This window comes from Sinohyriopsis cumingii, unplaced genomic scaffold, assembly GCF_028554795.1.
Source record: "Sinohyriopsis cumingii isolate HCF-2022 unplaced genomic scaffold, ASM2855479v2 utg001527l, whole genome shotgun sequence".
NCBI classification, from domain to species: Eukaryota; Metazoa; Mollusca; class Bivalvia; order Unionida; family Unionidae; genus Sinohyriopsis; species Sinohyriopsis cumingii.
The window spans coordinates 1,259,947-1,332,035 of record NW_028316012.1 but is presented as its reverse complement, the minus strand read 5'-3'; the positions used below and the strand labels follow the sequence as shown (position 1 = coordinate 1,332,035).

The following is a 72,089-nucleotide window of genomic DNA, read 5'->3' as shown; positions in this document are numbered from 1 at the left end:
CCCGATGCGATTTTCAACGCTGAATTGTGTCGCCGAGCGAGTAATGGAACATTTTAAAAACGCAAAACGAGGAAATGGTTTAACCGATCTGCGACGTGAAAAAATAACATCATGGGGTGAATCGGTTAAGGATACTGGGGCAACAATAAATGATGTTGCTGTGCTATCAAGTAAATTAAAATGCTCAATAACAGTAAAAACACTAACCGGGGAAATATTATACAGTTCGAAGCATTATAAAAAGTCAGGAACACCGATTGAAATTATTGATCATAATTCGCACGCGTGGACTGATGCAGTTACAATATTTCCAGGAGACCGTGTTGTCAAGTTTTATTCTGGAAACATATACGAGGTTATTTACGCGCTGAGTAAAACCGACCCTGTGTCGGTGTGGTTATTTAGGAGCTCTGAAGATGGCGACTATGATCAATTTGTGAGACCCAACGGAGAATTATACAGAACAGAATCGTTGCAACAACAAATGAAAAAACTCGCAAAAACGTATATGAGAACTGCTAGCGATGAGCAGTTATTGGTTAATTGTTTTACAGTTCCAAGTGTTGCCGCTCACGCCGCCAGAGAAAGAAATTCGTGGAGACCAACCCGAAGTCAGTTTCTCTCGGATATACAGTTAAGTTGTGTCGAGTATGGTCATGGCGGGTTATGGAATACCCGATATGACTACCGGGATATGATTTCCGTGGATATGATTGCCTGCTACCCAGGAAGCTTTCTCGGGAACGGCGAGTGCCGCGAATACTTTGCACGGTTTGGACACCCCAAGAACTCCATGACACGAGTCGCCGTAAACGGCGTTTTACCCGAAGCTGATTTGACAGGATTTGCTCGTGTGACTTCGTTTGTGTTCGCCACGGGACTTCATCCGATTTGTTATGTTTGGTTTGGCAGACACTTCGTCGAAAAGCGCTGGGTACCAATAGTGTTATTGCGATATATGCTTGACAGCAGCATACTGGTATCGTTGACTGTCAGTGAAGCAATCATATGTTATCGACCGCAGACCTCAGTTTGGTTACCAACACCGGAGCGTGTCAGTGTAGATGAAGTTATCGGCGAGTATGCACGAGAGTGTCCAAATACCCCGATGGATGTCATTGTCAGTGATTCTCCTAAAATTCTTAAGATCAAACTCAAAAACAGTGAAAGCACAGCGAAAGATCTTGGACGAAGAATAATCGGTAAATTTACTCAGGGTGCAGCATTTGATCATAAAATGCATCACTCGCGGTTGATTATCGATGAAGCTGAATTGGATTTTATAATCGCCGACGCGGTTGCCAGAGACATATTTTGTAACAGGGAGGATGTGTTCCTGTCCGACGGGAAAAAGTTGGGCACAATTGTAAGTTATATCGACGAAGAATCGCCTCAATACACACATTTGATATCTTCAATGCTGGCTTATGTTTCTATAAATTTGTTATCGATGGTAAATCGATTTCCTGACCCATACCATACTGGTATGGCAGTCAGAGTTGCCACGGATTCATTTTACATCGACAAGAAATATTCAGAATCACTGACCGGTATAATGAAATTCTGCGGCGGAGATGAATGGGGTTCGTGGAGAATTAAAGCGGAGATGCTGCACGAGTATTGTGAATCCGCTGATGTTGCAATCGAGGATGATTATTATAACTCCGAGATGCCAGAAATATCTTCCGCACCGTCTGTGGATGATCCAGTCACCAGACACAAAACTGTTTATTTGAATGGGCCGGGCGGGTCTGGTAAAACAATTCGAGCGATTGAATTATTTCGAAAATCAGATATGATTGTGCTAACACCCACACACAGACTTGCCAGAGAGATGAAACAACGAGGAGTCAATTCTTGTACTTATCACAGCTTTTTCAAATACAGCGGCGGTGTGTGGACGCCAGATCGAATGGGAACAAAATATATCAATGATATAATAATTTGGGATGAGATATGTACGGTACCGTTGGAAACGTTAAAAACATTTCTTGATTGGCTGTTAACGAAAAATACTGCAGTGATTATGTGCGGCGATCACGGTCAACCACCTCCGTTTGTCGGCACATCTCCGCATGATTGGCTGAGGAATTTTGTTGATTATCACGAAGAAGTGTCTGATGATTACCGAGCACTTGATGCAACGCTGAAAGAATTTAAAACACTAATCAGGCTACAACCGAATAAAATTCAATGTGAAATCACGCGCGAGATGATTCCTGAAACTTCGATGAGCGACTTTTGGAGCTCGTAGAAACCAGACGATTTGATAGTGGCAAGTAGAAAGATAGTCAGAGACACACTTCAACAACAGCTATTTCGGTTGCAACAAAAAATGTTTCCAATGCTGCCAACGCCGTTATGTTATAGACCAGCTGATACGCGGTTACAAAATATAGATGTTAATATTCCAGGAAAGACAGAGAAACAGAATTTAGTATTGAATGATATTGTGTTAGTTGACATCGATGCTGTCGAGGATGCACTAGCGATGAATAAATCCCCGTGGACGCTAGGATACGCAATGACAATTTATTCATCTCAAGGACTGACTATTTCAGATACAACTGTCTGGATCGTTGATGATCGAATCGAATGGTCAAACTTTGTTTACTTAGCGGTGTCCAGAGTCAGAAGAATATCTCAACTGCGAAGAATTGTCTTGAATGAATCAAACGCTGATAAAATTAATAATGAAAACAATAGCAACATAATAAGAAAAAAACTCGCCGGTTACAAACAGAGTGACAAAAAAAATAATCGCGATTTTGATCTTGACGATGACTTCGTTGTTGCGCTGAAACAACAACAGAATAATTACTGTGCGAGCTGTAATTGTATAATGCTATGGCAGTATTCGAATAAAAATTCAAGACAATTTACCGTAGACAGAAAAGATAACAATCGCTGTCATACACGTGATAATGCCATGCTGACCTGTCTTGAGTGTAATCGACGTCGGGGTGCCAGCGCTAGTTAAGTGATCGAAATCACTTCAGTGATTTTGGCGGCAATTGTGTATCCTCGGGAATTACCTGAAGTTGCTCACGGGTGAATCCGCGTTGAGGAGCAGTTGAATCTAATCTATAGATTGCTGGTCTGCCAGTGGATCTTGTCACGGTGGATATCCTATGTGTGGTAACGCTACAAATGGGATCAGTCGCTCTTCGTTTACCACCTTCAAGTTCACCTGGTTCATATAAATATCTTACAGTAACATTACCCAGTATTTGCTGTTTTTCTTTCTTTCGTTGTAGTGGTATATTTTTTTTCGTGATCGCGATGGCAGGTTTCATGTTGGTGGTTCGGGTAATTTCATTATTTAGCGCAGTTATCACGCTTGGTAATCTTGCAACCCATTCGCGCGATCTCGTATCTTGAATGAATTCCTTCGCGTATTGATATCCAAATAACCGCTCAGCAAGTGTTCTATTGAATCGCTCAACAATTGCCTGATCACGGTAAATTTCAGTGTGTCCTCGTCGTATGGTGACGTTATGTTGTTTCATCAACGATGATACTGCACCTTGAAATTCTTTGCCAGGATCAACTTGTAATAAATTTGGCCATCGCAGAGGTCCTCGCCGATAAATTCTTTCAAACACAGAAGCAACCTCAGATGCTGTTTCAGTTGTTAACGGTTCCGCATCTTTGTATCTACTGGCAACATCAACTATGGTTAACGCGTACTTGTATGTGCGTCTTCGGATAATATCATGTGGCAGAAATAATATATCAGCCTGATGAACCTCATCTGGTACACTAACATCGAAATGCGCAAAGTGAATTTGTTTAGGGCGCGGTAGATAAATTTGCCATATTGCCTGTCGGGATAACCACTTTTTGGCAACCGCGCGTGTTACTGATGCCGCGCTGGCAAGTTTATCAATTGCTGCGTTACCTCTCCAGTATCCGCTTAGGGAATAATAAATCGACTCCATTATATACCAGTACCTAACGCTAATTTACCTTTCATTGCGGATTTTATCAACCAGGATGTTAACTTTTCTTTGAAAGATTTATCTTGGATGGCATTTAACGAGTGAATTAATTTCACGTCCGCGAGATGGCGCTGTTGCAAATCCTTGCTTCGGTAAGCTACATCATGAGCATGGCACGCGCTATCAATAGCGTTTATCGGATACTCACCTGGTTTTGGTTGATCCTGAGCATCAAGTCTGATATCAAGTCGGGTTCCTGGACCACAGTAATTATATCCTGGAAGATGTTTTTCTCCTGGATATTTAGCCCACGGAGCTCCTGGTAATTTTCCTAACTTGGCTGCGATATCACCTCCTTTTTTTTAATAAATCTAATTTTTTTGTGCCACATCGTTCACACTTGCCTGTAAGCGCTTGTCGATTATATTTTGTTGTAATTGTTGTTGTATCCGTAGTTGGGGTACGTGCTCGGCATTTCACACAATATAAATCCATATTTATTTTATGATATATCTAATGGAAATCACTGACTTTTCCGCGAGAAAGCGACGAGAGCCAATCAAGCATAACTCAGCGCTACCAAATTCAATCCGAATGATTATCATAGGTCCATCTGGGTCGGGTAAGACACAGTTGTTACTTAATTTGATAATGAAGTGGATGAAGTGGGATAAATTATATTTGATAGCCCAGTCTGTGGACGATCAGCGATGTTATCAAGTGCTAAAAGATTTTAACGAAAGTGCAAAATCGATAATGGAAAATCAAAGTGATTTTCACGAAGATGTTATTGATTTTATAACCGATATCAATGAAGCACCGAGTATCGATGATATCGATGGATCGATTAATAATTTAGTCGTGTACGACGACATCATGTTGGACAAACAATCAAATCCTGCCAGGATATTTTCACGCGGCAGGCACATAAACGTTGATATGATTTATGTAACTCAACGGTATACACAAATTCCGAAAGTGATCAGAGATAACTGTAACGTTCTCGCGGTATTTAACGGCGTTGACTCACACACGTTACAAAATATTCATCAGACTTGGTGCAGCGGAGACATGGACATAAATAGATTCAGAAATTTCTTTAGTCATGTTCAACGAAAGCCACACTGGTTTGTGACGATAAATTTACATGATCCTCGGACACGATACCGAGTTGGGTTAGATACATTTTTTAACTAAAAATCCTAAAATATTTTACATCGTTAGCAGCAGAGAGACTGGGCCGCCAACGTCGTCGTCGACGTCACCACGTGAAGAAATATTTTTCATAGTGAGTTATCTTTGTCGAAATAACCCTTCTATCCAGAAAAGAGGATTTAGTCATCATAGTTTCTGGATAGAAGGGTTATTTTTGTGAAATAAGAACTTCTATCAGAAAAGTTTTCGATAGATGGTCCTGTTGGATGAAATAGTTGGTGGGCCCAGTCTCTCTGCTGCTAATCTATGTCGGAAATGCAGCGGGGAGTTTAGTAAAGTGAAAAACCTTTCTTCATTTATTTAATAAAAAGCAATATTCTCAGTAACAATTGATAATGTATACTTCCTTAGTAATGTGAATGAAATATCAGTCTGTCAAAGCTATTTGTGTTGCCATAAAATATTCAAGAAAAATGCAAATTTGAATCTTTATATTTCAGACACTGAACATGATTCACTGTAATGCTGCATAAAAGATGCAGATTTACATTTTTGATTTACAGCAAAGATGATTTAAAGAGTCCAAGATGAGGAATTATATAACTAGATATTTGGTATTTAGTTAGGATAAATGTATACATTTGTTTTCAATTCAACCAACAGTGCCACTGAACAATCTCTTAAATAAATCAATGGACCTCACACTGATTTTTCGTCGTCATCAATCCATTTTTATTGCTCACTATCCACGAATATTATTCATTATCTGTTGCAATGTACGTTTTATGTATCATGCTAATTCCGCTTCTTTTTCCACTCTTTATCATATGGAACATTTATGTTAGTCGATGTAGCTTATTTGATACCTAGATTAACAATAGTTGTTGGATGTAGTGTATCATATGTACAATTTCGAACTATTATAAACACGTTTACAATACACCATATTATCATTTTTCGCGTAGGTCTCAGACTGTGTTCAGACTGAGTTGCGACATGACATCGTGCTGGCTCTCTCTCAGATTAAATTAAGCACTGTGTGAATGGTATGAATGTTTGTTTAAATCATGCGTACAGATACATGTCTTTTCATAGAATTTTGAAATATGTCACTCAAGAAAGAAATTTATCATCACTAAAACTTGCTTCCGCATTTGTGATCTCACATATACTACATGTACATGTTATTTTTAATGAGGGAGGTAATTGACATCTGGATACAGTATGCCGTTTGTTTATAATGCACTTAGTACACGTTTCTTATTCTCCCGAACAACCAGTTGTAAAACACGTGAAAGCAGTTATCAGATTAGTAAACGTTTGGTCCTATATAATGTTGGTCCTATAGCTAATGTTTATTGAACTTAGATGTAGAATATTTCGAATGATAGTTTTGTTCAGATACGTCTGATTGTCAGTAACAATTCATTGCAGAATATCTTGATTGTTAAGGCCGTACTCAATTACATTTCTCTTGAAGGATGATCGCAATAGTTTAGTTTTAGTAACATTCAAATTTTCCTAATTTGTGTGGTTCAGTTCTTTACTTGATGGAATTCTTATTAGAATAGCACAGTTTTGTTTTCTAACTTGCTTTGAGAAAGGTAAATCATATGTCACAGGCATCGTTCTTCCTTTATATATATGGTACGATTTCAATATGCATTTTACTACTAGTTGTGTGTGTCCAAACAGACGTAAATAAAAATTTCAGTATAGTTTGGGATTTTTATTTTGAAAGATACCAGGTATAAATACAAATATATGAGCCGAAGACGTTTGTAAATGCAACATTCGTCATGTGATACTGACCTTGTATCCAGCAGGCGCAAATATCGATAGGTATCTACGTTAATCTATGGGTAATCCCCATATAAGACTTGATTATGAAATGACCATATCAACATAATGTATTTGTGCAAAATATGATCTTCACTGAGGCTATAGATATATTTCTTCAGTTACGGTCGTGGAATACAAACTAATTTCATTCTCTGCATTGATAAACACAATGAATACAGACATTCACACATGTAATGTATTCAACCTATATAAATGTTAATCATCGTCCACGTCTTGACAAATTTCATGCAGAATTTCTAATTTAGTACTAACAGTTCTAGATGTCACCGATGTTGTTAATAAAGATGAATAAACAATAGCCCATATCATTATCACCTACTAACGATAAAGAATATTATATTTTATACTACGGTAATCTGAACAAATCATTGTTGGTTTCAGTTCACCGATGAGATTGGTGTCTTTCATGTGATTTATAGTATATTTCCGTGGTCACATCTAATGATTTTGCCCACAATTGCCGAACTTTCCCTACAAAGATCTACCTCCGACACATCTGTAATTGAATCATCATTTGTTCGTCGTTTATGTGGAAATGTATATATATCATTTCTAGATTTCGTATGCATCGTGTATCTTATTATACTGTCTTATTTTCGTTATTAAATATGGCTCATGTTGTTCTTCTCTGTTATTCCTTGAAACAGCTCCCTAAATTATGCAGATACATTATTTCCGTAATGGTCTGTCATCATTCCATTCAAGTTTCCATCCCCTGCCAAAGATAGTTCCTGAACATTGTGGAAAACTAAATAATTCTCTTCAGATCCATTGAACCGGAAAAATAAAATTGTTACTTCTCTATATATGTTCTTCCATGTCACATCACTTTTTCTTACACCTTTTATTATGCGTAATAATTGAATTTGCACTGAAGGTAAAACGGAATTATCCAAAAGAAATACAAATTGTATTTGTGCACCTGTAGGCAACATAAGACGTTATGCAATGTAAGCCAAACAAAGTGACGTGTATGAGTCTTTCGATTTCCTTTCCAGGCTATATGCCGTATATCTGGCGATCTAAATGAGGATGATTGGAAAATGTTGATCTTCTGATTTCACCTTCTCTCGTTAGTCTCCGATTAACTACAGAAAAAAATATGAAACAAGATGAATAATGTAATAGCCTCGACTCGATTTAGTCACATGTTACAGGCCTGCTAAAGCGAAACGGTCATGTCTTTCCTTATATCACTTCCACGCACTTGTGTGTGACGTTACGATTACAGACAGTTATGCAAGTTGAATTTATCGTTTGGTTATTCTACGTTTTTTCTTTCTTAGCGTAGGCGTAATCAAGACCAACTTTGGCAAGTGTTTTACAACAATTATGTACATGACTTGGATTACAGTAATGTTAATTCGACCCACCGCCACCTTTTTCAGAGTTTATAAACCATTCTTAGAGCACCCTACGATCGGGTTTATTGTAATATTATAAATATTTCCGAATTTATATAGCCCAATGTTTAGAACCTTAGTTATCTAAACACCATACTATGGACTTCATTTTACATTTAGAATTGTTTGAAGCTATGAAACTCATCTTTCGGTTAAAATCGCAGTAAATAATATTATTGTGTTAGTTACAGAACGCTATACAACATCAGAAGGGCAATGTGACTGCACGGATGATGTAAAATATATGTCTCTATATTTTGAACTGTGTTGAAAGCTTATACTGGAAGCTATGATTGGCATTACTATCTCCTTCACTCATCTATCCATACCACATATTACATCGAAGAACATCATATGTTTCCTCAATCCCAGATGATTTTGCGCTTGTTTAGTGTATATATATATATATATATATATATATATATATATATATATATATATATATATATATATATATATATATACGTTTACAAATCTTTCTTTGGTGTCAAAATTAACCGTAAAATGCTGCAATTTGTGTATGCATTTGCTAGATATTATTTTTAGTTTCTGCAATATTTCCATGCTGCGTTTCAACAATGGCAATACAGTACCCTTTTTCACATTCAATTGGCGTTCTACAGTATTTACCCAAAATACAAATGTGATATGTTATTTCTGGTTACTGCGTTTGTAATATCGATATCAGATTTATCTCAGACAGCATGCTTGGAATTGTCAACCGAACTGTGTTTTATTCAATTAGACACTGTTAACGCAATGCTAATGATATGTATTTGTATTTCGAAATCAAAATTGATTTTCCTACCACCTTTTGGGTATAACTGTTAAGCCGTTGGAAGATGAAAAACAGAAATGTTCCTAATGTTCTCAAACTCTCATTTATTTAGGGAGGAATTTGAACAGTTTACTGGAAGGGACTTGACGGCATTGATCACAATGAGGAAGGAGGTAAACTATACAGCGCATGTTATTGATAGTATTATATCCCAATACCGCCCTCGTCTCATCTCTACTAATATAAAATTAGCCTTACGTCATACACTGCAATTGACTTGTTCCCAGTGGTCAGCCTCGTTTTATCCATAGTGTAATTACCAACCACATTATGTATTATTATACGCGTGGCTTTTGTCTTAATCAAGTTATCAGTTAAAAAAAGCATCGTCTGTGTATTATATGCATTATATCTTATGTGATCATAAAATTTTGCTTTCTCAACAATCAGCATTGCAATTAAGATCTTGCAATACTATAAGTATAGGGTAAACATTGCTTTCTCTAGAACATTTCATATACTCTTTTATCAAAACATTATATCTGCAAGATACACATTTGATACAGGGTAAGTTAGAAAATAATAACTAGAAAGAATGTTTCGTCTTAGGATAAGACCTATGGTAAATATTTAGGAAATTGGGCGAGAGCTGTGGTGTTAAAGCTTTGAGCTAAAAATCATCCAAGATTGTGTAAAAACTTCCTTTTAATGACTGACATTGATCCAGGTGAGACGTGAGAAGTAAACTGATTTCATGTGAGGCGCCTATTATACATTAACGTAATTATTTTTTTCTTCTTTTGTTGTGCAGGCTCCCGAATGTTTCTACCGTCGTATCAAAAAAGAGTTCAAAATAAAACGTTTATCAACTACCGACCTCTTCATCGAAGCTCTTGAAGATCTGACAATGTAACCTATACGAATTCTTACACCTCGTTTGAAGAAGAGTAAAGTACGCATCGGATACAGAAAATTTGGAATACTTTGCCCTGGCTATTTTCATCAACATTATGAAACAGTGATTCTGAACGCTTGTACTTTTATGATTTGATAAGCAAATACTTATTTTTAGTGTTTGAATATTTACTTTCTTCAATGCACGACTTATTATGCATTTAGTGTATTGTTTGTTATTTCTTGGGTATGAAAATTGTATATGATTTCCATAAACAGAGATCTATATTTTAGATGCTCTCAGTTGGAATATTGAGTTTTCTTTCAATTTAGAAGCATTATGCAGTAGGTTTGTTTTCATAATTGAACGTTTTCTTATTTTGTATCGTTTTTCGCCTATATGATGGATATCACAAAATATACTTATGATAGAGCATATGGACATATGTTCTTAATGACATATTGATCATTTCGGACGTCCATTCCCATATAATAAAGGTGAACAGCTTCTGTGCCTAATTGAATTTATGTTCTCTTTCACTGTTCAAACTTTCTTTTAAACCACAGGTCCTTATCAGTTTGTTTTCTCTCAATGTCTCCGTAGTATGTAGTACAAGTGTCTGAGAAGTATGTGTGAATTTTGCGCTGCGAGGTTCATTGAACCATACGAGTAAATTAAATCGTATTAATACGAAGTTGATGAAAAGCAGTGTTAAGAAAATATAATATAACACAAACGCAAGGGTTTGTATCTTCCATCAATATGTCGTAAAATAATTACTTCATATATCTGTCCTACATGATATATCGCTGCAAAATAATTTTGTAATTCTAGTGATCATTGAACTGAAACAAATGTATTAGCCACCTAGTTAAAACTTGTGTTACTTATTTTATACATATCAGTGTGACAGGACAAGAGAGAGAAAGGATCAAAGAAATAATAATTGTGTCTGACATGAATTTTTCCAAGGTTCCTGGTTGCAATAAATGTAGTGTAACAAAGTACGGTGCGGTAAGAAATAACAACATAATTACGGTTATATTTATGATCTTTGAAAAGTAAAGAATGACAATTCATTCACATATCGTTAGCACTGTGAAATTGATTTTGATTACATATATATATACGTATACATACATAGATATATACACATATACATACATATATATATACATATACATATATATAAATAGATGTGTATATATGTATAAAAATAGATATGTATATATATATATATATATATATATATATATACATAGATATATATATATACATTTATTTATTTATTTATTTATTGATACAGCATACATTACAAATAATATGGCATTGAATGTGTTGGTATAAAGCAAATTATTATACCAATACGACTGGCATTTCAAATTGTGATCCGCCCATGGTGCAATAATACGAATATATAAACATTTAACTGCAAGTCTAAAGATCGTTGATGAATTTCCACTCATTAATTATTAACGACGTATGAAAAAATTACGAGAAAAGATAATAATAATCCCCGTTTTCTAAATAAATATAAACTGGTACACAACTTCATCGCAATCCTTACTTTGTTCCGTTCCCCTCTCCCTTATCAAGTATAAAGGGAAACATATGCGGAAATGTTGGAGTGAGAGAGAAAAACAAGTTGGTTTGGATGAAAACCTTGAAAATTAACTTGCACCAAGTAACCTGCATGAACACTGTTCGTCGTAACGGTATGTTTACACTTTCCTTGGAATCTATATTCGATGTTCATAATATAAATGATACATAGATGCAATTTCTGGTTGTCACTTTAAGTTAAATTCATCGGTTACGTGGCACACATGCTGTAACGTATTTAACTCTTTAGTGTTGTTGTTGTTTCTTAAACCTATTATAATATTCCAAAAATCGATTATTATTATATTCTTATTTTTTTCCGTGTTAACTCTACATTGTCAGAATCGTTCAGTATTACCCGATACTGAACTCGCGCGACAATTCACTTTAAAGCATTCACGTGCAAAAAGGTACTACTTTATATTGTAAACAATGGACGCAGGCGCCAGCACTTTTGATTTGTACGCAAATCATGTTCACTCACGTAAGAGACTCTTTACGTTGTGGTTGTTTAAATTTGTTTCTGAATGAACTAAAACGGATGTTTCGTGGACTGCCACATACCAGCTGATACAAAGTTACAGTTTTAGGCTAGCTACTGTATATAACAGATGCAAGATAAGATCCTTTCAAATAACACACAAGTGACAAATCATATACTCTCTTCTTTAGCTGGTGATAAGAATGGCAAAATAAAATATACTTAGTTTTACATCCTGAATTGCCTCAAAGTGTATTTTCTTAATTCTGCAAATCCGAATTACATGAGCCATGTCATAGGTTTTCAGTCTGGATTACACTTTTCCAAATTGTGCTGTAATTTCGATGATAAGTACAATAGCATCCTCCTTACTGCGCTCAAAATTAAATAAGCATTATATTCCAATGCGTTTTGTTGATAATTGCAATTCATATTTTTCGCACGTTATGATTTCAAACATTCAATGACAGAAACAGAAACATATTTGCAGATGTCAACACGCTTCTCACTTGCTTATTAAATCTTGTGTATTTCATGTGGAATCGCACATACAAATCCAGTCCATAATCACGAAATTTCCTAGAATCGAGAAAAATAACAAACTCTATTCATTCCAGATCAAATGGAAAAGTTTTAGCAATGCACATTCATTCCCTATATGAATTCCAAATTTCAGTTTTAACTAGACACGCCATTTTCTTTCGAAAATTATATCGAGCGCGCGAATAAGTTCAAATTTATCTGGGCGGAGTTATGTGCGCAGTAATAATGTTGATTTGTGTAATGATGAATATACGCTTGCGTATTTAGTGTGGAAAGCGGCATACATTCATTTACGTTGTTTCTTGTAGTGTATTGTGTTTATATAATTAAACCTTAGGTAAAATTAAAAAATGAGCATATAATTAAAAGATTACTGCATTTGTATGGGAAAATATGAACTTGTCGTGCAGTATTCCATCCCAAAACTCGTTCAAATTTCCCATATAAATGCAGTAACCTATAATCATTAATTAAATATGAAAAAGTCAAAACTGCGGCCCCCCCTCTCTCTCTCTCTCTCTCTCTCTCTGGACCATCGTAGCAAGAAACGGGCAAAAATCCATGAAAATACGAGCGTTGGGGATTTTCGCTTGTGTCAAACGACGATGTCTCTGGACCTATGAATGATAGTAAAGTTAAGTACATTTTGTAGCGACACACTAACAGGGGTGTAAAGAGTTCATTCACTCGGTCAATACACAGTTGCCGGCAGCATATCTTAGCTCCTTTCAAAGGGCAAATATGTGTATTTGTATTTGATATAAATACAATACATGTATAGTATGTATTATGTATCTATGACATAACACATTCATAATTTAATGGACCAAACCAAATACCTTAGCAAGATTTCCTCACTTCCACAGAGTTAGCATACACCAAATAGGATAAGTGATTTCCTCACTTCCACAGAGTTAGCATACACCAAATAGGATAAGTGACATTATTAAAAAGGCCCAAAATATGAGGCCTATGGCACTAAAGTTAATAAGAGCTAAAATTTTATTTTATATTTCTTTATTTTATTTAATTATTTCAAAGTGGCCTTACAAACTAATAAAGCAATATTTGTCTCTTTATGATGACAATATGTATATATTAACTCTATATATCCTAAGTAATTAATTTATTTTTAAATTAGTGATCCTGCGGTTATTACACGAAATTTATCAACGATAATGCTTTAAAGGTACTTAAAATCCAAAATTATTCTTTGTTTCTTTCCGTTTCTGCTACATTCATATTGCTTTGTATTTGAGAACTGAGAAAAAACTACAATTCAATCTTACATTGATACTTGTAAGATTGGCATATGCTTTAATTGATTTTTGGACTGGTTTTCGATGCATTTACGTATTCGCAATAACGATAATAACAACAATAGTCATGGTCGTCGTCATCATTCATTCATTCACATTCATGAGGCGAAAGTTTATATAGAAAGTCTAAGGAAATGTGTTGACATCGATGAATTGTAGATTAATTTAAGGTTTGCTTTTCATTCTTAAATTAAAAGTAGAATCGCGATATTCATCCTACGGTCAGGTTTATTGACAGATGAGCATTGGTAAATAAAGATCGTACCTCATCTAAAAATGTCATCGCAAAGTGGGCTGTATATGCACTTAACTTTGTCTATATAATGAAACCTTTAACCTGTCAAATTGAAGTAAACGTTACGAACGCGTGTTTATATTATTAGGATTTTTTTTAAAGATTAAAGATAAGTTTCTATAGAGAGCATACAATACGATTTATTGTTTTGCATGAGTATTCGCAAGTCAACGATCATACTTACTGATTGGAGACGATATTGGATATATATGGACTTTAATGTTAAAATAGTGAATTTACCTTATGGTGTCTATGGGACATTAACATGGGTGGGACTGTCTAAGGTCAATGGGAATTTAGCATAATGAATGTATAGCGACAAGGGATTGGGACTGTCTAGGGTCTATAGAAATTGAAGAAGTGTGAAGTCACAGTACTGTACTTTGGGGAAACAATGGCAACACTGTTGCAAGTGACTGAACTCGATCGGGTGGGGTAGTGTGGCAAGGGGTTCACCTGAATGCGCTCTACTCAGTGGACAAAGACTAAGGAGACATATACATATAGACGTGGTTAGAGACAGGGTTAGAGACATAGACATACATATATTTATGGATATGAATCAAACAAACAACTATACAACAAATTTTATACAAGAGAGAATATACATCTTTTCGAAACAGTAGAGGGGCCTTGAAAAGGGCTTTTGGCTGTCTTCTTCTTCTAATTTCTCTCTTCTCCTGTTTTCCTCCACCAACTTCTCTTCTTCTCCACCTCATTTTTCTTCTTATTTTCATGCTTCTTCTCCTCCTTTCCCTCTTCCTCTTCTTGTTTTCTTCTTTTAATTTTGTTTTGTCTTTTTCAAGCTTAACATTCCATCCTCTAATTTGCTCCTTTTCCTCTAGATCCTCCATTTCTTCATTTTCCTCTTTTATGAACTCCCTTAATATTTCCATCCCTCTCCTTGATTTGTTGATCTCAATTTCCAATCGGTGGGGGCTATAGCAACCAAACTCAGTCCTGACAAACATCTCTTATTTATTCAGTGTTGAATAGCACGATTGACGAACGCTATATTTTATATTTCTCAAGCACGGGCGTGAAGGAAAACATCATCTTTTATCAGCTACACATATTACAGAAAAACAGCCCAAAGTGATTTGAGTTCCAGCCTAAAATATACTTTAATACAACACAACACACTAATACTGACATAACCCACTATACTTTCTATCAATATATAGTGCAAAATTATTTTTTATATATTTACAAAACACATCATCAACTGCAATCACATCAGCAAAGGAAACAGTACTTATAGTTACACTGCTTCATTTTTACATACATTCTTTAGTGCAGGGACAAGGGTATTGTCAAGAGAAAGACACACACACACTTGCGCGTACGCACACGCACACAAACAAAAATACACATACGTACTAGCATGGATACAAATGCACAAACAATATACACATGCATACACTAACACGTACCCTCGTGCACACACACACACACACACATACACACACACACACACACAAACACACACACGCACACAAGCACACACTACCGAAACCACTAATATTTTGGCAACCTTCGGTGGGCACTATAAGACCCAGACTCCTGCCTCAAAAAAATCTCCTCCACCATTCCCAGATCATCCACTACCTCTTGCATCATCATCATTTTGCTAAGGGGGCGCTCACCAGTTATAATGTACTTTCGAGAGAGTAATGTATGTAAGGTGAAGTTGTTTGCATTTAAAACGTGCACAATGGAGAGAATGTTGGCATACCTATATCCTATTTAAATGTAATATGGATTATGTTTATTTGGAGATTCTACTTTTGGAAATTGTACATGATTTAAACACACTGCTAACTAAAATGACTGCTCCCTTGTGTTAAAACATCAGCCTTAATTAGTCTAAAGTACACTATCCATAGCAGCTATTAAAATAGGGAAAATTCATTTTTTCCAGACTAGACAATACCAGCTTCTGTAAGTGCAAAGAATGAATTACCAAATATATGAAATGTAAATAAAGTTATCGGCTTGTTTTATACAATTTACCTCTGAAGTTCAGGAAGTGAACATGGCCAAGTGGAGCTAGCATATTTTTGAAAGGTGCACATCTGGAGTAAGGCCAAGCTGTATACTCTATAACCCCATATTACACCCATAAAGCATACACCAAACTAAAGGGAATTACAGGTTCTTTGAATTATACCTAAGATACATAAGGTCTTTTTCAAACATCTAGTATAATCAGTGAGGAAACCCGAGGAAATTTTTTTTCTTTAAAATCCTAAAACTATGCAAAATATACAAAATATGAAACTGTAGAGCTACACCCAAATTGTTGCTTGCTTTCTTCGTTTTTCACATGTTCAATAACGCGAATTACTTAGCTAAATTATAGGGCATGTGCGACTGTTTAATTCATGCACGACAGGTTAATAATTTGACCGTTGGGGAAAGAATCAGTGCCATCACCCCCAGGCATTTCTGCACTCAAAGAGTGCTGATAATCTAGATGTTAGATCATAGGACTCAAATGTCCCATGTAACTTAAAAGTTATACTTTCGTGAGTGGGAATAGACTCAACACACACTCACATGTAAATTCTGTATCTACTGCAATGAGTACATGAATGGGAATAGACCCAACACACTCACGTAAGAAGCTGTAGTCAGTCTAAGTATGAAATTGCCGTCTTATGTGTAGGGCATGCGCGACTGCTTAATTCATGCACGTAGGGCTGATAATTTGACCGTTAGGGAAGGAATCGGTGCCACAACCCGAACGCATTTTTGCACTCAAAGAGTGCTGATAATCTAGATGGTAGGTCATGAGACTCAACTGTGCCGTATCACCTATAATTTAGGCTTTCGTGAGTGGGAATAATCCCAACACACACTCATGTGTAAAATCTGTATCTACTGTAACAAGTACACGAATGAGAATAGACCCAACACACACTCATGTAAGAAGCCATAGTCAGTCTCTAATATAAGATTAACGTCTTTCACGAATTTTGAATTAAAACCACTGTGCTGTTTATGAGTAAGTTCGAAAATAAGTGATTACCTAGATGACAGCTATGTTAGATTCTTAATCTAGGTTTTCCAACTTGTGTGGCTGGTCGTGATGGTCCTGGGCTCAAGACCGCCTTATACGTTCCTAAATGTGTTCTTTTATTTACTTTAAACATTAGAGTTGAATATTTGTGTTGCCGCTTTGTACTGCTGGGCTTGACGGCCTCTGATGTTTAGACCACCTTATAGGAGTTAATTTCGGGTGCTTTTTTCTAATAATGTTCAGTTGTATTGCCACCGTGTGCGGCGGGGCCTGATGGTCCTGTGTTTTGACCACTTTATGAGTTGTTATGATGGGTCCTTCTTATGTTGGAGATTTAGCATATTAACGGGAATGACAAACACTGTTCTTTATATACCTCAAACACGAACGTGAAGAAAAAGATCCCCTTTTACCGACTACCATTTCACATATCAACCAATCCATACTAGTTTGAATGTTAATCGAAAATATTTTTTTTATGCAAACCAATGCACTAATACCAAGAAAATCAACAATACGTCATACTAACAGATAGTGGAGAAGGACAGATTTTATTTACAAGACACACCGTTGCCTACAATCATACCAGTCAAGTGGGTTAATGTTTATAGTCACATTACTCCACATTCACACAAAACACTCATGAATGCAGGGTTCTTTTTAAAGGAAAGTCACATGCACACACACTATTACAGTAGCAAAGGAGTCAGTGGTTTTAGTCACACTACTCCGCATTCACAAAAACAAACAGAAGACGGAAGGAAATATCGAGGGAGTTTAGAAATGAAGAGGAAGAGGAACGGGATCTACAAGAAAAGGAGCAAATTAGAAGATGGAATGTTAAGTTTGAATAAGAACAATAAACTGAAAAGAATAATATAGAGGAGGAAGATGAAAATGAGGGGAAAATGGAAGAAAGAAGAAAAAGAAAAATATGATGGAGATGAGAAGTAGGTAGAGAGAAGAGAGAAATTTGAAGAAGGAGAAGAAAGAAAACACAAAGGTGCCTTTCAGGGCCGATCCACTGTCTTGAAAATATGTATATTCTCTCTTGCGTAAAAGTGTTTTAGTCTCTGTATGTTTGCATGTTTGATAGATTCGTGTCTATAAAGCTATGTATGCATATGTCTCTAACACTGTCTCTAACCACGTCTCTATGTTTATGTCTATATTGTGTTTGTCCCTAGAGTAGCGGGTATTCATTTCAACCCCTTACCCCACTGCTCCTTCCGATTGAATTCAGCCACTTGTAACATGATTACATTGTTTCCCCAGTGTCCAGTACCGTGACGCCAACCCAGTTAAATTCCTATGGACCCTAGATAGTCCCAAACCCTTGTCGCTATACATTACCAATGTTAAATTCCCATTGATCTAGACAGTCCCACCCATGTCAAAGTCCCTTATACCTCATGGGGCAAACTCACTATTTAAACATTAAAGTTTAGTAGACCCAAATGGTACCCATTCACTACAGTCATACTTCATAAACAAAACTGTCATCACAAACTTCGCTATCTCAACTCCAAATTATTTGTATATATTGAAACATTCAGAATGTCAACTAGATGTGGTCATTTCCAATAAGTGTTTATCACGTATACGTAGATCTAAAGCAAGGGTCGGACCATTGCATTTGACTTCTAGAAACAGGTTGCATGCCTATGGGTATGGTTGGTCTGGCACTTTTTGCATATTTTACAAATGAGCCATTAGCCTTGACCCCCAACAAGTCAATTGTGGTATTCGAACTCGATTCAGGTCTGGTCTTGTATTTGAATATATAAGGCATCCGGTCATAGAGATACATAGTTAGTTCAGGCCGTATAGTCAATTAACCCAATAATATATTATCAATTTTCAGTAAACTGACTGAAGAATGACAACACGGGGAACGCATGAAACAAGGAAAATGAGACAAATACGTTCTCTTCATACTTTCGAAGTTTCTTTCTATTATACCAATATTTTAAAAGATATGATTGTACGAGTGTCTGTCTGTGAATACGTGCAAGTGTGTGCATTCATACCATAATTTAACTTTTTCTTCGTCGTTAACGATATAGATTTGGCTTTCATAAAGGTTTTATTAATTAAATATTGCGTATGGGTGTGCATTACAGTCTCGTACATCTGGTTCACACCGAGGTGGTTAGGGTAAGACTAATGAAATTTAGGAGCCGGATAGGGTTTAGATCAGATGTATGTGTGCATATTTATACATGTTCTTTTCATGTATGTTAAGATACGTTACCCAAAAAATGCAAATGGCTATGTGACGTTTTCTCTTCAATTCAGCCAGTATTTCACTTTCTCCTGGTGGTTAATTTTATTTCTTTAAACATCTTACTTTCTTTTCTTCATCATATATTTATTTTGTTGTGTACTTATGCTTCACGAGTCTTTTTAAAATATTTGTGTCTGACTATTTTCTATATTCCACCATTAAACAATTTTTCTTTAATTTCGAGACACTTTCTGTTGGGTCTGTTTTATTTGTAAAATTCTTGGTGCAGGTGTCTTTTCTGCTTACCTTATATACATTTTCTTCATTTAAAGGTAAATATATTTAATATTTCATACATTTCCATGTTCAAATGTTGAAAATGTACGCATGCGTAGACAAAAAACTGGAAAGTATTTGTAGTGACCCGAAGAGTAATGTATGTGATATACAGATTATATGAACGGATTAGAGATGTATCTTATATACAGATAATATCACTGGAATATAGATTTATCTTATATACAGATAATATGACTGGAATATAGATGTATCTTATATACAGATAATATGACTGGAACAGAGATGTATCTTATATACAGATAATATGACTGGAATATAGATGTATCTTATATACAGATAACATGACTGGAACAGAGATGTATCTTATATACAGATAATATGACTGGAATAGAGATTTATCTTATATACAGATGATATGACTGGAACAGAGATGTATCTGATATAAAGATAATACGACCGAAATACATTTATTTCCCATACAGATAATACGACCGAAATGGATATGTATGTGCTGTACAGATAAAATGACTCGAATAGACATGTATGAGATGTACATATAAAATGACTCCAATCGACAAATATGGGGTATACAGATCGTATGACTTGAACAGACATATGTATGGTACAGATATAATATGACCTGTATATATATATATATATATATATATATATATATATATATATATATATATATATATATATATATCTGTGTGTGTGTGTGTGTGTGTGTGATAAACATATAATATGACTCGAATAGATATGTGTATGGTATACAGATAGTAGGACATGATTAGACCCACATGTCGCAAACAGACAATTTGACTTGAAAATATGTACGTTTCGCACACATATACTAATGCAGATCAATTATATAGGCTACCTTACAAACGTGACATTACTCACTTGATACATTTTTAAGAAATGCATATATTTCTTTCAAAAGAAAACACCGACTTGCTTTGATTTATCACTGTCTACAATTAGAATTCATATGGTTCACCACACGTGAGTGTTACAGTAATGTCGTACCTTGAATACGTGTGCTTTATAAATTAGGATATCCAGAATTGAATTTTATTAGGTTTACACTATACATTGGCCCCATCGTTAAAGTGTAAAGTTTATGTAGCTTAATCGAATACTCACTAAAGGTTTGTACTTAATTTGTATATTCTAACAACATGGGAAACTTTCATATTTTTATCTAAAGCAAAGCATTAAAACTCGATTATTTTTAAATATTTTGGGTATGAAAGTTATTTTTAGGCACAGACTCAAGTCCACACAATCTTAATCAGACTCGCCATAAAACGGTTACTAGATGCTGTCCTACCTTCGGATCAGGTCGGTTGGAATTTCAGTTAACTGTTGGGTCTATTCCACAAAAGTCACTTGCACTAAATTTGAAGGTCATTCAGTTTAAAACTAATTCAGGAAAATGCACGATAACGCCAAAAAAACATTTGCTTATCTATTAGTGATTAGAGCGTATGAATAAATATCGTTATCTAAACCGAATGTATTCTAAGCGTTTGTATGGCAAAATTTTAACAATATAACTGTAAAGAAAACGTACTCAAGGAAACGTTCGTTTTGTTTTTTTTTGTTGTGCTCAGGATCTTTTTGGGGGAAAGGAGTTGGTTGGGGGGTTCGGGCGGAGGAGGCGGATGAAGGAAAGTACCAGCTTGCCGACTCCATCCATTTGTCCCCGACTTCATGTTTAATGTCCTGTATTTTCTAAAGTGAGCTAACATGTAAAGTATAATTATAGCAAATAAGATAAAAGATGGCCTTGTTGTAGGTACTATTAAATAATAATATTGGTATTATTTAATGCTTGCATAATCCAAGTCTCGTTTTGTACTATTTTGTTTAAATACATTTGGCCGCTCATTTAGCACTGGTTATAAAATGCTTGAAAAGCCATTATTATAAGTGATATGTTATAATACAATGAATTCCAGTTTGAATTTCATTTAATATGGAAATATTTGGATGAATTTTTGAGAAAGTCGGCATCATAAAAAATAAATCTTCTGAGCAAAAATACAAGGGACGTGCAAAACGTCTGAAATATAATAACAACTATTTTCATTAATATTATTGACTTACATATATAATTATCAGTATCAGTGATGACGTTGAAAATACAAAATAATGGTACAGATAGGCACACCATCATCATCATTTCGTGCTGGTTATAATCATCTTTGTTTTATTTATCAAGTCAAAATTGTTCTTCTACATCTTCCTTATATGCACTCCCCTTATTCGTCTTCTATTAATTCATTTTTGTCTTTTCCGTCCTAATTATAATTTACATCACCATCAATATTTTCGTCGCATTAATTGTCAGTGTCGTCGGTTCCGTTATCGTTCGCCTCAGTATGCTCTTTTTATACAGTAAATATTTGATTAACATAACAATTGTCTTGAGTTCGTAAATTTTGGTCGCACACTAGTGTGTATGTGGTAAAAGACATAACACACCATGTGGTCTCAGGCGCAAAGTCAATTTTCTTCGTTGAACTGTATTTTGTGCAAATCTGGTTCTCTTTTATCAGTGGTGATTTAGATATCCCGGTGCTTTACTCCTATTTACTTAGTAAGCAAAACTCTCTGTCAGAAGGCATGCTAGCAAATATATGGTCGCTCCTTTAATTTTAGTTTCAGGAATGCGTGGTTCGCTTGTATTAGTCTATATTAGAATTGCATGGTGCATACAACCTGTTTGCCCCCACCCTCTAATACACTGTCGCTCTCTCTCTCTCTCTCTCGATTGAATAGAGACCTTGCAAAGAATATAAGGAAATAAATACTTGTACTGGACTTCAAAGCGATTAGGAATATAACTATTCTTGTTCTGTAGGTATATTTTCAAATGTTCAAACATATTTTGATATAATTGTTTTCTTCTGTAATTACTTTTTAAAAGCAGAAACCAATTGTAATGGATCTAGTTTAGTAATGTTATTAATGTATTTATCAGATTGCTATCAGAAGTAATTCAGAGGACCTCAAAAGTAATGAATCCACTATTATTTTTTTTGTGATTCTGCGTATTACATTGCATTTCTTTAATATGTCTGAAAGTCTTCAGAAAATGGAAGAATACAAATATATATATATCTCTCTCTCTGACCGCACCGACTTACTTGCACCACAGGCTCTAATACTCCTTTATTTCCATACACATATTATAATGCATTACGAAACTTTCTGTACTTCAAGGTGTCTTTTTAAACATGTTTACCAGATTTCATGATACGAAGCACTCATTTAGAATAAAACAACCGATTTTTAAATGGTATTTAGTTTCCTTATTCGCCAGACAGGAAAAAATATGATTTGTATATGTTACCTGATGGATATCATTGAATCTCCAGTTACAGAATTGGAAATTAGACAACAAATGTTTGCAAATTAAAAAAAAAATATCTGCATTTTATAAAGGTGTTCGGAAGATTTGATAAAATAAAACTAAACGGTAAAGAAGGACCAACATTTGCAAATATGCGTTTCACGGGTGTGTCTTGTATCTTTTTGCTGTGAAAATAGTTCTCAGTCGTCATGTTTTGACTTTTTGTTTTCTAACTTATCCATGTCGTTATCTTCACTAGGCAATATTTATCGACCCATGTCGTTCCACAATGATATTGTCATCGTTATCTATGGGATACAAACATGTCGTCAACAACTGCCCCCTTCCTGATAGAAGAGTTACTGCCCAGATTTATCAATGGATCAAAGAGAGGACGTGTAACTCGACCTGTTAACCGCGCATATGACGATATGTATGATGGTCTCACATACATTTGGACAAAATAAAATCTTGCTTCTATAAAATGCACCATTATCATTGCAATCCTTATTTGAATATATAATGCGCATTCTGAATGGATACACTTCTTTAATCTGCATAGGGAGAGAGAGAAAGAGAGAGAGACAGAGGGAGCGATAGAGAGTCGAGGGGAATGTTGAAGAGAATGGAAGATACATATTGCGTGTCAGAAAGTAATTTCAATCGATGATTGGATTTTGTTATGATACAAAAAGATCGTTAAATCATCCTCTCTCTTCAGCTTTCATCTTTAATTTTAGAAACCTGGTAGGGGTCTATTGACATCCAAGTATCACCGAGAAGGGTTTATTAAAACAAAAGATAATATGGTTGCAGCTTGTGCCAACAATTAATTGAATATGCAAATTTTACAGCATTCAGTAATTTGTAATTGAACGTAATTGGGTGTTAATTATCTAATTTCAACGGCACTTCAACACATTCAAGGTTATATCGTGCAGAGGAAATTATTCTAAAATGTTCTGCCAAAAGACACAACAACCTTCGGAACAGCATAATCTGTACATAATTCGACCTCGTTGCATTATGTGCATAAGCACGTCAGTCAAATCATTTGTCTACCACGGATCTCGTGTATTGGAATCTACAACCCTTATCATTGTATACTGATAAGCCTACGAAAAAGACTTGAAACCTCGATAGAAATGACCTATATAGATATTGGTTTAACACTAATCCCCCCATACAGAACGAACACGTCATGAACGATACTGAAGTATGCAGCTCTAAATATATGAAGTTAGAAATAATCAACATCCAATGCATGTTTATGTTTTGTCTTTATAACGTAGCTTTACCAATTTTTAGTCGTTTCCCATCAAATAACCTTATCCTGAGGCCGACCAGTTCTAACAATAATCTCTTAATGAAAAAGGGAGAAACGAGACAGCTGCTAGTACCATTTTTTAAGTAGTCAGTATGATATGGCCGGGGTTTGAACCCTCGACACCATCCATGGCGGCTTGTCTAACGACTTAGGCCACAAAGAGGTAAATTCTGAATGCAGTCTTGTCAAGATTTCAGTAAGATATCAGATTATGACCCGTTGCGACAATACTTAACCACTATATTTTCTTTAACCCTTGATATCGACTATGCAATTATTGCTTTTGATAGTAGTAGTAGTAGTAGTAGTAGTAGCAGTAGCAGTAGTAATATAAATAGTTGGAGCGGTTTCTCTTTGTCAAATGTTTTGTCGATTTGTTACCATTTTTACAGGTTTCCAACGCTGTTCAAACATGCAGTCAGTTTAGATTTGGGCTATATTTCGTCATGCATGATTGAGATAGAAATTAAAAATGAAAGTCAATCAGTTTGCTATATTTCAAACACAAGAGAATCACTCAAATTCAAATGAGCACTAAATGCAGATGCTCGAAACGCATGCTAAATTTTGCAATTAAAAAAGACAATATGCACTTCTCTAGCGTCCGTCCTTATATTAACAACAATTTTGGAATATCCATCTATTCAAGAACGGATGCACAAGCTGCAGCACCCGTGCCTACTTTAACAGTACATGTACATGAACGTCTGTTTAGTATAATTGTATACATGCTGAATTTAGAACTTAGTAGAACTGAGTAATCTATTTGTAAAGGTGGTGTTAACCTGAAACAGCCCGGTCGGTTTGAGTCGATTTAGTTACCTTTGCCAAATTACTGTCCAGGGGACACGTGTGAAAGTTACATTTTGAAACAGAATGTCTGGCTTTTATCTCCAACTATAAGTTGAACAGCATATAGTGATTTAAACAGAACAAATAATGTTTGACGGAATCATAACAGCAAAACCTGGCTTGTGACTGACAGTCATTCCATAATGACTAGCTAACGTTATCGTGTGTTTCAAAAATGTACCCATGACTGAAATGTGACTCGAGGAGTCATATAGTTTATGCACATTTGGAATAGTTCAATCGCTAGTACTAAAATATAACATTAATCGTAAACAATATAAAGTACCATTAAGGTCGGTTGCCATGCTAAACTAAAAAAAGAGAGTTATCAAATGTATTCTTAATAGCGAATTGAGCGTCAAATATAGCATATGTTCAATGCATACTGTGCACAAAGTACCAAAATGTTTGAATAACCAACACTTATACGCACCATCCCAAGAAATCGAGATGAAATTCCCCACCCCTCCCATCTGTATGAATCTATGTTGCACCCATCACTGATGTACGTAAAACACAGACCCGTGTTAATAAAGAAATACTTAATGACCTGCCACTGATAACGTACCGCACTGTAAACATAAGCCGGAACTACATAAGGCTGAACTAGAAGGAACCTGTTCCTAAGAATGACATATAATTAAATCTCTTTCGATGCCATGAATCATCAGACTTCTGAAGTAACAACTGAAAACAGGTTGTAGGTTAAGTGCGTTGGAATATATATACAGTAGTACAGAGTTTATTTTCCATTTAGTAAGAAAACATTTCGCAGATATCTCCGGTAATATCTCTATCTTTTTGTGTATGTGTATATCCCTTATTATTTTCAGAATTTTGTATACTTAGAATAAGTGAAATTAGAGATCAGTCCTGGCAAACAAAATCCTGTGTAAGGTATGCTGAGAAAGAGCAGAAAATATTTTACATATTTTACATTGCATTGCGTCAGTTCAGGTATTCCTGTAGACCGTTTGCTCTTTTTTTCTTCTGTCGTATTTATCTTTGCGACCATAGTCAGAGTTCTTCTCTTTGCATCAATACTTTCCACCTTTTACTGGTATTGTCTTGCGCCTATTTATATATGTAATCATGATGTCAGCACTCCCAGTAGCTTAGCCGGTACAGCATCTGGGGTACGAAACCAGTCCAGGCCAGACCAGCCCGGAAGGGCTAGAGTCATCGTGCCCAAATTCATCTGCGTGATATAGCGAAAAATATTGCAAGTGCCGAAAGAAACTAACCAACCAACATTTTTATCATATTTAACATTGTTGCTGGAGTTATTGTCGTATCCATCACCGCAGCAAATATCACCACAACCATCACATTTATCATCATCTTGTTCATGATCATCTATTACTATAAGTTCGTTGATATTTGACAGAGATACACAAACTCCAAATTAAAAATAAGTCCTGCCTAAATTTAATTCGTTACATGTATCATGCAGGAGATGTTTCATATAATCTCTACACCAACAGAAAAGAAATCGTTCAGAAGTGGAATGATACCGCTGTCACTGATGGCCGCCATTAGAAAATTCCGTGATGCCACAAAGTTTGCATTTACATTGGCACATACATGTGTCATTGGACATTTTCGTAAATTGTCCCCTGCCAAAATTCGTAACTTAAGGTCCTGGTATGACATATTTAGTTATTATTGTTTAATAATCGGCATGCACTTTTCCCTTAGATTCCCGGTGTAAAAAGCGACAAGCCATTCCTTTGCCTTCTGGAGATGACGCCTTAAGAAAGGCAACATGTTGTCGTATCCTTATACTTTACCTGATTTGATACTGCATAGCACCGTTTGAAGCTGTTTAATTGTAAATGCCTCTGGAGTACTTTGATCTACTTCTGACGGCACTATTGTCGCGACTCATCTCGTACTTCACGTCTGTGATGTTTCTCCAGGGGTGCTTTTGCCAATTTTAATAAGCAGATAACTAGAGGATTTATTTTCACAAGAGGTTTAGCGTGAACTGGTGGTCGATTAGCGGTGATAAGTCTTCGAATCAAGATTCAGCATTTTCGGCTGGCGCCCATAAAGTTGAGTAATCCTGACGTTTTCTCACAGCTTGTGTGTCTATGTATTTATGCATCAAATTAGTTATTCATGGACAATTTTGTAATCAGTCACAAACCATATTTGTTAGTTATTTTTTCATATTCATTTTGTTATTTTTGTAACTCCTTGTAATTATACGAATTGATGTGCATTCCATTTGTAATTATTTATGACCTCATAACTCTTGTAAAACATGTTGTTGCTCGCTATTACTTATGAAGAAATTGATCAGACATTTATTCCATGCTTTTTTAACAGCGAATCAGATTTATTAACATTGCATTACGTACCCCCAAAACAGTCTTCGTACTTTGCCTCTGCATTGACAATAGGTTAAACAATTCTAGTCATATTTGTTATTTATTGTTTTAAATTCGATTCTATTCTTGCAATTTTGCTCACATAACTTAGCAAGAGAGAAGGCTAATTATACATATTGAGTAATCAATGTTATATCCTTGATGTCTTCGCGAACTTTGCAAAATATGAACTTATTATAGTTTCTTGACGTTATGTCATTTCAATGAACTCATCCCAAAATGTAAAGTATTTGCATGTTATGTAAATATCGATATACACGATCACCATAATAATCTAAGTAATAGCTTTTGCAGCAAGATGTATGTTCACTTAATTGCCCGTAGTGACGGAGGCCGTTTTCGGATCTTAGCCATATAAGGCTTCTAGTCTCGTAAAATTAGCGGTAAGGCAATCAACGTATGAACTAATGCAAAACAAACACTTAAGTTTTAATATTTGCCTTTAATGATTATACTGATTTAGTAGACATACATGCCCAAGTTTTACTGATATTCCGCTGAAGTTTTAAAATGGCCAATTAATTTCAAAGATTCCCATCGATATTATGGGCTGGGAGTCAAATGGGTGTTTATAGTCGTGAAGTCACGTATCGTATACGATCTAGTGCGAGTACTTTGGAGTAATGATTCGCTTGTACCCTAAATTCTCGTTTTTATGACCGAGAGCAAATGGCATATAAATGCAATGTTCTACTATATAGTTAATTCTAAAAATGAACTGATTGTGGCAATGTATGGGTAATCACTCAGTTTGTCGAACCTACATCCTTTTACTGGGGGACGATTGATGGAAAACGTCATAGCTGTGTCAAGATATTTTGAAATACAACTAGGACTTTTACTTCTAATATGAAATCAACTGTATCTAACTGATTAAAACGCAGTTTCTTTATTACTCTGAGCACATTTTGTTCCGAATTTAAACGTTTTGAACTCCCAAAATGGACAGACAGATTCTCAAGTGGATCTTAATAGACAGATGTAATGATAAAGAGATTAAAGTGTGCATGTATACTACAGACAATAGTTGAATTGCAATATGATCAAGAAACTTAAATAACTCATTATGTTACTGTTGAATAACGTACATCATTGGCTTCTCGTTGTCAATAAATCGAACGAACTTTTACCATTAATGCTCATTTTCTCTCTGTACTTCACTAAAGTAAATTGTGCCAGCAATATGACAATGTCTAAATTACTAGATAGAAAAATAGTATATATCCCTCTCACGAAAATGTTTGATACCTCTAACGCCTTTCGGTCGGTTTCTAGCCGAAAACAAATTTCCAGAAAACATACATACATAATGGCGAAAGAAGAACAATAAATACGAAAACACGCATGAAATGATAATCGATATTCATTCCTTTACTTTAGTTGTGAAACGTAAAATATTTAAGTTTTAAGGACAATACAGGTTATTTTGAAACAGCAGCACAAATATTTATTACGTATAAATTTTCTGATACGACGTATTCCCTTTTCTAGTTCTTAGACACCGACCATGCTTTATATGTTGAATATATGAGCACGAGTCCTGCATCTGCATTCCGACGTGCCCAAAATTATTTCACACGTGCGCTTCGAATCACTGCATTTTCGTCGTAAGTTTCCCTTGTAATAACAATGACCATCCTTGTACAAGCACATCGCCCGTCTGTTCCAGCCATGAAAATGCAGAGGAGAATGACAGTTAAAGACGTTTGCCACATCTTCGTCAGAATCTAAAATTAATATTTTCCTTTCATCATTGAAATGATCGCAATGTCAAAAAGCTTATAATTTCATGTCTTATTCATCATAAATCAATACAAATACTTTTCCAGTTAAAATATTACTTCTCTCAAGTCCGTTAATATTGTTCTCTATTGGAATTTGCTTTTATAATCATATATTTTCGAACAGAATATATATTAGATTTGTCATCAACTATTACATATACACAGCTATGTTACATGGCAATAAATGCATGATATGGACGTTAGTGACATATATGGTCTATGCAAGCGATGGATACTAAACGTATTCACGTTATGTGCTACGTACAAGATGCTAGTCACAGCACGAAAATGTGTTAGAATACCAAAGAAAGCATGTGATATGAAAAAAACAAAATGAGGTTAAGTGCAGTAACATTACTTTCTTCAAACATTACGGCATGTTGGTAGCGGTTTCCGTAAATAAACTGTATCTATCATAATTCAAATATTACAATAAATTGAGGGTGCAAAACTGTTGAATCATACTATAATGTATCAAAATTTATATTATTATTATTATTAGTAGTAGTAGTAGTAGTAGTATTGGTCTAAGGCTATGTTGATATGTGCATGGTGCAGAGCCTGCAGTCAGCCTGGGAACTTTACCAGTGGACAGATGCTCACAATGTGTGACATGGTCTGTAGAGCTCCACAGCAACAGAAAGAGTCAGCAGCCTGGCCCCATCGTACATGGTTGTCTACGGTTCAGCGTGGTCTAAAGATGACATGGAAGGTTGAATCCAGGAGGGCAGACAGATGGTTCCGCTATGAGGGAGTAGTTTACAACATCTGTTAAAGTCAACTCGACACTACATAACGAAATAGCTGTCATACCATCCGGCAACGAACCTAACCAGACTGCTGGGTGTGGGGTGGTATAAATGTACAGAGGAAGCTTCTACCTAGCATAGACCTTGGCCAAAGCTTTTATGGTTCTTTCTGGCGACGCAGATGTGGAGGATGAATGTTGCTGAGTACTTGCAGCCATGGTAAGGAGTAGGACTTATTGTTCTAGGGATTATGTGCATTGTTGTGTTGAGCTTGACATCAATTAAATTGGTGTGGGATGATCGAGCCTAGACAGGAGCGCAATACTTGGCTATCGAATAAAAGATGGCCAGTGCTGATGTCTTGAGTGTCTGAGCACTAGAGCCCCAGGTTAGTCTAGCCAGTTTGTGGAGTAGGTTGTTTCGAGTGCCAAGGTTTAGTGTAATTTTCTTCAGGTGATTGTAGAATGTCAGTAATCTGTTCAGAGTCACACCAAAGAATGTTGTTTTCGAGTTGCTTTTATTTCCTGCCCATTGAGGAGGATGCAAAGCTCACTTTTCGCAGTTGCATTTTTAAGGTGGAAGCCGCTAGAGACTGTCTTTGTTGCACTTTGCTGTAGACCCCATTTCTTAAAGAAGTCCGTCATATCCTTAAAGTCTTTGTTCAGTACCTCCTCAAGCACAGTATATGAGCGCCTTTGGGTCCCAAGAGCAATGTCATCTGCATGCATGAACTGATTCCACAACGTCGGCATGCACTTTTCCTTAACATCCCGGGTGTAAAAAGGGGCCAGCCATTCCTTTGCCTTCGGGACAAGACGCGTTAAGAATTCTGATTTGATGTTGCAAAGCAACGTGTCAAACTCTGGTGTTGTAAATGCCCCTGGAATACTAGTTCGTCTGGCTTCCGACGGCAGTATTGTCGCCACTCATCTCGTACTACACATATGCGATGTTTCTCCAGGGGTGCTTATGCCGCTTGTAATAAGTGGATAGCTAGAGCATTTGTCTTGACAACAGGGTGAGCTTGAATTGGTGGTTGTTGAGCGATGTTAAGTCTTCGAATCAAGCTCCGGCAATTCCGGCTGGAGCGCATAAAGTTGAGTAATCCTGAAGATTCCTCACAACGACTGTGCCTATGTATTCATACATCATTTCAGGTATTCTTGCAGCACATACTTCCATTTTGCGATACTATTCGTTCTGATTATAAATGCACTGCTAAGGCAGAGGATATTTCCTCTAATTGTATGTTAATAAAATGTGGTAAAGGAGGAGTTGCAATCTTCTGCAAAACTTCTCTCATGAGATATGCTAACTTTATAGATGAAGTTAATAGTGACAGAGTTGTTGGCATAGAATTCAAATTTCCCGATATGCAAAATGTATATATTTTTTGTGTATATATGCCGACCCTATTATATGGCATAGATTGTTACAAAGCGCAAATTGAGTTGATTCAAAATCTCTATGATCAGTACTCACAGCTGGGGGACGTGTATTTTACTGGTGATTTCAATGCAGTAGCTGAACCAGCCACTTTCAGAGATTACAAAGATAGAGTATTTCATGAGTTCTTGCGATATAATAATCTAGTGAGTGCTGGACATTTAATAATATGCACTGGTTCCCGCTATACGTTCACCCCAGCAAGAACGATGATTGATCATTTTGTACTGTCGGATCAATGCATAGGTAGATTACGAGGTGTGCACATTGTTTCAGATCACGAAGAGCACGCGATATCTGACCACCTCCCTATCCTTACTTCCCTTCGTACAGTGACCTGTGGGAGAGACTTCAGACAGTCTATGAAGAGAAACAACATAGCCTGGAATAAATTAAACGCTGATATCTTGAAAAACTATCAATCTGAGCTGGACCTTCGCCTGAAAACTTTAGATATAGATACTATTTCGGACAATGTTGATAGCTTTTACCAGCACATTGTTAATGCAATACAGCAGTCAAGCGACATCGCGCTTCCAAAGTCTAAATTCAATTATCATGCCAAACCATATTGGTCAAATGAACTCAAAGAAGCACATAAACTTCAAAGACAAGCTAGGTATACTTGGATAAATGAGGGAAGACCGAGGGGTAGTCAATTTAATTCTTACAGAGAATATAAAGATAAGAAGAGAGACTTTAGAAACGTTAAAAAACTGGCTGTGGAAAAATATATGGGGGAGGTGTATGAAGAAATTGAAAAAGCACATGAATGCGATGTAAGACACTTTTGGAAAATGATCAACATTAAGAGAGGGAACAATACAAATTTTTGTCAGGAACTATCAACTGATGGAGTTTGTGTCCGTGATGATGATTCCATCGCAAATGGCTTTGCTAGATACTATGAGGACATTCACACGCCGAATTTAAAGCATAGTTTTGACGGAAACTTTTATGAATTTATAGAGAGAGAATTAAATCGGGGTCTACAGGACGAAGTAAGCCATATCGAGGCCTTACAGACCAGTATCAGTTTAAATGAAGTAAGAGAAATCATTAAAGGTCTAAAGAAATCAAAAGCATCGGGCCTTGATCAAATTTGCAATGAACATTTGATCTATGGCAGCGACTACCTCATCGAGTGTATGACAATTTTATTTACTCGGATGATTGATCAATCTTACATACCTGTAGATTGCAAAAAAGGGTTAGTAATACCACTGTACAAAGGTAACAGAAAATCAAAGAACTCCCTCGAAAGTTACAGGCCTGTTACTTTACTGCCTGTTATCTACAAAACCTTTGAGAAAATTATTCATGAACGTTTGATAACTTGGCTCAAAGATACTAATTCTAGTATACCCAGTTCACAACAACATGGTTACCAAAAAGGTTTAGGCTGCACAACAGCGAGTTTTGTGCTGTTGCAATCAGTACAATATAATGTAAACATGGGTTCACGTGTTTTTGCTGCTTTTCTTGATACAAAAACGGCATTTGATACCGTGTGGCACGAAGGACTGCTTTTTAAATTATTCACGTTGGGAATTACGGGTAAATCCCTTTTGATATTTTTTAACATGTATACAAATTTACAGAGTAAAGTTCTTGTAAATGGGCAATTTTCAGATTGGTTCTCAATTGGCCAAGGAGTGAGACAAGGGGGTGTTTTGTCAACCTTGATGTACACAATATTTATACATGACTTGCTGCTACAGTTAGAAAATAGTGGATTTGGAGCAAAGATTGGATCCTTAGCTGTGGGAAATCCAACCCTAGCTGATGATATTTCACTTTTGGCTATATATCCTAGCAATCTACAAAAGCTGTTAGATATAGCATACGACTACAGTAATAAGTGGCGATTCGAGCTTAGTGTTACAAAGTCATACATTATCATTTTCGGACCCCAATACAAGAATTTTATCAATATGAAATGGTATCTTGGCCCGTCATGTTTGCCGGTTACCGATTCGGCAACACACCTGGGTCACCGGATTAACTCAAAGCTGACGTCGCATGACGCAATACTCGATGCATGCAAGACAGGGACAAAATCTTTTCACCGTCTGTTTGGTATTGGCATTAAACCGAATGGTTTAAATCCTTTGGTTGCTGCAAATGTAATTAAAAAGGTAATTTTCCCTTCAATGTTTTATGGAAGTGAATTATGGTGTAACATTTCAAAAAGTGACCTCGCTTTATTGGATAAAACTCTGAGGTATTTTGCCAAACATTTACAAGGTTTTCCAATACATACAAGATCAGACATTGCCCTGGGAATGCTAGGATGGACATCAGCGCAGTCCGAAATTGATAGAAGAAAATTGATGTTTTTACACAGATTGTGTTTGATGCCTAACAATGTACATACTAAACGTGTGTTTAACGTTGCGTTATTTCACTTCATTCTGAGCGGATGCATGTCAAGCTGCGGGTTAATTTCAAATTTATATTATACCTCAAAGAAGTTTGACTTGCTCGGGTATCTAACTGATTATTTACATCATTCTGAAATTCCAGATAAACATAATTGGAAAGAAATTGTAAGGTCAAAAATTGTTGGTCTTGAAAATAGCCTCTGGAGAGTTCGTATGTCTAATCAAGCAGATTTTGATAGATTCTCTTCGATACACGAATACTTACGAACTTTCGAAATTCTTTCTGGGATTTCCTTACTGATAAATTTCCCCTGAGCCTGCACATTACGTTATTTAATACAGAAGATGAGCTGCAACTACAATATCTTTTAGGTAAAAGGTTACCATCAGGAGTAATCGACAAAGAAAACTCCAAGCTATTCGTCCTGTATGCAGCATACTTTGTCATGCAATGTGCAGCTATCTTCTGTAAATAAGGTACTGAAACTTGCAACTTATGAGTTGACGAACACTTTGTTGATTGATATTGCGTAAGAATTTGTATTCCAATATAGAATATTTTTTTTTTTCTTTTTTTTTTTCTTTTTTTTTTTTTTAAATATTTATTGATTGTATTCAGATGATTTATTCTTATATCATGTAATCTTCCATGGAAGGAAATAAAGATGATGATGATGATGATTCTATTTTTTTAATTACTTTTGTAATTTTACCAATATAGCTTAACGAGTGAGAAGGCTATATATACATATTGTGTAGTCAATGTTCTATGCTTCATAACTTCGTGAACTTTGTAAAATATGAACATCAATTATTAGAATTTTCAGACCTTATGACATTTGAGTAAACTGATACCAAAATGTAAAGTATTTGCGTGTTATGTAAATATCGATATGCACAAACCCCATAATAATCTTAATAATAGCTATTGCAGCAAGCTATATGTTTACTTAATTGCCCATAGTGACGGAGGCCGTGTTCGGACCTTAACCATAGAAAACGACGAGTCTCGTAAAATTAGCGGTGAGGCTATCAACGCATTAACTCATGCAAAACAAACGCTTATTTTAATATATGCCTTTAATGAGTATACTGATAGAGTAGACATACATAACCAAGTTGTACTGACATCAACGCTGAAGTTTTAAAATGGCCAATTAATTTCAAAGATTCATATCGATAGTATGGCCTGATAGTCAAATGAGTGACTGTAGTCGTGATGTCACTTATCGTATACGATCTATGGTGAGTAATTTGGAGTAGTGATTCGCTTGTAACCTATTTTTTCTTTTTAATTGGTCGAGAGCAAATGACACAGAACAACTGACTTATGCTATATAATTAATAATACCAATGAACTGAATATGGAAATATATGGGCAAACCACTCAATTTGTCGAACCTACCTGAGTCTTTTTACTGGGGGAAGATTGATGGAAAACTTCATATGTGTGTCAAGATATTTTGAAATACAACTAAGACTTCTACTTCTAATATGAAATCAATTGTATCTAACTTAAAATCAAACATAATTTATTTATTACTTTGAGCACATTTTTATCTGAATTCAAATGTTTCTAACTCCCAGAACGCATAGACAGATTCGCAGGTGGATCTTAACAGACAGGTGTACTGATAAAGAGATTAAAGTGTGCATGTATACTACAGCCAATAGATGAATTGCAATATCATCAAGAAAGTTAAATACCTCATCATGTTACTTTTGAATCACGCTCAGCATTAGCTTCTTGTTGTCAATAAATCTAACGAACTTTTACCATTAATGCCCATTTTCTCTCTGCACTTCACAAAGTAAATTGTGCCAACAATATTCCAAGGTCTAGATTACTTGATAGAAAAATAATATAAATCATTCTCACAATAAAGATTGATAGCTCTAACGCCTTTCAGTCGTTTTATAGCCGCAAACAAATATCCAGAAAACAGGCTTAGCTAATGGCGAAAGAAGCACAATAAATACAAAAGCACGCACGAAGTGATAATCGATATCCATTCCTTTACTTTGGTTGTGAAACGTAAAACATTTAAGTATTAATGACAATAGCCGTTACTTCGAAAAAGGAACACAAATATTGACTACGTACGACGTCTTCATTCTTCTAGTTCTCAGAGACCGACCATGCTTTATGCGTTCAATTGATTTCTACGAAACACGCATCTGCATTTCTGCCTTTCCGGAATTTTTTCGCACGTGCCCCTTAAATCACTTCATTTTCGTCCTAAGTCTCCCTTGTCATAACAACGACCCTCCTTGTACAAGCACTTCACCCCGTCTGTTCCAGCCATAAGAATACAGAGGAGAATGACAGTTGAAGACGTTAGCCACATCTTGATTAGGATCTGAAATTAAAATATTTTCCTTTCATCATTGAAACGATCGAAATATCATAAAGCTTGTATATTCCTTTCATCATTGAAGCGATCGAAATATCATAAAGCTTGTATTTTCCTTTCATCATTGAAATGATCGAAATATCATAAAGCTTGTATTTTCCTTTCATATTCAGCACAAGTCAATGCTAAGACCACGAAATTTAAAATATAACTTCTCTGAATCCGGTTAAGTTCGTTCTCTATTGGAATTTACTTTTATACATTTGGTTATTTCTCTGCTAAACCAAGAAGGATAAAATAACATATAAATGATGTGCGTAAGCAACAAGCAGATTGTCAGCATGTTTGATTGCGGCTTTTTTCAAAAACGGCAAATATATGATTAGATTTGTCATTAACTATTACATATAAACAGCTATGTTACATGGCAATAAACTCATGATATGGACGTTAGTGACATATATGGTCTGTGCAAGCCATGGACAATGAACATATTCACGTTATGGGTTACGTACAAAATGTCATTCATAGCACGAATTTGTATTAGAATACCAACGAAAGCATGTGATATGAAAAAACAACATCAGGTTAAGTGTAGTAACATTACTGCCTTCAAACATTACAGCATGTTGTTAGCGATTTCCGTAAATAATTGATATCTATCATACTTCAACTATTAAAATAAACTGCAGAATGCAAACCTGCTGAATCATAGTATAATGTATTCTCATCATCATTATTATTATTATTATCATTATTATTATTAGTATTGGTCTAAGGCTGTGTTGATATGTTGTAACACTGATAACAAAACTATACACTATTCATGTTCAAAGAATATTCAGTTTCCATCTACTTTCAATTTTTGATGTGTGCTTCAATCTGCGATGACTTACAATTGTGCATATCTATGCGATCTACGAAGAGAAATTTTCTTTAGTGACTTGGTCATGTTTAATGTCCATTCGAATTCACTTTCTAATCGTTGGCTATTTCTCTGTTAATTGAAGACGGAGAAAGGTGAACATAAATTAGCTGGCAAAAACACCACCGTTTGGAATCCGTTTCTTTACGACTCCAACATTATATTTTTTTGTAACCAAACATCACAAAAATTGTAAGCTGTATCATTACGTCTCACTTACATACAGCTAAAATATTTCGGAAGACATTATTGCAATGTAGTGTAATGGATCCATGATACGCAATAAATAATGCACATGGTTGTTTATGGACTGGACCAAATACTAAATTCGGGGTCATTTGTAATTGAGTGGTCTAAAGCGTTCGTCTGTACAGCTCACAATAACTCGTTATCATCTCTGTCCGCCTAGGTTCCCATATCGGCTCTGCCAATGTAGTTAGGTGAGAAAGCTGGCTAGTAGCTTCTATGAGGTCTGTAATTATTCCCAGATTTTCACAGGTTCTTCTTCCACCAGATATGCTGTCCGAGTTATATAATCATCATTTATTGCAAAATTGCTTTAAACCCGTAAAGCCAAACCAAACCAAATCAGAACAAAATTTCATTGAACACAAGGGTATTTACTATCAGATCAATGAAAATATTCTTTATCGAATACAGTCACTCGAGATTACAATAGTAGCTGAGAGTGAAAGAGTATACAAAACTAAAATGGGTTTCTTATTTGGGTTTAAGTTACTGAACACGACAGTCTTCAGAAACGCTAGCACTCTGCTAGCCATGAGCTCGCTGTATCCATCTTTTTAAGTTTAAATAAACTGCTAATTCTAAAACACATAAGCCTGGTTTTCCAAAGTCTCGTGGGAGGTATTATTAGCTATATTTTTCTATACTTTTGTTTTTACCTTGTCTCATTAACCTTAAACCTTTTCAGGATCCACGTTCGAAGGATAATATGATTGCATCTGCTTCAAATCCATTGTGGCAAAAACGTCAGCCTCGATTCAGGGAGATGACGGTTTTGAACAAAATACATACAATTTTACTAGCAGCTACCTCGCTTGGCGTCCAGCATCATGGCAATGTTGTCAGAATTGGTTGGGCTAGTATCAGAATAATGGGACTGGGAGAAACATGATGATAATGTCTGAGTCAAGATGTCCAATGCCTAGACATCACTATATACTGCCATACTGCCGACATCGTAGCGATATGACTAAACGTTTGCTAAAGTTACGGTAAATATCTCAAGCACACAGTTACACACACACACACATACACATGCTCATATCACTTGAAATAACTTAATCACAGAAGTACCAATAAATCAATCCTTGAAGTTGACGGTGGACCTTTTGGTCCGCAATTTCTTGTGTTTTTTGTCATCATCACAAGCCCCAATGAATGCCTTAAAATACGGTTAGGTAACACCTAAAGTTTACGTTCCCCTATTATCATTCACACTTGGCATTTTGTCCTTGAAAGATGCGTAGATGTTTCAGTTCCTCCTAAACCAGTATCATCCAGGGGATGATGACAGTTTATATCAGAAAATGCAAACACCTGATTGACTTTGCCGAATCATCAAGCTAGACAACGGTAGTGACAGATAGTTGAAAGGCATAACAATCACATTACATGTTATCTCACGCTCTTTGCGATAATTATCTTGGATAGGACCAAAACAATCTTATGCTCCTTTAAATATGGAAACGACTTGTTTCCTAAACTTTGACACTGTTCATAAAACATTCGACAAATTCTTAACAATAATTAATCCTTGAATTTACGAACTTTGAGCTCTTATCCACAAAAGGGGAATATGGTGGTGGTGAACGATCTGGATTGTTGGTTAAATTTGTATGACCCACCGTCGCATCCCTGACTAAGAAGACAGAAGTATACACTGACTAAAACTAACTGAAGATTCACACCAGACCGCACAAAGTAAGTACCGATTGAGAATCACGTCGTCTTAATGATCGTTATATCTCACTTGTTTCATAAATAAAATCATATTGGTAACGTTACGACCGTGGAAGCCTTTATGTAAATCATACTACTCCGAAAAATTGCGCTATTTACAGACAGATATAGAAACCTATGAATGCAGTACAAACATCAACTTACCGATTTCCTCTCTCTCTGTAAACTGTTAACCCACACAAAACTCCTGCCTGAGAATAATTCGGTGCTATAAATGCAATATGAAGAGATATATAAATATAAGGATGGATAGGAAGATGGAGGGACAAATGGGCTGATGAATAGTTTGATAGATGTACAGTAAGATTCGTGTATTAATATATACAAATTTTTGTGCAGATGCATGCACATATCAATTCTTGCACACTTACATGTTCACACACAAAAACATACATACATATATATATATATATATATATATATATATATATATATATATATATATATATATATATATATATATATATATATATATATATATATATACATACACAGGTACACGCACAGGAACATCAATCTGAAAACAGATTCCATAGCAAATGCCAATCTAAATTTGATCCTAAACCTTCTGAAATGTTAGCAATTTTAGACAATGAAGGATGACTGGTACAGTATTGTGAAATTTAAAATTGTTTTGTTTTGTACTTTTTGAAAGAGGTTCAAATTGATTAGATAATAGTAATTATTCTAGAGGATTAATAAATGCAGCAATGCAGCAGTGATATTTGCAAGAAATGCCTATGATTGCTTTGAATATAGGGAAGATGGCAAGGAGATAGGAAACTGTTTAAATAAATGTTCTAGAAGATGATATTAAAGCGGGTAATTAAATTTGTACGTGAATGTAATATGCAGAAGTGACGTAAAAGCTTCCTACGTTAAAAATTTTTTATTTTGGATGTAGGGTCATTAAAATGAAACCCGAATTTGAGTGATTAGGATAAGCAAACGTAATATTCACACATAGAGGTGAAAAGACAAGTTTTATTCACTATGAAAATGATCAAAGGAACAATGTTGGATTAAAAAATGTTGCAGTATTATACGGAACGTTAACTTTGCCTATCGGGAACAAGGATACAATTCAATGTTTCACTGAACATGGAAATGAAGGTGCGTCCAAAAAGTACTCGACGAGCTCTTAATTATATAATTGATGCAATAATTAGTATCCCAATGAAAATATTGATTGCATGATTATCATAACTGCACTGATTGCACTCTTGATGTGTCTGTGAAGTAACTTTAAAAATATATGTGATGCTGAAAAGAGCGATATTAGGGTGACGAAAGAAGTAGAAGATGATGGTGATAATGGAAATGATGGTTGTAGTGGTACTGGGAACAATAATAATAGTGTATGTAGTTGCCACAAAACTGAGGACAACAACGACAACTGCGATCTAATATTGACAATACCGAAGTTTACAATAATGATTTTACACAATCATTTGAAAATAAACGCAATGTGGCTTAAATATTTTAAACAAACAAACGCAAAAGTTAAATGCAGTTGCCTGAACACAGGTGAAACAGGAAATAGTATTTAAATCTTCTACATTTGTACTGAGTTGCTAATTATAAATCTAAAGGCAGTCCCATTCACCCTTTATGTAGAACATTGCTCAGAATATATATATATATATATATATATATATATATATATATATATATATATATATATAGAGAGAGAGAGAGAGAGAGAGAGAGAGAGAGAGAGAGAGAGAGAGAAATAGAGAGAGGGAGCATGAAATTACCTGATGTATACTCGAAGTAGTCTGGTGGTTAATTGGTGGCAATTTAAGCTCTGTACTGAACAACTATTAGCAATTTCAGACTCCGGCACTTAAAAAGAGCTTGCCACAATGCGTCGGATGTTTGGTACCGCATGTTTATATAAGAGCTATTAGTGTCCATTGCACATATGTTAAGCACCGAATTGATGTTGCATCAGCCAAGTTATAAATAAACACCGGTCACGAAACCAAATGCACTAGCAAATAACATTCTAAATATTATCGTAGAATGATTAGTCACATGATGAATTCGGGTTGGGACTGGATTAGGCAAGACACCAAAAACAATTGCGTTTACAAGATGTTTATTTATAAACGCAATTTCATTATTAACAAATCTGACAACATTATAAACAAAAAGATGTGGAGAATTATAAAGTTCCTAACATGGACCTATCAACAACAATTAATTCAACGAGAAAAATCTCAAACCTCAATTTAACAAATGGAATTTCAAACAAACGTGAATTATCTCCTATCACCGTTCAACAAAATAAAAGTATATTATCTACACCCCAATATAAACAAAATCTTGACCACGAATGGTCCGCCCATCTCAGTCTGTTGAAGGATCCCTCGAAAGCCCTCTCATTTAACACAGACCCAATTGTCGCGAAGCCTTGGTCCCTCGCATCGAGATAACCAGTAAACTCTTCCGATCCAACATCACCATAACACCGCGTATACGTCACACGAAACCACACAGAGTCCTGTGACTCCACATCAAACGATGTATAAGGCACGGCAGGCATGTATAAAGCATCTATACAGCTGGTGACTGCACATCAAACCATATACAAGGCGTGGCATCAGGCAGCTCTACAGTTGGAAATGTGCTTCCGTAAAGGGTTAGGTGTCCTCACAAGACTCGGCGTAATCGATATCGGTCAAGTCATACAAGCATAGACAAGGTAGTTAGATCTCAAAGTATCCAGTTTTGTTCCATTTCCTTCAAATGCACATGATAAGACTTATTACACCAATAATATTAAGGTTAAAGGTTTATTTCGTCCTGATGCTGTCGGTTGTTGCACCGTTGAATATGAAAATAAATACCCAGGAGAAAAAACATTTTCCTTGATATAAGAATTGTGGTCCTGAAACCCGACTTGATATTCGACATGACGAGCGAGATGGAACAAGACCTGGTACATGATATTGATAGAGCATGTCATATCCACAATGTAGCTTATACAGATAACGATATGCAACAAAGACATTATGCAGATGTAAAATTGATTCACTCGTTACATTCTATAAAAAAATCTTTTAAAGAAAAATTAACTAATTGGTTGGTAAGATCTGCGATAAAATGTAAATTATTATTTGGAGGCGGTAATTAATCAACCGATTATTATAAAATAATGGAATCGATCTAATATAGACCAAAAATATATACGAAAGGTAGAGAAGTGATTAGAAAACTGACTGATGCAGCAAATTGTACACGTTTTGCTGCTGCAAAATGGTTAGAACAGCAGGCAATATGGCAAATTTACCTACCACCACCTAAAACACTTCCGCATGCACATTTTGATATCAGCCATACTAATGGCGTTGATCAAGCAGCTATTTTATTTTTAACACATTATACTATACAAACTGGAAGACGTAGATTAACATAGAAATACGCATTAGCAACCGTTGACGTTGCAAGTATATATAAAGAAGTATAAAGAAGCATAGCCGTTAGCTACTAAATAGCAACTGAAATGTATTCTGCTTTTGAACGAATTTATCAAGGAGGACCCTTGGGCTGGCCTCAACTATTATAGGTTGATCATGGGAAGGAATTTATTGTTGCATTATCATCTCTGATGAAAACAAATAACGTTAAAATCAGACGAGGATATATTGCAATTCATCGTGATCAGGCAATTTTTGAACGATGTAATCGAACACGTGCTGGGCGGTTCGTTTGGAATCAATATGCACAGGAAATAATTCAGAAAGATATGAGATCTCGCGAATGGGTTTCAACAATATCAAGTGTAAATGCTGCGTTAAATAATGAAATTACTAGAAACAACTGCGATGAAACTATTTAATGCGAATACAACCAAAAAAAAAACAACACATACCAATACATCCAAATGAATTTTCGAAACAACCACCATTAGGTAATGTGAAAGTAAGATATTTATATCAACCTGGTAAACTTAAAGGCGGTAAAAAATTGCGACAGATCATACCTGAAGTATTACGACACTATTGCTAGCGTGGTAAGATCCACGGTTAGACCTGCAATCTGCAGATTAAGTTCATCTGTTCCTCAACAAGGATTACACGCGAGCAGTTACAAGTAAATCCTGAAGACACACAATTACCACCGCATTCACTTTTGTAAGCTAACACCTCCACAGAGATTACAGTCAAGACAGGTCAGCATTACATTTTCGCATGTATGTCAAATACTACTATTAATTCTCTCTACAGTTAATTGTCTTGGATTATTATTTGAGTGCTTCCAGAACATTACGGTTTTACAGCTCGCATAATGAGTATTTTGCTGTTATTTCAATGTCATAAAAATTCGGGATTGATAGTAAAATCGCGTTGTTTTGTGTTTGTTTGTCTGTTTGTCACATCGTTTATAACTAATCTTTCTTCTTACTATATCATCGCCAATGCCAGCAGTTTGATTATTTTCCGTGAAGTCTATAACAATTTGCAGCAGCTGAGATATTCCTCTGACTCGAGACACTGCAATATAAACTAATTTTGACCATTGGATACGATCATCAACGATCCAAAGATTTGTATCAGAGATGTTTAATCCTTATGATGAATGAATCGTCACTGCGTATCATAGCGTTTTGGAGTTTTGTCTCTGACTCAGTCAGGAGGTAATGCGCTCTCAGTAACATTCACAGGAACTAAAGCAATATCATTTAATACAAGATTTTGTTTTGTGACGATCCTAGTATATCAATGTATCTGCTGATCGATAACACAATGGTACGGGTAGATTTGGTAAGTTTTCTTTATGTAACATAAATAATTGTTATTGAAGTGTATCAAGAACTATCTTTGTACTTGCCACTATCAAATGATTTGGACTCCTCATAGTCCAGAGGTTTTAATAGGAGTTTCGGAAATTATTTCACGCATTATTTCGCACTGAATTTTGTTCGGTTGTAGTCTGATTAATTTCTTAAACTTCCTTAAATCTGGATCAAGTGCTCTATGATCATCAGTTATTTCTTTATAATAATATACAAAATTCCTCAGCCATTCATGTGGAGACAATCCAACACAAGGTGGTGGTAGACCATGATCGCCATACATTATAACAGTGGTATTTTTGTTAAAATAACCAATTAAGAAATAATTTTAACGTTTCTAATGAAACAGTGCATATTTGATCAAAAACAATAATTATTCGAATATATTTTCCTCCCATTCGTTCAGGAGTCCATTTATCTTACTTTCATTTAAAGAATTTATGATAAGTGCATGATTTAATTTTTTTCTTTTATTTCTCTTCCGAGTCTATGTGCAGGTATTAATACAACTATTTCTGAACAGCTGTTCAAGAATAATTCGATCACAAGAGTTCTTTTACGAGAACCTTGAGGCCCATAAAGATAAATTGTAATAATCGTTTTTAATACATATCCGAAATTTCATCGTCGGCGGATTCAGAATAATTAAGTATATATTCATGTTTTATTCTCCATTCATCCCATGATGCATAAGTGCCGATATGTAGTTGTTCTAGCAATCCTGTATATTATGTCTTGATATAAAACGAATTAGTAACGATTACGACAGCAAACTCAGATATTGGAGTTATCATCGATAATAGATTTATCGAAACGTACGCGAGCATTGAATATCTCAAATGAAAATAGTGCGCTGACTCACCATCACTATAACTCACAATTGTACATAATTTAGTTCCGTTTGGCAAGAAAACTGTTTCTCGACTTACAAACCTATCTATATTTCTTCTATCAGAAATAATAAAATCTAATTCAGCATCATCCATAATCAATCTTGTACAATGTCAGTTATGATCATATGATCCTCTTTGGGTAAATTTACCGATTATGTTTCAGCCAAGATCTTTTTGCGATTTTATTCTCAAAATCAGTCGTATCAGGATTTTCATCATCAGAATATATCTTTCGATGTGGTAACAACATTACTTTCTGTAGACGAAATCATATAATTGCTTAACTTACCGTTTCCAATATTAGTATTTTTACATCAAGCGTGTATTGTAATACTAATTAGGCGCCATCATTTGTTCAGAAAAGTGTTTGGCAAACCTGACAAAACAAATTGGATGAAGATTTTCAGCAAACTTAAATGAATCGATACAAGCGAATCCAGTCAAATCAAAATCTGGAAATGGTCCGTTTATCGATATTCTGGTCATCTCCTGTGTGGGTTGTCCAAATCACTCAAAATACCTCAGGGATAACATGCAACCATATCAATCGAGATAACATGTATATAACCGCATTCATTATTCAATAATCCACCCTCCGTATTCGACACAAATCGGTATTATTTCATTCAGAAAATCGAACCTCGTAGGGTGACTGGTGACCATAATGCTTGATCAGATGCTACAGTATATACTGCATTATCACTAATTTTTTTATGTCACAGAGATAAATATCAACGACTGGTCGACTTCTTTCATAAATGGATCTATTTGTTTCAACGGAAATTCTTAAACAATTGTACATGATTAGAATAATAAGTTTTAAATGAGGTATTTTCATTATTAACTAGAAACTAATGAGTTCTTCAATGGAAGCATGCATTTCTTCGTTACAGCGTCATTATCTGAATCTGGGTTCTCCAAGACCAGAAATTTTATTATTAGACATACTGTGATAATCCGTCATTGTATCAGCGGTTTTAATTACTCGACCACAAATATTATCTGATATGGTTGACATCGTAACACATAGTTTTATTTTTACAATACTATCTAACGCATCTATGCTATTTTCAGTTACTCCGTTAATTCTAACCAAAAAAGATCTTGAAATGAAAGGTTACTTGTTTTTATTTTCCATTGCATATCATGAAATACAAACACTTCCGATGGATCTAAACCTGCTAAGGTTAATAATTCAGACATATCATCACTAATCTGTTTACTTATATTTTCATCATTTTATTTTTGTCTTGGTGTAGATGAAGATGATTCGTAAATATCTACGATTATTATTTAAGATCTCTTTAAAACGAGTAATGGCTACGTTCACAGCTTCAAGAAAATCAGTATTTGACATTGGACGGATTAGCGAAATCATCATGGAAGGCTCAGACCTTTTTTCCGTCGATATGGAGTTCCTGATAATTTAGCCTTTCCCTCTTTTTTAAATCCTGGTCCTGCCGATTTCTTTAATGCCATAACAGCAGCAGTTCCAACAGCACCAGGTGCAGCTGTACCTGCTACTTCTGTACTTACAACAGCTATTCATTTTGATATAGCTGTAAGAGGTGGAAATATACCGCCTGTTTTAAATGAGTCTTTAACCGCACCAGCATAAAGATAAAGCCTAACGCCTGTTATTGATTTATTGGCGCTTTTGAATGTCTGAGCTGGTAGTTCATTTTGACCACTAGTTGTCTGATCGTTTTTAAGTGATATTTATATCCCGTAGTTCTCTGCTGAACTTGATTGAAGCTTTTAAATCTGGCCAGGAGTCAGAGTAACGCTGACATAATGATATGACTTTATAGATGTCGTGAGTGATTTAATTACATATTTTCTACTGACTCAACAATAACTCTCATTCGTCCACTAACATCTTCAAGTAACATCGCTTTGTCAGATAGTATAACAGCAAGTGTTCTGTAATTAGCACCATGGGGGTTTTACTAGCCCGACAATGTATATCAACAACAGATTGCCTGAAAAAATCTAAATCTTCCAATGAAAAATAATAGATCGAATACAGTGTTATAAAATTCCGCTGTGGCATTTGTAAACCAGTATCTATATTTTGAACACTTCCCATAAATGTCATAAAACGAAGATATGCACTTGCTACATGATTTTGGTCAAAATATAATGACATATATTCAGATGGTTGTTGATGTCCATTTATCCTTAAAGAAACTTCACTAACTGCAAGTGTGTTCAATATCATATGACAACGTTCTTTTGAATCTAGTCGATTAGCATTTTGTAAAGCATTAAATATATACCTCGGTGCAAAAACTCTTTGGTGTAATTTTATACGCCATGTAAATAACAAAGCAACATTACCTTGAGTGCTATATGTGGTCACTGAAAACATGATAGCAATAGTTTTCCACCTGAATTCATAAAAGTAATTAACTTTTCTTCTTCAGTAATTGATGTAGTCATTACTGGCATCCACAGCGAAAGTTTTGTTAATCTTCCCATGCTATTGTGAGCAGCAGCAGAAACCCAGATTACATAATTGTTGTAGTTTTTATTACATCTATAATTTTATATTTAGCTTCAAAAATAACTTTTCTAACATTTCTACAAATAGTACAGATATTAGATAGGGGAATTACGCATGAAAACGTTTCTTCGTCATTTGACATTGATCGACGTGTAGCAAAGCCTCAGGCAATACCTTTATCACGAATATTTTCAATATAATACATTCCGAATTGTTTTGCAATCGGTATTGCTTTTGGGGCTATCCTTCTAAATAGACCCTGAAGAACAACACCAGGTATATCTCCGTAAATCGTTGTATACGTTGGCAATCGTGATTGTATCACCCTGACCATTACAGGCCCACGTTGCGCATTGCTAATAATCAATTTTTTTTAAATACATGTTGATTAATTAATTGGTTTGAGTCGCATAATAATCATCAGCAAATTTATTAATAAGATAATGAGAAAGAATACGATCCATAACACCAACTGTAAACAATCTTCGACAAAAATCAGATATGTAATGAATACTTTCTGTAAAATTATTTCAAGCACGTTCTCCTCCAATCATTATTTCTAATATATCTACTTCGGAATGAACACTGTCAGAACAGATTCATAATCCACTTCCGGTGTTTGATTCAGGTTTTCACAACATTTCAGTAAGAACATCTTCGTATTCTTCTTATTGTTTTAATCGCTGTTATAATTTCTTACTTTATATTTAACTTTTTGAAAACAGTGTCATTAGCTTTGAGAAAATTTTGATTAGTTAAGATGACATATACATCTCTATTCCAATCATGTTTGGTCAGAGATTTCGCATGTTCCTTTTTTACATATTAATCTATGTCGTCATATATTGGAGCAATTTCATGAGCTAGTTCTGCTTTTGATTTAACGATAATACCATAACACTTAGTCGTAAATGGATCTTTAAGAACAACTTCTGTTTCAGGTTCAGGAGATTGAATAGATTATACTTTTTGTTGTGGTTGTTTCTGTTGTCGTTCTATTTGTTGCTGTGGTGGAGGAAGTTTATAGGAAGGTTCTTGCTGGGAAATGTGTTGTTCTCTTTCCCTTACCTTTTTCTTTAAATAGTTTAAAAAAGGATTATCGTCTTTTGACAGTGTGTGACGTTACGATTACAGACAAGGGTGCTTATTCAAACACCTCAGAACACCTCTTCTGTTATCAGCAAATATTCTTCTTGGCATCCATCCGTCTACGAGAGACGATGGCATAGCTCCAAAGTACGCTTTTGCTTATCCTTCTTTTTAGCTCTCTTTTCAGCTTGCTTTATTCTTCTCTTTTCCTCTGCGTTTTGAACTCCCTGCCTGACAGCTAGACGCCAGCTGGAACGGTTGTTTGCACAGCTCTCCCAGTCGTTGACATTGATGTTTGCTGCCTTCATATCCTTCTTGCAAACATCTTTGTAGCGCAGATGTGGTCGTCCAGTTGGTCGTGCATCTTCTGCTAACTCCCCATATAACAGGTCCTTGGGAATGCGACCTGGGTCCATTCTCTTGACATGGCCGAGCCAGCGAATATTAATGTAGGTAATTCAACAAAAGAAAAAAACTGTATGTGTTGCTCTTACCGTTATTAATATAAGAAACGTTAGATTTATTTTATAGTGGATATATACTACTTAGACTGATTTGCAGGGCTAGTAAGCTAGTTACACGTTGTCAATTGTTTGTAAAGACAACTATACTTGAATGCAGTTTTATCATACCAAATGTTACAAGTTAGTATAGTGTTCTTAAACAAGTACAACGAGGATATGTATTTTATTGACAGTTATGCAAGTTGAATTTATCGTTTCGTTATTGTACGTTTTGTTTCTCTTTCTTAGTAATCTCTTAATGCCAAGTTCCCCTGCGGGTCCGGGTTTGTAGAATTGGCTCGACGTGCCTTGCCACGTGTCGTAAAAGGCGACTAAGTAGAAAGCAACCTGTTTGCCGTGGGTTGCGTCCTGTGTCGGGGGAGGAACGGATCCTGGTAGTTGAGCAGAGCTTTCCGATGCAATACACTGGTTTGGCCTCTACTTCTCTTGGAATGGTGGTCGGAATGGGCCCGGTCCCGACAAATCAGCTGGTCACGCCCAGCCCTAGTAAGTCTGTATTTACTCTCTCACCTTTATCTTTCTCATTGTATCTCTCTTGATACCACCGTTGCCCCTATAGTCTATTCCTTCATCGTTCCCTTTCCCAATTCTAAGAAGACTTCCTAGAAGGCGTTGGCTTAACGGGTCAATCGGGAGGTAATTTTACTGACCCTAGAAATTGGCGACTTTACGGGTCAATCAAAGGTAATTGTATCAACTGAGTATAGCATCTGTGTATCCCTGGCACTGAAAAGAGTCCCCTTGTTGGGCTCGTTGGTGTGCCGGGAGCACGGGTGCTGAACTTTAATCAAGCCATCATGGATAATTCCCAAAAACAAAAAATATAATAAACGTACCAAAACTGGATCAGAGTCGGATGATGAACCATGTGGTGTGGAATCGTTTCCTCGCTTCATGGTTATCCAATCACAAGAGGAATCGAAACCATTTGCTGCTCTATCGCCATTTATAGTCGAAAAGACTATACTTGGATTAGTTGGCAAGCCAGTTGTAGAGTGTAAGTGCAAAATACATACTGAAAATATCCAAAAAATTAAAACCTTTCACGATATTCCAGTAACCTGTTTAGCCCCCTCTACACTTAATACATCAAAAGCCGTAATTCGTTGCCGTGACCTAGCTATAGTCAGCGACAAAGAAATCGTCGAGGGCATGAAAAATGAAGGTGTCACTGCAGTCTGCAGAATTCTATTAAACGAAACAATAATCTGCAGGAGACCAACACTATTATACTCACCTTCAACAAGCCAACAGCACCTAAAGTGGTCCAAGTTGGATTCCTACAAGTTAAGGTTGAGATATACATACCAAATCCCCTCCGATGCAACAAATGTCAAAGATACGGTCATCATGAAGACCTATGCTCTAGAAGCCATATATGCGGCCGATGCGGCGACCCTTCTCATCGGGAACCAGAGTCTAAAGCCACTCCGCATTGCGTCAACTGCGGCATGGAACACCATGATAATTCAAAGGAATGCGACACATGGAAACAGGAGAAGGAAATCCAGAGGGTTAAATACACGTCCAACATCCCTTATCCATAGGCCAGGAAGCTTGTACAAGGTAGAACATCACTCCCCGGCCCATCCTTCTCAAACAAACTCACCTGAATCCCCTTCCGACTGGAACATTCCGCATTACAAACCCCAGAAAAACTCAACATCGACGCAAACAACATTCAACAATACTCCACCACCAAGATCACCAAACAGTAAAAAAAGTCGCAAATAAATAGGCCGCAAAAGGGGTCTGATGACCCCACAAAGCTGCACAATAGGTTTGGAGACTTTGAGGATATGGATGTGAAAGAATCTGCTCTATGTCCTCAAGGTTGCTCCAGACCTAACAACAAAAAATACACCCCCGTACTTCCTCCAGATAAATAACCATACAGATTGCCTCCTCAAAAGGTCTAACCTAGCTCCAGAATCTTCAATATAAACTTGTAATGAAGAACACCATCATACACTGGAACTGTAGAGGACTTAAAGCCAACTACCATGATATTCTTCTGCTTTTAAACGAACATGATCCTGCAGTACTATGTCTTCAGGAAACATTTTTGAAAGATACGGATAACATCACACTTAAAACCTACTCCCTGTTTAACAACTAGTATCAAAATGTAGACAGGGCCTCAGGAGGAATCTCTGTTATTGTGAACAACAGAGCTCCTCATAGCGTCATCCCTTTAAACACAAATTTACAAGCCATTGCTGTAAGCGTCACTTTACATCGAGTGATTACCTTATGTTCTATTTACATATGACCAAACACCAACCTATTACCTAACGAATTAGACAATCTTGTTCAACAACTCCCCCCCCCCCCTTTGTCCTATTCGGGGATTTTAATACAGATAACATTTTATGGGGATCAAATCACATAAGCGACAGAGGTCACAAGACAGAAGACTTCATTTCCAGACACGATTTGTGTCTATATAATACCAAATCACCGACACATTTGCACCCAGGAACGGGTACATACACATGCATCGATTTGACAATTTGTTCCCAATTGCTGCTTTTGGACTATGAATGGAAGGTCGCTGATGACCTTCACAGCAGTGATCACTTTCCAATCTCATTTAACAACACCGATTTACAATTGACGAAGCAATTCCACATTGGAATTTAAAGAAAGCCGACTGGGCCAAATTTGAAACACTTTGTACAACTAGACTTAACAGGGATATTGTTTTAAACGACAATAAACCTTTTCAATGTTTTACTTCTGTTTTAATCGGCATTGCAGAAGAATCCATTCCCAAGTCCTCACCAAACAGTAAAAAACCCCTACAACCGTGGTTCACAAAAGAATGTAAAGAAGCCATTAGACAACTCCGAGAAGCACTGAAAAAGTTTAATAATCGTCCAAAGCCCAAAAATTTAACTAAGTGCCATATTGTTCGGGCCAAAGTCCGCCGCAGAATTAAAGAAAGTAAAAGAGCATCATGGAAAACATATGTTTCAACTCTAAATTCTCGTTCCTTTATAAAGAAAGTTTGGAAAATGATCTGCAAAATAAATGGAAAGGGAAAATACAATTCCTTTCCACATCTCAAACTAAACAACAAGAATATCAATTCCAAACATGACATAGTTACTGATAGTTTCTCAAAAAATTCATCATCCTCTAATTATTCAGAAGCCTTCAGAAGATTAAAAACTCAGAAAGAAAAGACACGGTTGAAATTCACATCGAATAACTCAGAAAGTTACAATCAACCGTTTGCACTGTTTGAGCTGATGGAATCTCTGAGTAAGGCCCACGATACATCCACAGGGCCTGACGAAATACATTACCAGTTTTTGAAACACATCACAGAACTATCATTAACAGACCTTCTGGAAATTTTCAATAATTTATGGATTACTGGTAATGTACCAAAAATTTGGAAAGAGGCAACATTAATACCAGTTCCCAAACCCGGTAAAGATAGCGCAGATCCTAACAGCTATCGACGAATTGCACTCACAAGCTGTGTGCGCAAAACAACGGAACGAATGATCAATTCTCAGCTTGTCTGTTACATGGAAACTAAGAAATTAATATATCATTTCCAAACTGGCTTAAGATATGGCCGGAGCACCAGCGATCATCTGGTTAGACATTCATTCGCGATGCATTTATCAAGAAAGAACACTTAGTAGCGGTTTTCTTTGATTTAGAAAAGGCATATGACACGACATGGAAGTACGGGATACTAAATGACCTGCATGATCTTGTTCTAAAAGGCCATCTTCCCTCTTTCATATCCAACTTTCTCTCAGACAGAGAATTCAAGGTACGGGTGGGCTCTACTCTCTCAGATCTGCACGAGCAAGAGGTGGGTGTGCCCCAGGGCAGTATTATATCTGTGACACTTTTCAATATCAAAATTAATAGCATCATCAAGCGTTTGACTCCTGGTGTGGATTGCTCGCTCTATGTTGATGATTTTTCTCATATGTTATCGATCAAAGCACATGCATACAATTGAAAGACAACTACAGCAAAATATAAACAAGATACAAAATTGGGAAAGTACCAACGGCTTCAAATTTTCGAAATCAAAAACGGCATGCATGCATTTCTGTCAGTTACGACGTCACCACGATGAACCTAACCTCACGCTGGACGGAAGACCTATTCCAACTGTTGAGGAGACAAAGTTTTTAGGTATAATCTTTGACAGAAAACTGACTTGTATGCCACACCTAAGGAACTTGAAAGCTAAATGCTTAAAAGCATTTAACCTACTTAATGTAGTAGCGCACACTGACTGGTGTGCTGATATGAACGTCATCCTGAATTTATATAGAACGTTTATTCACTCAAAACTGGACTATGGTTGCGTTGTGCATGGTTCAGCTAGCAAATCATATCTTAAAATGCTGGATCCAATTCATCATCAGGGAATAAGACTGGCTCTGGGAGCATTTAAAACATCCCCGTGTGAAAGCCTGCTAGCTGAAGCGAACGAACCACCGTTATCGTATCGTAGAGAAATGCTTTCCGCACAGTATGCTCTCAAATTAAAATCAAACCCTCTGAATCCTGCTTTTTCGGCTGTTTTTCAACCCAAATACAAAATCTTGTACGAAAATAAACCAAACGCCATACCTTCCTTTGGCATTAGAATATCATCCAGCCTTGACAGTACAAAAATTGATCTTTTTAAAATTCACAAAACGTCCATCTCAGAAACACCACCCTTTCTACTTAAACAACCAAAATAACTTTTTTACGCTACACGATGGAAAGAAATCTGAGACAAACAATTCGGTCTTCCACAACTGTTATCAAGAACTCCTCACCGAATTTGAAAACTACACAAGAATTTATACCGACGGATCAAAGTATGAGGAAAAGGTTGCTGCATCCTTCGTTTGTGGAAATCACACAACGCAAGTTCGCTTACCAAATGGAACATCATTTTATTCTCAGCCGAAATCAGAGCAATAGACCTTGCTCTGCAACATATAGAAAACAAACATATTTTGAACAGCATCAGCTTCTCTGACTCTCTATCAGTACTTCGGTCACTATACAATCGAAAGCTTGAGAATCCATTATTGAAAAAGATACTCGTCAAAAATACCGAGATGAGTGTCTCCCACAATATAACATATTGTTGGTTACCTAGCCATATTGGTATTAAAGGTAACGAAAAAGCGGATCGCGCTGCTAAAATGGCCCTTACTCAAGAACCATCCGATTTTAAATTACCGTACACTGATTTTAAACCTAGTGTCAGAAAGTCCTTATGTCGGAAGTTGCAGACATTGAATAACAAACTTCATGCAATCAAGCCAACTCTAGGAAATGGACTCCTTCCTACATAATCATGCGTAGGGAGGAGGTAGTCATTGCAAGAATCCGAATTGGTCATACTTGTATAACCCACTCCCACATACCAAAAGGTGAAGACCCACCAGAGTGCGTTTCTTGCAAAGAACCAATCACTGTCAAACACTTTATGATAGAGTGTTTTGACCTGCAACATACACGCGATCAGTATTACAATGTGCATTATATGAAGGAACTTTTTGATACTATAAAGATGATTCGTATTATAGAGTTCCTGAAAGCAGTAAATATATACTCTAAGCTCTAAGTTTTATGCTATCACCTTGTGCAGTTTTATGCACTATATATACCGTCCCTTTTTAATACCTTTTCATTATCATACAACATTTACATCCCCCGTTGATGGGGAAGCTTTAATTTGCACCGTTACCATATTACTGTTTTAATTTCAACTATTGTTTTATATCTCTGGTCGATATTAAATTGTTTATAAGTTTTAAAAGATTATACATATACCATTTTGTTTGGTGCTAAATAGCCTAACAGTGCTGATGCGTCGTTAAAAAAAAACAATCAATCTTAATGCCAAGCGAGAAACAAGACAGCTGCTTGTACCATTTTATAAGTCGTCAGTATGATATGGCCGGGGTTCGAACCATCGACGCCATCCGTGGCGGCCGCTCTAACCACTTAGGCCACAAATCTACTTACACGATGTCAATTGTTTGTAAAGACAACTATAATTGGATCTAGTTTTATCATTCCAAATGTTACAAATTAATATAGTGATATTAAACAAGTACGATGAGGATACTTACTGTATTGACAGTTATGCAAGTTTAATGTATCATTTGGTTAGTGTGCGTTTTTTTTTTTCTTAGCGAGGGCGTAATCAAGACCAACTTTGGCAATATTTTTACAACAATTATGTACATGACTTGCATTACATTAATGCTAATTCGACCGACCACTACCTTCTTCAGAGTTTATAAACCATTCTTTAAACGCCCTACAATCGGGTTTACTGTAATATTTTAAATATTTCGGAAATTATATATTCCAGTGTTTAAACCCTACTTATCTAAAAACTTCACTATAGACTTTATTTTAAATTTCGAAGCGTTGAAGCTATGAAACTTATCTTTGGGTTACAATCGCAGTAAATAATATTATTGTGTTTGTTACAGAACGCTTTACAATAGTAGAAGGGCAAGGTGACTTCCACGGATGATGTTAACTGTATGTGTCACTACTTTGAACTGTGTTGAGAGTTTATACTGGAAGCTGCTATTGGCATTAATATAACAATTCCGTCACTTATATATCCGTACCACATATTATTCTGAAGAGCATCACATGTTTCCTATGAACATTCACATTAATCCCAAATTATTTTGAACTAGTTTAGTATATATATATATATATATATATATATATATATATATATATATATATATATATATATATATATATATATATATATATATATATATATATATATATGTGTGTGTGTGTGTGTGTGTGTTTGTGTGTGTGTGTGTGTGTGTGTGTGTGTGTGTGCCTTTGCTAGCTATTACGTACAGTTTTTGCAATATGTTCATGCCAGATTTCAACAAGGGCTATAAAATACCCTTTTTCTTTTCAATTGGCGTTCTGCGGTATTTGCCCAAAAGACAACTGTGGTATGCTAATTATATCTGCTGTGTTTGCAATATCGATATCAGAGTTGTCAACCGAACTGTGTTTTATTCAATCAGGCACAGATACAACAATGCTAATGATATTTTTATTTCGAAATCAAAATTTATTTTCATGCTACCTTTTTGGTATAACTGTTAAGCCGTTGGAAGATGAAGAACCCAAATTTTACTAATGTTCCCAAATTCCGTTTCCTTTAGGAACGAATTTAAGCAACTTACTGGATAGGACTTGGCATCACTGATCACAATGACGAAGGAGGTAAGCTATATAGTGCATGTTATTGATAATATTATATCCCAATACCTCCTCGTCTCACCTCTACTAGTATAATATTATCCTTACGTCATACACTGCAATTCACTTGTTCCCAGTGGTCAGCTAGGTTTTATCCATAGTGTAATTACTAACCACAGTATGTATTATTCGCGTGGCTTTTATCTTAGTCAAGTTATCAATTGAAAAAATAGCAGCTTCTGTGTATTATATGTATTGCAGCTTGTATGATTTTAACATTGCGCTTTCTCAACAATCAGCATTGCAATTAAGATCTTGAAATATTATAATTATAGGGCAAACATTGCTTTCCTTAGAACATTTCATATAATGTTTTATCAAAGGCAATTAAATCTGCAAGATACACATTTGGTACAGGCTAGAGGGTAAGTTAGAAAATTAGAATTAGAATATTTCATGTTAGATAAGACCTATAATAACTATTTAGGAACTTGGGTGACAGCTGTAATGTGAATGCTTTGTGCTAAAATTCTTCCAAGATTGTGTACCACCTTTCCTTGGAATGACTGATATTAGTCTAGGTGAGATGTAAATGGATCTCTTGTGAGGCGCATATTATACATTATCATTATTTTGTTTTCTCCTTTTGTTTTTCAGGCTCCTGAATGTTTCTACCGTCGTATCAAAAAAGAGTTCAAAATAAAACGTTTATCAACTACCGACCTCTACATCGAAGCTCCTGAAGATCTCACAATGTAACCTATTAGAATTCTTGAACCTGGTTTGAAGAAGAGTAAAACAAGCATCGGATACATACACATACGTTTGCACAAAATAAAATCTTGTTTCTGTAAAATGCACCATTAACATTGCAATCCTTATATGCATATATAATGCGCATTCTGAATGGATACACTTCTTTTATCTGCATAGAGAGAGAGAGAGAAAGAGAGACAGGGAGCGATAAAGACTCGAGGGGAATGTTGAAGAGAATGGAAGATACATATTGCGTGTCAGAAAGTAATTTCAATCGATGATTGGATTTTGTTATGATACAAAAAGATCGTTAAATCATCCTTTCTCTTCAGCTTTCCTCTTTAATTTTAGAAACGTGGTAGGGGTGTATTGACATTCAAGTATCACTGAGAAGGGTTTATTAAAACAAGATAATATGGGTGCAGCTTGTGCCAACAATTACGTGAATATGCAAATTTTACAGCAATCTGTAATTTTTAATTGAACGCAACTGGGTGTTAATTATCTAATTTCAACGGCACGTCAACACATTGAAGATTATATCGTGCAGAGGAAATTATTCTAAACTGTTCTGCCAAAAGACACAATAACGTTCGGAACAGCATAATCTGTGCAGAATTCGACCTCGTTGCATTATGTGCATAAGTACGGCACTCAAATCATTTGTCTACCACGGATCTCATGTATTGGTATATACAACCCTTATCATTGTATACACTGAGGAGGCTACGAAAAATTCTTGACATCTGGATAGAAATGACCTATTTAGATATTGATTTAAAACTAATCCATCATTGCAGAACGCACACGCCATGCACTATACTGAAGTATGCAGCTCTAAATATAGTTAGAAATAACCAAAATCCAATGCATGTTTGTCTTTTGTCACTTTAACGTAGCTTTACCAATTTTTAGTCATGTCTGCAGTGCTACAGTTTATCGTGATGTCTATTGGTGGGGCATCATGCCGAAGACATTTAGCAAATAAACTTATCCTGAGGCCGACCAGTTCTAACGTTAATCTCTTAATGCCAAGGGAGAAACGAGACAGCTACTAGTACCATTTCATAAGTCGTCAGTATGATATGGCCGGGGCTCGAACCCTCGACACCATCTGTGGCGGCCGCTCTAGCGACTTCGGCCACAAAGAGGTAAACTCTAAATGCAGTCTTGTCAAGATTTCAATAAGATACCAGATTATGACCGGTTGGCAAATCGTTGCGACAATAGTTAACCACTATATTCTCTTTAACTCTTTATATCAATGTTGGTAATGTTGCTTTTGATAGTAGTAGTAGTAGTAGTAGCAATAGTAGTAGTAGTAATATGAATATTTCCAGCTGTTTATCTATATCAATATTTTGCAACAGTACACTCATGTCATTGATGTTTGCTGACCTTTCCAATTACCGATTTACTACATATATATATATATATATATATATATATATATATATATATATATATATATATATATATATATATATATATATATATATATATATAACTTTTTCTATTCTGCGCTCAATTTAAAACAGAAATGTTGATAGATGCAGTTTACCATTTAAATGTTTTGTCGATTTGTTACAATATTTTTTATAGATTTTCTACGCTGTTCAAACATGCAAACAGTTTAGATTTGGGCCAGATTTCGTCATTCGCGGTTTAAATATAAATTAAAAAAGAAAGTCAATCAGTTTGCAATATTTCAAACACAAGAGAATCACTGAAAGTCAAATGAGCAATAAATGCAGATGTTCAAAACGCATAGTAAATTTAGCAATATATTTGCAATTATTAAAAGACAGTCTAGACTTCTCTAGCGTCCGTCCTTGTATTAACAACAATTGCGGAAGATCCATCTATTCGAGAGCGGATGCACAAACTGCAGCGCCGAGGCCTACTTTAATAGTACATGTACAGAACATCTTGTTATTATATTGTTATACATGCTCAATTTAGTAGAACTTCATATAAATGAGTAAGCTATTTAACAAGGTGTTGATATCTTGAAACAGCCTGTTCGGTTTCGAGTCGATTGAATTACCTTTGCCATGTTACTGTCCAGGGGAAACGTGTAAAAGTTTTATTTTGAAATAGAACGGCAAAATATAAGTTGAATAACATGTAGTGATTCAAACATAACAAATAATGTTTGACGGAATTATAACAGCAAAACCTGGCTTGTGACTGACAGTTATTCCATAAAGATTTGCTAACGTTATTGTGTGCTTCAAAAATGGACCCATGACTGATACTGACACGAACAGTCAAACTGTTTATGCTCATTTGGAATAGTTAAATCGCTCGTACTAAAATATAGTATTAACAATAACCAACATAAAGTACCAGTAAGGTCGGTTGCCATGCTAAACGAAGAGAGTTGTCAGATTAATTCTTAATAGCGAATTGAGCGTGAAATATAGCATATGTTCAAGGCATACTGAACACAAGGTACCGACATGTTTGACCAACCACCACTTATACGCACAATCCCAAGAAAGCGAGATGAAATTCCCCACCCTTCCCATCTGTATGAATCTATGTTGCACCTATCACGGATGGACATAAAACACTTAGCCGTGTTAATAAAGAAATACTTCATGACCTCCCACTGATAACGTACCAGAATGTAAACATAAGCCGGAACTACATAAGGCTGAACTAGAAGGAACCATTTCGTAAGAATGACATATAATTAAATCTCTTTCGATGCCATGAATCATCAGACGTCTGATGTAAAACCTGAAAACGGGTTGTAGGTCAATTCTTTGTAATAGCTTTACAGCAGTACAGAGTTTCTTTTCCATTTAGTAACAAAACATTTCACAGATATCTCAGGTAGTATCTCTATCCTTTTGTGTATGTGTGTATCCGTTATTATTGTCAGAATTTTGTATACTAAGAATAATTGAAATTAGACATCAGTCCTGACAAACGGAATCCCAGTTATTAATTTCAGAAAATGAATACCTGTATATTATTATTATAATCATTATTATTATTATTATTATTATTATTATTATTATTATTATTATTATAACTATCATGTGCAATGCGTCATCAGCCATTTAGCTGCGACATCATCAGCAAGGTGGAGAGCCTGCAGTCAACCGGGGAACTTTGTCAGCGGACGGTTGTTCACAATGTGTGACATGGTAAGTAGAGCTAAGCAGCATCAGGAAAAGTAAGTTGCCTGGCCCCATTGGACATGGTCGACTGCACAGCGAACCTGTCCTGTCCGAAAGTGGTTCAGCGTGGTCTACATATGACACGGAAGGTTCAATCCAGGACGGCAGACAGATGACTCCACTATGAGGGAGTAGTTTACAACATCTGTTAAGGAGAACTCGACACTCCATGACGAAAAAACTGTCATACCCGCCAGCAACGAACCTAACCAGATTTGGCATCTCGTAAGCCACCTGTGCAATTGTTCAAATCAACTGAGTCAAAAAGTTTGAAAAATGATTTATTCTAAAGTTGAAATTATTGTACAAAGTGTACATTTGATACACTAATTAAATACCAACCAGTAAAGCCGAAATGACTTATAAAAAGTTTGTATCAGGCATAAGAACAGTAAGATGATACAATTTTGATGGTCGTGCCAAAACAGGTCATATTTTGATTTTAAAAAAAAGATATTATCTCAAATGGTTTTCAGCAAAATGAAAGCCGTATACATTAAGCCAATGTAGCAATCTTTATTTTCTCTGTTGTTCTCTGAGACTGCTATAGTGGAACAGGCATCATCCCGAAAGTTGGTAGCTGGACCGGTATATAAGGGCTTCGATCGGAAGTTATCTAGGTGGTGTCACTTGACTTACGTCTCCCTCTTTTAGCAGTCTGTCATGTGCTGTAGCTTCCCCGTTACACTCCCATGGTGCCACAACATTCATCACTTTAGCTAACCCTGTTCTCCACCTTTCATCAATAACGGTTCTGGTGGTGCGACTTAACACTGGCTGCCCTTCTTTCGGAGTGCTGCCTCGTGTTGTCTGCTCCCTTCAGTCACTCTTTGTCAGCCCCGGTGAATTCTTATCAGCGGCCAGTAGTAATGGGTCCTACAGCTTCTTTAGTTATATCTGTATTTTTGTGCTTGGACACATTCTATTGTCTGTGTTCGCGCTTTTCTTGTTTTTACCGAGTATGACCTTTAGAGCCCTCCTGGTAAGCCGGTCCTGCTCGCTCTCTGTCCACTGCCCGAATGAGCAATTTAATGGAATATTTTAGTAATTGGGGCATTGCGATTTAAATATGCAGTTTTTCCACTAGTCCAAATAGTTTTTTAGTTTCCTTTTTACTTAACGTCCACTAAGCGACATCCTTTCACACACACAAACACACACGCGCGCACGCACACACACACGCACACACACACACGCACACACACACGCACACACGTATCTGCCTTTAGCGTACATTTTATCTTATGTTTGCTCATAATTCCTCTGTGTCATATTGTAACTGCCAACTTGAAAGCAAAGTCACGACAGTTTAATCGCTAGAACTATCAATTGAAACCAGCAGAAAGGTAATCATGCTCGACCTGGCATAGACAATCAAAAGTATCAGTTCCTACTTTAGCTTCAGCCATTAGGAATGCCTGAATAGTAAGTACATAATTTATAATGTACAACGTACCTTAATCACCAATTTCAACCGCGTACGATACGTGTGATACAACGAAACGAACTGCCAAAGCTCAAGAGCTGGGGACAGGAGAGAACAAGCAAGGAGTAGAGAACATTCGATTCAAAAATATCAAAGGGTTAGCTTGATTGGTGCATTATACAACATAAGCAAATTTGTCATACCCAAAAATAGTTGAGTCTCTTAGCCACGTATAGCATTATCTTAATTTATATATAGATGATATTTTGTATTTATTATTATTTAACCATGTCACTAAAATTGTATCTCTGTGACAAAACAATATTACCCATGCCAGATTTGGGGAGAGTTACATCCCTTAAGTCGTTTGGAGTTATTGTTGATGAACACAAACCGCAATATCAATCTAACATTCGAAAATATCATAAGTTTTATACACGAATCTAATCTAATTAAAAAAAAAGCATATCAAGACCAGTCCGAAATAGTATAAAATCACTGCTTGGGAATTATGACGGCCGCCTAGGTCTCGTGGGTTCACATAATGATACAGCCGTTCATATCCCGAATAATAAAAACCAACGAAGGACAAATAACAAAATAGGAAAAACTCAATAGGGACCAAACATATATGATATCCTTGAATTCTCTTAGAAGGTTCGAGAAATTGACGAGGTTTATTATCTGGCTCACTAATAAAGCAGACCAATTAACCTCAACTAGAGCAGTAGTAAATCATATGTTACAATCCATGACGCAGATGAATTAGGCGCGTTGACTCTAACCCATATGGGCTGTCCTGGCCTGGCCTGGACTGGTTTCGTACCCCAGATGCTGTACCAGCTAAGCTACTGGGAATGCTGAAATCATGATTACATATAGAAATAGGCGCAAGACAATAACTGTAGAAGGTGGAAAGAATTGATGCAAGGAGAAGAACTCTGTGGTCGCAAAGATAATACGACAGAAGAAAAAAAGAGCAAACGGTCTACAGGAATACCTGAATTGACGCAATGCAATGTAAAATATTTTCTCATTTTTCTCAGCATGCCTTAGACAGGATTCCGTTTGCCAGGACTGATCTCTAATTTCACTTATTCTAAGTATACACAATGCTGACAATAATAACGGATATACACATACACAAAATGTAGAGATATTACCGGAGATATCTGCGAAATGTTTTCTTACTAAATGGAAAATAAACTCTGCACTACTGTGGAGCTTTTCCAAATCACTTGACCTACAACCCGTTTTTTAGGTTTTACATCAGACGTCTGATGATTCATGGCATCGAAAGAGATTTAATTATGTCATTCTTAAGAACAGGGTCCTTTTTGTTCAGCCTTATGTAGTTCCGGCTTATGTTTACAGTGCGGTACGTTATCAGTGTTAGGTCATTAAATATTTCTTTATTAACACGGCTCTGTGTTTTATGTATATCCGTGAGGAGTGCAACATAGATTCATACAGAAGGGAAGGGTGGGGAATTTCATCTGTTTCTAGGGATGGTGCAGACAAGTGGTGGTTAGTCAAACATTTTGGCACTATGTGCTCAGTTTGCTTTGAACGTAAGCTATATGTCATGCTCAATTAGTTATTAAGAATAAATCTGATAACTCTCGTAGTTAAGCATGACAACCATCCTTAATTGTCCTTTATATTGATAGTATTAACGCTATATATTTGTATTAGCGATATGGCTATTGCAGATGTGCATAAACAATGTGACTGTTCGAGTCACGATTCAGTCATGGGTACATTTTCGAAACACACAATAACGTTAGCAAGTCATTATGGAATAACTGTCAGTCACAGGCCAGGTTTTGCTGTTATGATTCCGTCAAACATTATTTGTTTTGTTTAAATCACCATATGCTGTTCAACTTATTGTTGGAGATAAAAAGCCAGACATTCCTTTTCAAAATGTAACTTTCACATGTGTCCCCTGGACAGTAATTTGGCAAAAGTAACTCAATCGACTCAAACCGACCAGGCTGTTTCAGGTTATCACCACCTTGTCAAATAGATTACTCCGTTCTGCTAAGTTCTGCTAAATTTAGCCAGTGTAACATTATACTAACCAGACGTTCATGTACATGTACTGTTAAAGTAGGCACGGGTGCTGCAGCTTGTGTATCCGTTCTCGAATAGATGTAGATTCCACAATTGTTGTCAATATAAGGACGGACGCTAGAGAAGTGTATATTGTCTTTTTTAATTGCAAAGATGTTGCTAAATTTGCCATTAGTTTCGAACATCTGCATTTAGTGCTCACTTGAATTTCAGTGATTCTCTTGTGTTTGAAAAATTGCAAACTGATTGACTTTCATTTTTGATTTCTCTCAACCATGCATGACGAAATATGGCCCAAATCTGAGCTGATTACATGTTTGTACAATGTTGATATAAATAGTGAAAGAGAATATAGTGGTTAACTGTTGTCGCGTCGATTTGCGAACGGGTCATAATCTGATATCTTATTGAAATCTTGACAAGACTGCATTTAGAGTTTACCTCTGTGTGGCCTGAGTGGTTAGAGCGGCCGCCACGGATGGTGTCGAGGGTTCTAACCCGGCCATATCATACTGACGACTTATAAATTGCACTAGCAGCTGTCTCGTTTCTCCCTTGGCATTAAGAGATTAACGTTAGAACTGGTCGGCCTCAGGATAAGGTTATTTGCTAAATGTCTGCGGCATTGTGCCCCAGCAATATACATCACTATAAACTGTTGCACTGCAGACATGACTAAAACTTGGTAAAGCTACGTTAAAAAGACCAAACACAAACATGCATTGCATGTTGATTATTTCTAACGTTATATATTTATTTCTGGCACGCAATATATATCTTCCATTCTCTTCAACATTCCCATCCAGTCTATATCGCCCCATTTTTTCTCTCACCCTCTCTCTCTCTGTCTCTCTCTCTCTCTCTCTCTCTCTCTCTCTCTCTCTCTCTCTAAGCAGATAAAAGAAGTGTATGCATTCAGAATGCGCATAATATATCCATATAAACATTGCAATGATAATGGTGCATTTTACAGAAACAAGATTTTATTGTGTGCAAACGTATGTGTATGTATCCGATGCTTGTTTTACTCTTCTTCAAACCAGGTTCAAGAATTCTTATAGGTTATATGGTCAGATCTTGAAGAGCTTCGATGTAGAGATCGGTAGTTGATACACGTTTTATTTTGAACTCTTTTTTTGATACGACGGTAAAAACATTCAGGAGCCTGCACAACAAAAGGAGAAAAAAAAATAACGATAATGTATAATATGCGCCTCACGGGAGATCCATTTATATCTCACCTAGATCAATATCAGTCATTCCAAGGAAAGGTGGTACACAATCTTGGACGAAGTTGAGCTCAAAGCTTTAACACCGCAGCTCTGGCCCAATTTCCTAAATAGTTATTCTAAGTCTTATCCTAACATGAAATATTCTTTCAAAATTCTAATTTTCTACCTTACCCTCTAGCCTGTATCAAATGTGTATCTTGCAGATTTAATTGTTTTTGATGAAATAGTATATGAAATGTTCTAAGAAAAGCAATGGTTACGATAATAATAGTATTTCAAGATCTTAATTGCATTGCTGATTGTTGAGAAAGCACAATGTTATGATCACACAAAGTACAATACATATAATACACAGAAGCTGCTATTTTTTCAACTGATAACTTGACTAAGATAAAAGCCACGCGAATAATACATACTGTGGTTGGTAATTACACTATGGATAAAACCTAGCTGACCACTGGGAACAAGTGAATTGCAGTGTATGACGTAAGGATAATATTATACTAGTAGAGGTGAGACGAGGAGGTATTGGGATATAATATTATCAATAACATGCACTATATAGCTTACCTCCTTCGTCATTGTGATCAGTGATGCCAAGTCCTATCCAGTAAGTTGCTTAAATTCGTTCCTAAAGGAAACGGAATTTGGGAACATTAGTAAAATTTGGGTTCTTCATCTTCCAAAGGCTTAACAGTTATACCAAAAAGGTAGCATGAAAATAAATTTTGATTTTAAAAAAAATACATATCATTAGCATTATCTGTGCCTGATTGAATAAAACACAGTTCGGTTGACAACTCTGACACCGATATTACAAACGCAGTGAATATAAATAACATACAACATTTGTCTTTTGGGCTAATAGCGCAGAACGCCAATTGAATATGAGAAAGGCTACTTTCTAGCCCTTGTTGAAACCTAGCATGGGAATATTGCAGAAACTGAAACTAATAGCTAGCAAAGGCATACACAAATTGCAGCATATATATATATATATATATATATATATATATATATACGCACTAAACTAGCTCAAAATCATTTGGGATTGAGGTGTATGTTCATAGGAAACATATCATGCTCTTCAGAGTAATATGTGATAAGGGCATATGAGTGACGGAATTGTGATATTAATGCCAATAGTAGCTTCCAGTATATTCTCTCAACACAGTTCAAAGTAGTGACACATACAGTTTACATCATCAGTAAGAGTCAATTTACCCTTCTACTATTCAATAGCGTTATGTAACCAACACAATACTATTATTTACTGCGATTCTAACCGAAAGATGAGTTTCATAGCTTCAAACACTTCGAAATTTAAAATAAAGTCTATAGTGAGGTGTTTAGATAAGTAGGGTTTGAACACTGGAATATATAATTTCGGAATTATTTAAAATATTACAGTAAACCCGATTGTAGGGTGTTCAAAGAATGGCTTATAACCTCTGAAGGCGGTGGTGGTGGGTCAAATTAGCATTAATGTAATTCATGCCATGTACATAATTGTTGCAAAATACTTGCCAAAGTTGGTCTTGATTACGCCCTCGCTAAGAAAAGAAAAAAACGCACACTAACCAAACGATACATTCAACTTGCATAACTTTCAATAAAATAACTATCCTCATCCTCATCGTACTTGTTTATTATCACTATATTAATTATTAACATTTGGAATGATAAAACTAGATTCGATCATAGTTGTCTTTACAAACAATTGACATAGTGTAAGTAGCTTTGTGGCCTAAGTGGTTAGAGCGGCCGCCACAGATGGCGTCGAGGGTTCGAACCCCGACCATATCAAACTGACGACTTATAAAATGGTACCAGCAGCTGTCTCGTTTCTCGCTTCGCATTAAGAGATTACTACGAAAGAAAAAAAGAACGCACAATAACTAAACGTTATATTCAACTTGCATAACTCTCAATAAAATACCTATCCTCATCGTACTTTTTTAAGAACACTATACTAACTTGTAACATTTCGAATGATAAAACTGGATTCAATTATAGTTGTCTTTACAAACAATTGACAACGTGTAAGTAGCTTAATAGCCCTGCTAACCAGTCTAAGAAGTTTATATCCACTATTTAATCAATCTAGCGTTTCTTATTAATACTTGTAAGTGCAACAAACACAGTTTTTTCTTATGTTGAATTATTAATATTTGCTGATAATTGAACAGGTATTCTGAGGAGTTTGAATAAGCACTCCTGTCTGTAACCGTAACGTCACACACTAGTGCGTGACAGTGATATAAGAAAAGACATGACCGTTTCGCTATAGCAGGCCTGTACCGTGTGACTAAATCGAATCAAGGCTATTACATTTTTTATTTTGTTTCATATTTTTTCTGCAGTTAATCGGAGACTAACGAGATAAGATGAAATCAGAAGATCAAAATTTTCCAATCATCCTCAAATAGCTCGCCAGATATAGGGCATATAGCCTGGATATGAAATCGAAAGACTCATTCATACACATCACTTTGTGTGGCTTACATTGCATAACATTTTATGTTGCCTACGGGTACACACATATAATTGGCATTTCTTTTGGATAATTCCGTTTTACCTGCAGTGCAAAATCAATTATTACGAATCATGAAAGGTGTAAGAAAAAGTGATGTGACATGTAAGAACGTATATAGACAGGTAACAATTTTATTTTTCCAGTTCAAAGAATCACTTAGTTTTCCACAATGTTTAAGAACTATGTTTGGCAGGGGATGGAAACTTGAAAGGAATGACGACAGACCGTTATCGGAATAATGTATCTGCATAATTTAGGAGCTGTTTCAAGGAATAACAGAGAAGAACGACATGAGCCAGATTTAATAACGAAAATAAGACAGTATTACAAGATACACGATAGATAAGAAATCTAAAAACGATCTAACAAAGACACATTTCCACATAAACGACGAACAAACGATGATTCAATTACAGATGTGTCGGAGGTAGATCTTTGCATGGAACGTTTGGCAATTTTGGGCAAACTCATTAGATGTGACCACGAAAATATTCTATAAATCACATGACAAAACATGAATCTCATCTGTGAACTGAAACCAAAAATGATTTGTTCAGATTACCGTTGTATAAAATATAATATTCTTTATCGTTAGTAGTTGATAATGATATGGACTATTGTTTATTCATCTTTATTAACAACATCAATGACATCTAGAACTGTTAGTACTTAGTTAGAAATTCTGCATGAAATTTGTCAAGACATGGATGATGTCTAACATTTATATAGATGAATACATTACACATGTGAACGTCTGAATTCATTGTGTTTATCAATGCAGAGAATGAAACTAGTTTTGTATTCCACGACCGTAACTGAAGTAATATAGCGAGGTCCTCAGTGAAGATAATGTTTTTCACAAATACTTTAAGTTGCGGTGGTCATTTCATAATCAAGCGTATATGGGGATTACCCATAGACTGACGTAGATACCTATCGATATTTGCGCCTGTTGGATACAAGGTCTGTATCACATAACGAATGTTGCACTTACAAACGTCTTCGGGTCATATATTTGTATCTATGCCTGGTGTCTTTCAAAATGAAAATCCAAAACTATGCTGAAATTTTTATTTACGTCTGTTTGTACACACTTATACAACTAGTAGTGAAGTACATATTTAAATCGTACCATATAGATAAAGAAAGAACGATGCCTTAGAAATATGATTTACCTTTTTCAAAGCAAGTTAGAAAACAAAACTGTGATATTCTAATAAGAATTCCATCACGTAAAGAACTGAACCATACAAATTAGGAAAATTTGAATGTTGCTAAAACTAAACTATTGCAATAATCCTTCAAGAGAAATTTAAATGAGTACGGCCTTAACAATCAAGATCTTCCTTAATAAATTGTTGTTGACAATCAGACGTATTTGGAAAAAAACTATCATTCGAAATATTCTACAGCTAAGTTAAATTAAACTTAGCTATAGGACCAACATTATATAGGACAAAACGTTTATTAAGCTGATAACTGCTTTCACGTGTTTTACAACTGGTTTTTCGGGAGAATATGAAACGTGTACTAAGTGCATTAGAAACAAACGGCATAATGTATCCAAATGTCAATTACCTCCCTCATTAAAAATAACATGTACATGTAGTATATGTGAGATCACAAATTCGGATGCTAGTTTTAGTGATGATAAGTTTCTTTCCTGAGTGACATATTTCAAAATTCTATGAAAAGACATTTATCTGTACGCATGATTTAAACAAACATCCATACCATTCACACAGTGCTTAATTTAATCGCAGAGAGAGCCAGTATATACACGATGTCATGTCGCACCTCAGTCTGAACACAGTCTTAGACCTACGCGAACAATGATAATATGGTGTTTTGTAAACCTGTTTATAATAGTTCAAAATTGTATATATGATGCACTATATCCAACAACTGTTGTATATATAAGTGTCCCATAAGCTACATCGACAAAAATAAATGTTCCTTATGATAAAGAGTGGAGATAGAAGCGGAATTAGCATGATGCATAAAACGTACATTGCAACAGATAATGAATAATATTCGTAGATAGTGAGCAATAAAAATGGATTGATGACGACGAAACATCAGTATGAGGTTCATTGATTTATTTAGGAGATTGTTGAGTGGCAATGTTGATTGAATTGAATACAAATTTATACATTTATCCTAACTAAATACAAATACCTAGTTATATCACTCGTCATCTTGGACTATTTTTGAATCATCTTGATATCTTGTTTGCATCTGCTTTTGTCTTTGCTGTAAATCAAATAGGTAAATCTGCATCTTTTATGCAGCATTACAGTGAATCATGTTCAGTGTTTGAAATATAAAGATTCAAATTTGCATTTTTGTTGAATATTTTTTGGCAACACAGCAAGCTTTGACAAAATGATATTTCATTGACATTACTATAGAAGTATAAATTATTAATTGTTACTGAGAATATTGCTTTTCTTTCTTAAATAAATGAAGAAAGGTTTACAACTTTACTTAATTCCCCGATGCATTCGCGACATAGAGCTGTGCCAACCTTATGTAGAAACAAACTTTTTTATTTCTGTCTTTATATCTGCTTGCAACGTCAACGGCTGTTAACCCGTATTTGTATGTTAATCTACGTTTTCCAATTGTTATAGTAACATGTGGTACAGATAAAATATCTGCTTGATCAACGCCATTCGTAGGGCTGATATCAAAATCTGCATGCGGAAGTGTTTTAGGTGGTGGTAGGTAAATTTGCCATATTGCCTGCTGTTCTAACCATTTTGCAGCAGCAAACCATGTAACATTTGTTCCATCAGTCAGTTTTCTAATTGCTACTCTATCTTTCTTACATATTTTGTCTATATTAAATCGATTCCATTATTTTATAATAATTGGTTGATTAATTACCGCCTCCGAATAATAATGTACCTCTCATCTCATATCTTACCAACCAAATAGTTAATTTTTCTTTAAAATATTTTATTATATAGAAATTAACGAGTGAATCAGCTTGATACCTGCATAATGTCTTTGTTACAGATCGTTATTTTTATAAGCTTCATTGTGGATATGACATGCTCTATCAATATCATGTATTGGATATTCACCAGGTCTTGTTTCATCTCGCTCGTCATGTCGAATATCAAGTCGGGTTCCAGGACCACAATACTTATATCAAGGAAGATGTTTTTCTCCTGGGTATTTAGCCTATGGAGCACTTCGTAATTTTTCTAATTAATTAGCGATATTACCACATATTGCCCTTGACTGTTCAAGATGGATGCTCTTGTTGACAGTGTTTAAATCTATATATTTGCGCTAAATTACTTTGTCAAAACTAGTATAAATATTACATAAAATACATAATTGCCTTCGACATTCACATCGTCACAAAATTTCTTTTCATATTAAATGGTGCAACAACCGACAGCTTCAGGACTAGATAAACCTTTAACCTTACTATTATTGGTGAAATAAGTCTTATCATGTGCATTTCAAGGGAAAGGAACAAAACTGGATACGTTGGAATCTGACTACCTTGTCTATGCTTGTATGACTTGACCGATATCGATTACACCGAGTCTTGTCAGGAAGCTTACCACTTTACTGGAGCAAATCTCCAGCTGTAGAGCTGCCTTGTGCCACGCCTTGTTTATGGTTTGATGTGCACTCTCCAGCTGTATAGCTGCTTTATACATGTCTGCCATGCCTTATACATAGTTTGATGTGGAGTCACATAACTTTGTGTGGTTTCGTGTGACGTATACGCTGCGTTATGGTGACGTTGGATCTGAAGAGTTTACTGGTTTTCTCGATGCGAGGGACTAAGGCTTAGCGCCCATCGGGTCCGTGTTAAATGAGAGGGCTCTCGAGGGATCCTTCAACAGACTTGGTTTAGCAGAGATATAAACTAATGTATAAAAAAAAATTCCAACAGGGAACAAACTTAACGGGCTTCACAGAAGTTATACTTTAACTGGAATAGTATTAGTATTGATTTATGCTGAATGAAACATGAAATTAAAAGCTTTTTGACATTTCGATCTTTTCAATAATGAAAGGAAACTATATTAATTTCAGATCCTGACGAACATGTGGCAAACGTCTTTAACTGCCATTCTCCTCTGCATTTTCATGGCTGGAACAGACGGGGTGAAGTGCTTGTAAACGTTTGGTCGTTGTTATGACAAGGGAGACTTACAAGGCAAATGCAATGATTTGAAGGGCACATGCGAAAGCATTCGCAGATGCATTAGTCCTGTATTTGGATCGAACATATAAAGCATGGTCTGTGTCTGAGAACTATAATAGGGAAGACGTCGTATCAGAATATTTATACGTGATCAGTATTTGTGTTCCTTTTTCAAAATAATATCTATTGTCCTTAACAATTGTTGTAAACTACTCCGTCATAGTGGAGCCATTTGTCTGCCGTCCTGGATTCAACCTTCCATGTCAT

At 35.8% G+C, this 72,089-nt stretch overlaps 2 long non-coding RNA genes across 2 annotated transcripts; one reads left to right on the top strand and one right to left on the bottom strand.

The window, feature by feature from the left end:
* Window positions 1-29,104: 29,104 nt before the first annotated feature.
* Window positions 29,105-41,286, bottom strand: LOC149772003 (uncharacterized). The gene is made up of 3 exons (XR_016418063.1): window positions 41,143-41,286; window positions 39,530-39,593; window positions 29,105-29,484 (listed from the first exon to the last, which is right to left on the bottom strand). It is a non-coding gene; the product is annotated as an uncharacterized LOC149772003 (long non-coding RNA).
* A 141-nt stretch (window positions 41,287-41,427) lies between these two features.
* On the top strand, window positions 41,428-57,284 carry LOC149772002 (uncharacterized). Its single transcript, XR_016418066.1, has 3 exons — window positions 41,428-42,092; window positions 56,395-56,455; window positions 57,089-57,284. It is a non-coding gene; the product is annotated as an uncharacterized LOC149772002 (long non-coding RNA).
* The last annotated feature ends 14,805 nt before the right edge of the window (window positions 57,285-72,089 follow it).